The following is a 71,290-nucleotide window of genomic DNA, read 5'->3' on the forward strand; positions in this document are numbered from 1 at the left end:
ACTTCAGGAGACACATATCAAAGGCCTCCTCTTCTTCCCTACAGTGGAAGATGGAGACTGAAAAGGCTTATGAGCCATGTCCTGGGCTCCCACAAAAGGAGACCAAGACTCTCTCATGTGGTGGAAAGGGAAGGAATAGCCAACAATCTCCCTCTCTTGAAGTCTTCTTTTTCTGTGTATGGGGGTAGGGGTGTCAGTGGTGGGCCAGTCCTGAGGTGGTACCTCCTGGTCAGCTCTGTAAGTGACTGTCTCAACTCCTTTCGGCCACATGAAGTTAAAATGTGAGGTTCCTCACAACTATTATCCTTAGTACTGAGCCTTAGCCTCAATTCCCAGACACAGGCCAAATAATGCTTGACATCCTGTCACATGATGTTTGCAAGCAATATACCTAAAACTTGAGGGCACAAAATAGTTCAAAGTAACTCACTGGACAGAAAAAGATATACCAGCAGACATTAACCAAAAGAAAGCTGGAGCATTAATATTACTGGACAAAACAGGCTTTAATGCAAAAAGCATTACTACAATAAATAAGATCACAATGTTATGAAAAAAAATGAGGTTCAATGTTCCTAACAACATGGCCTCAAAATATATAATGCAAAAAATGACAGAATTACAAAGAAAAAAAAGGAAAAGTCACAATAGGAGATTTCTACATACTTCTCTCTGTAATTGATAAAGAAAAATTAGTAAGGATATAGAAAATTTCAAAAGCATATTCAACTAGTCTTGTTGAAACAATTAGAGATTTTGTTCTTTTCAAGTATACATGGAATATTTACAAAAATAGGTTGCAAAGCAAATCACAACAAATTCCAAATAACATATTTTACTCAGGCTACTATTTTTTTTTTTTTTTTGAGACGGAGTCTCGCTCTGTCACCCGGGCTGTAGTGCAGTGGCCGGATCTCAGCTCACTGCAAGCTCCACCTCCCGGGTTCACGCCATTCTCCTGCCTCAGCCTCCCGAGTAGCTGGGACTACAGGCGCTGCCACCTCACCCGGCTAGCTTTTTTTGTATTTTTTAGTAGAGACGGGGTTTCACCGTGTTAGCCAGGATGGTCTCGATCTCCTGACCTTGTGATCCGCCCGTCTCAGCCTCCCAAAGTGCTGGGATTACAGGCTTGAGCCACCGTGCCCGGCTTCAGGCTACTCTTTAAAACTACAATGCAGTAATCAGAAATAAATAATAATACAATATACAAAATGTTTTTTAAAAGAAGAACCATTTACTGAAGAAAATACAAAACACTTTTTGCTAACAATTTGTGATACATTCATAACAAAAATCTGCAGCTGACTGCACAATATTTAGTATTAATGTGCAAATATACAGTTGGTAGTCTTGTGGGGGGAAAATAAACCACGAGTATACACAATTATAGGAATAAATTCATATTAAGCATGTAATTTTATGAAATGAAATATGTACTACTGAGAAACACAAAGGACTGAACTACTGAAAATGCAACAGCATGACAGAATCTCAAAAGCAGTATGCTGACTAAAGGAACCTACATACAGAAGAGTGTATATGTATGATTCCATTTCTATGAAAAGGCAAAAGTAATCTACCATGGCAGAACACAGATGCATGGATTCATCAGGACTCAAAGACTGAAAAAGAACATAAGGGAACTTTCTTCAGTAATGAAATGCTTTATTTATTTATTTATTTATTTATTTATTTATTTATTTATTTATTTTGAGATGGAGTTTTTGCTCTCTTGCCCAGGCTGGAGTACAGTGGCACGATCTTGGCTCACTGCAACCTCCACCTCCCAGGTTCAAGCGATTCTCCTGCCTCAGCCTCCTGAGTAGCTGGGACTACAGGCGCCTGCCACCATAACCAGCTAATTTTTGTATTTTTAGTACAGATGAGGTTTCACCATGTTGGCCAGGCTGGTCTCGAACTCCTGACCTCAGGTGATCCACCCGCCTTGGCCTCCCAAAGTGCTAGGATTACAGGCGTGAGCCACCGTGCCCAGCTGAAATGTTTTATATCTTGATGGCAGGTATGGAGTACATAAGTCTTTGCATTTGTCAAAGCTAGACAAGCCATAAACTTGAAATCTGCATTACACTGCATATAAATAATACTTTAATTAAAAAATGTTTAATGTTTATGCAACACTTACCATGAAACATGTTAAAAGACAGGCTGGGAGAAGATATTTGCCATCTGCACATCTAACAAGGTATTGTGGAGATTATATACATAAACATCAAATGTATGCTAACAACAGTATAAAAGATGGTAGGGATAACCTGTTGTAAGGTTATCGCACCATATGTGAAGTGGCATAATTTATGTAGACTGTTAAAAAATTAAAGATGTATATTGTAAAACTGAGGACAACCATTATATGTAACTAGTAAAAGAACGGTGAAAATAGAAATTACTAAAAAATAGAGTATTAATATAAAAATAGAATTAAAAAAAAAACCTCAACCCCAAAGCAGGCAGAGAGAGAAACAGAGAGAGAGAGAGAGAGAGAGAGAGAGATGTATCACTGAACAGCTGGAACACATAGAAAATAACTAGTAAGATGGTAGATTTAAATGCAATCATATTAGTAATTACATTAAATGTTTGGTGATATGATTAACATCCAGAATAGATTTTTAATGAAACAACTATAAGCCAATAAGAAAAAGATCTCACAACAGAAACATTGGCAAATGATATGAAGAGGAAATTTACAGAGGAAGAAACCAAATGTCTGGTAAACATGAAAAGATGCCCAACTTCATTAATTCAAATACAAATTAAAATAATGAGCTACCATTTCACACTCATCATGTCGGCAAACGTTCTGAGTCCATTATCAGTAAGTATGAGCCAGGATGGGGAAACAGAAAATTACACGATGGTGGATGTGTAAGTGGGCACCATCCCTTCAGGGAGCAGTTCGGGAAGCCAGGGAAAGATGAAGGTGCTCTTGCCATCCAGAGTCCCATGTCTAGGCGTCTCTCGAGATGCACTTTAGCAGTGCACAATAAGACATGCATGCAGATGTCGCTGGCAGCAGGTTTGTTCTCATTCCTCTAGGGCGAATGGAACGTAAACTGTAGTTTATATATTCAATGAACTACTATATTGTGGGTTAAATGAATGAACCAGATATTCTTGTTTAAACATGTCTTTATCTCAAAAACAAAATGACCCATGGAAAAAAGCAAGTTGCAACAGGATAGGGACTGGATAATATCATTCACATAAAATGTAAAAACACCAAAACCCGTAGTGTGCATTGTTTACGAATGCACACATGTTAGGAAATGCATAAAGACCTGAGTGAGAACTCTAGCCTCCGGGAAGGGAGGGGACAGGATGCATAGCTCTGGCCTTACCTCTATCCGTAACTTTCCTTTTTTTTTTTTTTTTTTTTTGAGATAGAGTCTTGATCTGTCCCCTAGGCTGGAGTGCAGTGGCCCGATCTCGGCTCACTGCAACCTCTGCCTCCCGGGTTCAAGCGATTTTCCTGCCGCAGCCAGCCCGAGTAGCTGAGACTACAGGGCCGTGCCACCACGTCCAGCTAATTTTTGTATTTTTAGTAGAGACGGGTTTTCATCACGTTGGCCAGGTTGGTCTCAATCTCTTGACCTCGTGATCTGCCCACCTCGGCCTCCCAAAGTGCTGGGATTACAGCCATGAGCCACCGCGCCCGGCTATAACTTTCCATTATCTGAGCTGCCAGCATACTGAGTCCTGTTGCCTTCCAAGACCAGTTCCACTCCTGGGGTTCCATTAGGTAAACACATGTCCTCTGCTCCCCCCGCCTTCCCCCTCACTTAAGTTAGTTCATCGCTAATAACCAGGACGCCTGCCTATAGTTTCTTCTTTTTTTTTTCCTTTTCAATTTATCCCCAGTTCTCGCCACCTCGTAGGTATTCAATTAATACACGGTTAAGTGGACCTGTCCAGGAAGGGGAGCCTTCAACTCTAAGCTCCTGCATTTCTTTTGGGACTTCTCATGGTTACAAAGAGCATTCATTCACACTGTGACTGAGGGTAAACAAGTCACCTCCCACTCGGCCTCAGTTTCCTCCTAAATGACCCGTCTGGCCACTTCCATCCCCAGCAGGGTCTGATTCTAGGAATTCTGTCCTTTCATGTCGAAAACAACACTCGGGCATTTCACAAAAGCACCCAACCCCCTGGCTCCCCTTGGAAGCACAGCCCGCGTCCCTGGAACCCGGGCTGCACTGAGCTGGTCACATGAACTCCGGGCTTTCTCTGGTGTGACGGGTTTCTTAGATCCCTTTGTGAGCGCAGGTTTTGAAAGGGAACGACCCCGGGTTCTGGGTGTGAGAGGCGCAGGGGATCGGCGGGAGGAAGGCTGTCGGAGCCAATCAAGCCGCCTCCAGACCCCAGCACGTCGCCTGGGCTGCGCGCTCCGACTTCGCCTCCGCCCGCGCGCCTCCTGGCCTCGCCCGAGGGTGTCCGGGCAGGAGAGGACCCCAGGTGAGAGGCCGGAGGGTCCTGGAGGGTGGGAGGCCCCGGCGGTTCGGCCCGGGCTCCACGACGGGCTGGCCCGGGCTCAGGGCGTGTCCGTCGCCGCCGGGCGGCTCGCTCGACACTGTTCGCTCCTACCAGCTGTAGATGGAGCTGTCTGGGTTCCGGCAGCCTCCGACGAGCCTCGGAGTGTTTCTCTTTAAACGGCCTGAGAGGGACATGCCTCCCAGGATGCAGTTTGTAGCAACATGGCAGCTGCTGTGCAGCTCCCCTGCTGAAGAGGCGCCGGGACGGCAGCGCAGCTCGCAGCCGGGGCCGGGGCCGGAGCCGGGGTCCCAGCCGCGGCCGCAGAGGGGCGGCGCGCGGGCCGGGGGCCGCCGTTGAGGGCCGGGGCCCAGCTCGCCGCCGGGACGCAGCCGGCCGGGCCGCCCGCACAGCCGCGCGCCCCGCTCCGACGCCGCCGCCCGGGCTCCGCGGCCCCGCGCCCGCTCGCCCCGCGCGCCCCGAGCAGGCCGGGGCCCGACGGCCGCGCGCGAGTCCCGGCGGGGAAGACAGGGTTGGGCCGGCGCCGCCTGCGGAGAGCGCCGGGCGGCCGGGCCTGCGTGGGGCCGCGCGCAACAGCGGCAGCGGCGGCGGCGGCGGCGGCAGTAGCGGCGGCGACTCCGGGGGCCCGGGTCGGACAGCGCAGGGCCATGGCCGAGGCGGCCCCGGCTCCGGTGAGGACGGCCCGCGCGCGCACGGACGCGCGGCCTCGGGGCCCCGGGGACGGCCTGCGTGTCCCCGGCTCGGCGGCCCGGCCTGGGATCTTGGTAAGGGGCAGAAACGCTGCGACGTTGGCGCGGGGGGTGGGGGCGCCCTGGAGGGGCCCGCGCGTCTTGACCCGGGCGGTGGGGGAGGGCTACGGGCCCCACCGCCGTCCGTGCGAGGCTGCGCTGACGCCCGGCCCGGCACACACGCGGCCCCGAGGTGGGGCGCCCGGAGGCGCGCTCGCTCCCTGCGGGGCCCGCGCTGCGTCCGTCGGGGTAGCGGCCGGCACGTTTTCCGCAGAGCTCGGCCCCGCGGAGCCTTCGCCGGCCCGGGCGCGGCGCTGACGCGGCTCTCCCATTTCGCAGAACGGAGACACTGAGGCACAGACACCTGGCGGCCACCCGCCCTTCCGGCCCCAAGGTCACGTAGCAAGGCATCCGTGGCACGGTGCGGCGGCCCCAGAAAGGCCTGCCCAGCGGGCTGCGGGCCTGGACGGGGAGGGGGTGGCTCTGGCGGCGGCCGCCCCTGGGTGAGGGGCCTGGGCCGCCCTGGCAGCAGACGCGGCCCGTCGGAGGCGGTGGGGGAGGCCGGGCAGCGCCCAGCTGGGCATCTCCGCGGTGGGAGCAGGTTACCCTCTGAGCTCAAGCCTCGGCCTCCGGCCTCTGCGTCTGGAAGGTCGCGGGCTAAACTTTGGGTGTCCTGACAGATGGTGTCTGGGGAGTGAGCTTCTCGGGGGTTGGGGGCTGATGTTCCTCTTCAGGGAGCCACTATTAAAAAATCATCCCTCAGATCCTCCCGCAGACCTGCTCTTTGAGACCTCCTGGCCATGTTAGTGAGAGGATTACTGCATGGGAGTCAGTGCCTTTGAGCCTCAGTTTCCTATTGTGTACACAGGAAGGAGGCAGGATATATAGCTTTCTAAAAAGCCTCCCAATTCTTTAATTAAAAAAAAAAAACTCTTGGGAAAGTAAAATAAAACGAAGATTTTTACATGCCTTATTCCGGACTCAGTCCTTCCGGGGCCTTGAATGGTATATAATGCTGGGTGAACCATACTGGGTCATTCAAAAAAATGCCACGACTTTCTTAATAAGTCAGATACTGTGGTTATGGATGCTTCTGCTAATGTGGCATGAATCCTGGAGACTCCGTCCACTCCTGATCCGTGGGGGAAGGAGGGACGGTTAAATCCTACGAATATGGTTCAAAAGAATTCTCCCTCCAACCCCCTACCAGCAATTTGAGAATTTGAGCTTATTCGTTTTAGATATATTTACAGCTCCCTCCCTCTCTTTGGGCATTTCTTTCTGCTTAGGGTGAGATAAGCCACAGGTTTACTGGGATGGATGAAATTATAGCAAAGGGCTTTTATTTGGGAGGCGAGGGAGGGAACACACTCCCGTGGCCCCTCTACAGTCCTCCAAATCCGGAAATGGAGAGAGACAGTCTAATAATAGCAAAGAAATAGTATTTTCCTTTGAGCTCTGATTTGTCTAGCTGGTAAAGATGCCTTGGTCTGCTGGCTCTGTCTACTATACTGGCGGCTTTTTTTTTTTTTTTTTTTTTTCATTGTTTCAGTTAAACCTCTGCATTACTCAGAGACTCACTTGCTCCCCTGGGATTTTTTTTTCCCCCTTCTTTCTAGTGCTAGGCAGATACCCTAATCTCCCTCTGAGGCAAGGGCTGTAATGTGCCTATTGTGTTGTGTTAGGCAGTCACTTTCCCTGAGAGCCAGGCACCTAGCCTTGAGGGCCCCCCAGCGCTTCCTTCACCTCAGTGAAGAGTTGAGAGATGGCTTAGCTGTTGATGAGCCTGCAGGTTTAGGGGTCTGTGAGTTCCTTGAAGATGTTTGCAAAATTCTATGTATGTGCCCTTGTGTCTTTTTTGAGGACAAGAACCCAAAACTTTCATTAGGTTTTCAAAGCGGTCCCTGACCCCAACTTAAATGATAATATCTCTAAAGGCAAGGCCTTCCTCCCCACCTCTCCCAACCCTGTCAAACCTGCCACAAGTCTTTGTGTATTAATAATATCTGGCCTCGGGATTTTAGAGGTAAAAAGGATTCAGAGCACACACCTGCCTGGTCAGCTGCCTCAGTTGACAGTTAAGGCCTGGAGGTAGTCTGCAGGCTGTGGAACCAGAACACTGGGTGACTTGGGGCAGGTTGCTTAGCCTCTCCTGTCCCCAGTGTCCTCCTGTACTAAGTATAGGTAGTAACTCTAGTAGTACCTGTTTCATAGATTTTGTGAGGATTAAATGAGGTAATCCTTTAAAATGCTTAACACAGCTCACGGCACATAATAAATACTGGATAATTGTTAGCCATTCTCAGCTGATTAGTGCTCATGTCTGGTTCAAGGTAGAGGCCATTAGACGATACTACCTCAAAAACCTTTTGTGACTAGGATCTTGAATATTCAATCCGTGGCTTAAAAGTATGATGCTGTCACAGTTAAGTCACCTATAAGTGAACCAATAAAAGAAAAAAAAGCTGTAGAAGATATGGAATAGCTTTAGATAAGTCTCTGATAGGTGACTAAAGGAACGCCATTATTTATCCTAATAATTTTTTTGTAACTCAACAATTTACTCTTCAGGCCCATACTATACACATACTATATGTCAGACTGAACACTGGGGATATGCTAATTTTCAACTGAAGAAAATTGAAATTTTAATTAAAGACCACTTGGATATAGAGCATAGTGACTGAGCAGATTCACTGAAGGAAGATGATGAGGGAGTGGACAGACATTGTAACAGGAGAAATTGTGTTCGGTTCCGAAAGATATTGGTGATCTAGGTAGGTAAATACATAACTAGTTACTCACAGAAGATCGTGGCTTCGCCTCCCAGTGACTCAAGAATTCTCTCAATGTGAGTATGGCAGGGTGGGGTTCAAGGAAAGCGTGGGTCATTGAGATCCCAGAAGGACTCCAAGTCTTTGTGGTGGTCTAGTCCCCCCAAATCTGGATACCAGTCACCAGTCCGGCTGACTTCTGCTCTGCTGCCCGTCCTTCCAGGCCTCACTGCTTCCTCATTCCCCACCTCGGAAACCCGAAGGTGGAACCCAGACCACCTGAGCACACCTACTGCAGTGGATCACTGCCCACTCCTAGGAGTGGTTGAATTGCCTGCCTTCACCTGCCTTGATGTCTCGCTCTGCTTATAGCAGAACCAGGCCAAAATATCCAGAAGTCCATTCAGCCTCTACAGCAGGGGCCGGGCACATAGAAGATGTTTCCAAGTCAAACATATACCATACTGACTCATTGAGATGAGTCTGCAGTGCAACTGTTATCAAAGAGTAGGAATCTGGGAAACTTCAGATAATGTCATGTCCTCACTTTTGGACTGAACGAAGGAAGGAACCCAGGGCACCACAAAGGCCTAATGCTGGTAGAAGTGGTGGTGGCTGGATGCCAAGTCCACCTTCCAGTTAAGAACATTAACAGTTCCGGCCCCTGCTGGTGAACCCCCACCCCTGCTGGGAGATGTAGGATAGTAAGTGCTTGGCTTTTACAAAATTCTGCTCTTTTGTTTCTCAAAGTTTTATGTTCACTGCTCTAACAACTCGGGGGGGTGGTGTGTGTGCCAGATATTATTATCCTCGTTTTTTTTTTTTTTTTTTTTGAGACGGAGTCTCGCTCTGTCTCCCAGGCTGGAGTGCAGTGGCCGGATCTCAGCTCACTGCAAGCTCCGCCTCCCGGGTTCCCGCCATTCTCCTGCCTCAGCCTCCCGAGTAGCTGGGACTACAGGCGCCCGCCACCTCGCCCGGCTAGTTGTTTTGTATTTTTTAGTAGAGACGGGGTTTCACCGTGTTCGCCAGGATGGTCTCGATCTCCCGACCTCGTGATCCGCCCGTCTCGGCCTCCCAAAGTGCTGGGATTACAGGCTTGAGCCACCGCGCCCGGCCTTATTATCCTCGTTTTACGGATGAGGACACAGGGCACTAAGAACAGAGAGGTCAAATGACTGATCCAGAGTGACACAGGTGGCAATAGGTGTAGACAGGGCCAAAAGCCACATGTTCTAACAGGAGCCCAGCACCCTTCCCCTCTCCCACACTGCTGTTCGTAAGGTACCTGTGCAGTGTATGTTGTAAAAAGGAGATGGCTCTGTAAGAAAGAAAAGATGGCATAATCATCTTTCATTTGCTGTTCATAATAGTGTTATAATTGATGTCTAAATTGGTGCTGTGGTCTCTAGAAGAGATTCACATTTGAGGGGCACATGTTATTGCTACCAAATGGAAGCACTTTTTATGTGTATACTTGTCTTTGGGATTTATTTTGCTAGCTGGAGACTGTGACCTTCAATCCTCTTTTCCTTTCTTCCATGAACACAGGTTCAACAGCTGGACATGGAGAATCAACGCTCATCACCTCTGTCGTTCCCCAGTGTTCCGCAAGAAGAAACCTTACGTCAGGCCCCTGCTGGACTCCCTCGAGAAACTCTGTTCCAATCCCGCATTCTTCCTCCCAAAGAAATTCCTTCTTTGTCTCCCACCATTCCCCGACAAGCCTCCCTGCCCCAAACTTCCAGTGCTCCCAAGCAAGAGACTTCTGGCTGGATGCCACATGTGCTCCAGAAGGGACCCTCACTCCTGTGTTCTGCCGCTTCTGAGCAAGAGACTCCTCTCCAGGGCCCCCTGGCTTCCCAGGAAGGGACCCAGTATCCACCCCCAGCTGCTGCTGAACAAGAAATCTCCCTTCTCTCCCACTCCCCCCACCACCAAGAAGCCCCCGTTCACTCCCCTGAAACTCCTGAGAAAGACCCCCTGACCCTTTCCCCAACAGTTCCCGAGACTGACGTGGACCCCCTGCTCCAGAGCCCGGTTTCCCAAAAGGACACCCCCTTCCAGATCTCTTCTGCAGTCCAGAAGGAACAGCCGCTCCCCACAGCGGAGATCACCCGCTTGGCTGTGTGGGCTGCCGTCCAAGCAGTGGAGAGGAAGCTGGAGGCCCAGGCCATGAGGCTACTGACCCTGGAAGGCAGGACGGGGACAAATGAAAAGAAGATAGCCGACTGCGAAAAGACAGCCGTGGAGTTTGCGAACCATCTGGAGAGCAAGTGGGTCGTGCTGGGGACCCTGCTGCAGGAGTATGGGCTGCTGCAGAGGCGGCTGGAGAACATGGAGAACCTGCTGAAAAACAGAAATTTCTGGATCCTGCGGCTGCCCCCCGGCAGCAATGGAGAAGTTCCCAAGGTAAGCACATCCCAACTGGGGCTTCCCAAGGAAGCTGATCCAAGGAATCTGAATTGGAGTGTGGTTTAGGAATATAGTATAATATGAAAGAAAGGGGTGGTTGAGAAAGGAAAAAATATAGTGATCCCAGTTGCTAGGATGTGCCAAAATCAAATTATTTCTTGTGTTGATGAGAGTATAGGCTAGTACAGAAATGCCCCTGGGATCAGGGGCTGTCAGTTTAGAAGGGTGTTCAGCAGAGCTGTCCATGGTGTGAGAGGCTATGAAGGCAAAGCGAAGGCCGATGAGAGCCGTGGAGAGGCTTTACCATCAGTCACTGAGGGTGCGTTTGCTTTACAATTGCAGCAGAGGACGGAGCTTGGGTTAAACATCACAAGGATCTGTCCTGCTCCACATGTTTATCAGTTCACTTACAAGCCATATTGGTGCCAGGAAAACTGATTTCAAGAGGTTTCCTTTCAAAAGCTGGAGAAGTTAGGTTTCCATATTATTTTCCAGAAGGTTCTGAAAGAGCTTGAGTGTAGACTGGCTTGCTTTCTCTTCTTCAGTGCTGCTGCCCCCTTTCACAGCCATATGTAGGGAGAAAACAGATTTTGTTCTCTAGCCGGGCATGTCTCAAATTTTACTGGGCACATGGATCTCCCCAGGATCTTATTGAATGCAGAAGCTATTTAGTAGGTCTAAGGTGGGGTCTGAGAGTTCGAATTTCTAGCAAGTTTCCTGGTAGCACCATTGCTGCTGGTCCACAGACCATGCTTTAGAGCTGCAAGAATTATATCCTGAAGGGCAGGAAAAGGATCCAACAAGACAGGCCCCTCACTCTCTGGGGCCAGGACAGTGGCCAGACTTCTAGAAAAGTTGTAGATGAAGGCCCAGAGCCAGGAGTTTGGGCCTTGGGATTGGCCAGCTGTGGGCCTGTCACTGCATTCCAGCGGGTCTGAGCCGAGTTTGCTGTGTGGTTTCAGGTCCCTGTCACATTTGATGATGTCGCTGTCCACTTCTCGGAGCAGGAGTGGGGAAACCTGTCCGAGTGGCAGAAGGAGCTCTACAAGAACGTGATGAGGGGCAACTACGAGTCCCTGGTTTCCATGGGTAAGGAGAAGTCTTCACTCGCTGAGGGCTGCCTGTACACCAGCTCAAGGTGCATTCATAACCTTAGGGAGTTCTGAACCTCAGCAGAGCCAATAGTCACAAGCAAGGAGAACAGAGTTTTACAGATCACAACAGAGTTTTACGGATCACGAGGTCAGGAGAGTGAGACCATCCTGGCTAACACGGTGAAACCCCGTCTCTACTAAAAAATACAAAAAACTAGCCGGGCGCGGTGGCGGGCGCCTGTAGTCCCAACTACTAGGGAGGCTGAGGCAGGAGAATGGCGTGAACCTGGGAGGCGGAGCTTGCAGTGAGCCGAGATCAAGCCACTGCACTCCAGCCTGGGCGACAGAGTGACTCCGTTTCAAAAAAAAAAAAAAAAAAAGGAAAAATATACTTTACTTTTATATATGCGTATCTGTTTCTCCGATATAGAGAACTTTTTGGATATATACAAAAATGTTATCTTAAACATTTAAATGTGTTGTCACATAGAAACTTTAATTCCAACTAGAACTGACAATTTTATACATACCTTTCCACAGGATACATTCCCTTCCTTTTAAAATTCTTTTAATTGTGTTTTTTAATTGTGAAAATTCAGCAATTTAAATGATTTATATAATTAAGAGCAACCACCACCCATTCACCAGTACCACTCCCCGGAGGTAACCACCATGAACACCTTGACCTGTGATCTCTCTCATCTTTTTTTGCATGTGCAGATATAAGCATGATACATGCACTGATGCACATGCGGTTTGGGATTTGCACAGAGGGGCCCATTTGCTTATATTACCTAATGTAGGGGCATAGAGAGTGTTCCATGTCGGCATACATAGGCCTCCTTGGAAAGACAATGCAGTGTTCCATGTGAACCATTAGGGCTTTTGACCTTTCTGCTGTTGCTGATCAGTAGGTTGATTCTGTTTTTCTCACTGTTACAAAGTGTTATGATAAACATCTCTGTGTATTTGTGCACTTCTGTGTGTTTCAGTAAGACGGATACTGAGAAGTGGGATTGCCAGGTAAACAGGATGCACATTTACAGTTTTATGGCTACTGCCTGGTACCCTCCAGAAGGCTGAGCCAGTTGATATTTCTGCAAGGGTATGTGAAAGTACCACTTCATACCCTGGCCTGAGCTGATGTTCTTCTATTTTAAATGTTAGTCTTTTTTATAGGTAAAAAATGCTACCTCATTTATTTTATTTTTTATTTATTTATTATTTTTTGAGACAGAGTCTTGCTCTGTCGCCCAGGCTGGAGTGCAGTGGCGCGATCTCAGCTCACTGCAAGCTCTGCCTCCTAGGTTCACGCCATTCTCCTGCCTCAGCCTCCCGAGTAGCTGGGACTACAGGTGCCTACCACCGCGCCCGGCTAATTTTTTTTTTTTTTGTATTTTTAGTAGACATGAGATTTCACCATGTTAGTCAGGATGGTCTTGATCTCCTGACCTCATGATCCGCCTGCCTCGGCCTCCCAAAGTGCTGGGATTACAGGCGTGAGCCACGTGCCTGGCCTACTTCATTTATTTGAATATGTATTCTTTGATGATTAGTGAACTTGTGCATCTTTTTATATATTTATTGGCCATTCATATTTCTTCTACGATTTACCTATTTATAACTTTGCAATTTTACTAGTTATAGAAGTTCTTTATGTATAACTATGGATATTAACCCTTTGCCATATGACAAACGTATATATATATGTATAACATTTCCTCTAAGTTTCTTCATCTTTTAACTTTATTTCCAAAGAACTGCAAACTCATTTTATGTAAGAAAATCTTTTGATATTTTATTTTATGGCTTTTAGATTTTTATCAGGATTAGTTTTTTTCTTTTTTTCTTTTTTTGAGACGGAGTTTCACTCTTGTTGCCCAGGCTGGAGTGCAGTGGTGAGATCTCGGCTCACTGCAACCTCTTCCTCTCAGGTTCAAGTGATTCTCCTGCCTCAGCCTCCCGAGTAGCTGGGATTACAGGCGTCCGCTACCACGCCTGGCTAATTTTTTGTAATTTTAGTAGAGACGGGGTTTCACCAGGTTGGCCAGGCTGGTCCCAAACTCCTGACCTCAGGTGATCCACCTGCCTCAGCTTCCCAATGTGCTGGGATTACAGGTGTGAGCCACTGCACCTGGCCAGGATTAGTTTTTTACCTTACAAAATTTCAAATATCTTCTGCCTTTGTAATGAAAACCTGGGCAGGTTTTGACCACCTCTGAGCAACATGATCTACACGTAACACACACACACACACACACACACACACACAGACACACACACACACACCTCTCTTCGGAAAAGGTGGGGAGGCTTGGTGGTTTTCCATTATGGTCTTCAGTCGAGGAGCTGCTCCTGAAATCACGTGCCCACAGAAGATACAACAACATCCAGTGCAACCTCATCCCAGAGCATATTTTTTCCCTTTCTTCTGTCCAGACTATGCAATTTCCAAACCAGACCTCATGTCACAGATGGAACGCGGGGAGCGGCCCACCATGCAGGAGCAGGAAGACTCTGAGGAGGGTGAGACGCCGACAGATCCCAGTGCTGGTGAGTGGCTAAGGGTGATCCACAGCTCTGCATTCTAGATCTTTCACCAGTCAGGAAGCCCCAGCATGAGTCGGCACAATCCAAGGTAGGCCCTGCCGGGATATGTTAGGAGGAAGGAGGCCCACAGGTGCCAGGACCTCCTTTGGAGCGCCATGATCACCAGTAGCCTAACTTGTTGATTAATGGGAATGCCGTGAATTTTTTGACATGACCAAGTGTCATCTCACTCTCTGTAGGAAATAAAGCGAGAAACTCAAAGAAAGGCAGTCACTTGTCAAGCAGTCATTAGTGCTTAAAATTCCTGGAACTTCCGAGAAAAGGACCACATCCGTGAGTCCTGCAGGTAGTTAGTGGAGGGATAAGGGGCAGGCATGGACTTTACCGGGAACATCCTACATGCACAGCTTCAGTAGGACAGCATGTAGGTGGAGTCAGCAGATATGGGCCCAGTGAGACTGACCAGAGGCTGTGTGGCTCATGTGCACTCTCTGGTGTGAGACTGTCTGTATCTGAGTACAGTTTTTCTGCTTACTGGTGATGGGATTTCAGTTACTAGATCTTTTTAGAGTCTCATCTATAAAATAGAACTGGCACTAATATCTAACCGTGGGGCCTGGCACAGTGATTGGCACATAGCAGTGGCTCAGTAGACCAGCCGCTGTTGGTGTGCCTGGGGTCACCCCATTCACGGCAGCCGGCTCAGTGGCTCACACACTCATGCTGCAGGAGCTCTTGTGGTGCGTGGTTGCTCTTTGAAGCCCCTGTTTGGGAACTGCCCTTGGACTTGCATCACTTACCTCGACGGTCGTCAGCGGAAGCTGATCCTGGTCCTGTGTGGGCAGGTGTGGCGTGTGAACATAGCTGAGTGTTACTGGCAGTCATGTCTGCTGAAAGAGGATTATCCACCTGGAGAACTCTGTTTGGGGCCAACAGCCAGGTCTTGTTAGGAACTAATGTCATTGATTTGGGAACCTATCAGCTGGCTCTAAGCAGATGTTCTAGGAACATGGAGTAATGTCAGCCCCATGTGCTGAGTGGAAAGGTGACTTCTGGGAGAGACAGAACCCTGTAAAAATACAAGTGCTGGCATGTCCCAGAGAAATCCAGCGGCGTCACTTTCTATGAATTTGCCTAAAATTTAACTCGAGGGGAGGGGCTAACCCTGAGTTCATTCTGGCAGACAGAAAAGAGGAATTTAAAAGTCGATGAGGATGAGGTGTTGGTGACAGCGTGGCACATGGCAGGGTGAACTTTTGGTTGAGGAAAATCAGTCAGTACCGTAAAGGTTTGAGTGGCCACATCCAAAAACAAAGGTCAAGTAGGAATAGAGAGATTCTAGGTAGAAGAAATGAGAAAGAAGGGTTGGGAGGCAGAGAATGAGAAGTCAGGAGAGATGATTTGTGGTAAAAATCCTAAAATACAGTCTGCTGTCCCAGCAGGGACTTGCGGTTCAGGTGCAGCTCTCATAGAATTTTCTTGGAAGAGCTGGATGCAAGAGCATGGATCCCCTTTCTCTGTCTGCTTTTCACAGCCTCATCACAGATGGGCCTCTCACAGAATGGGGCCAGAATTGAAAAGCAAAATAATTCAAATCCATTCGGCCCTGGGCTGGGTTTGTTCTGGCACATGCACTTCCACAGGAGCTTCTGCTGGAATAGGCAGCCTCACAGAGGCCTCCTTGTGTGGCTGAAGTGTGTCATTTGTTCCAGTCACCATCTCCAGCCCCTGGGAGTCTGCAGTGGGAGGACAGGGGAGGACATAGGCAGTGCTGCTCCACAGCGTGAGCTGCACACTCGCACCTCTGTGCTAAACCAAAGGCCCCGGCCTTGCCGTTGCAGGCTGGTTCTGCAAAACTGCAGGTGTCAGAGCCCCTACACTCCAGTGGTAACATGTCCATCCAAGCACCTTCTCCCTTTGCAGAATGGCAGCAAATCCAGCCATGGGCCAGACCAAAAGTATGAGACCAAGGGGGAAAAGTCCAGAAAATTGAGACTTCTCATAATTCCAAATATACCAAACATGACAATTTTATGAATTGGCTAAGTAAATTCAGCAAATAAACTACCATTTAATGGTTGGGTTCCCAAGGGCAAAGAGATCCAAAGATGATTCAGATGTCAACCCTCCAGATATTCAGAACAGGGGCTCCCATTCATTCACAGCCCTGGAAGGGTGGCCTTGGAGGCTGGAGAAGCCAGGCACCATCTTCACCTAGCAAATTAGCAAAGAGTAAGGCGAACCAGAAAGCATGGCTGAAATCTGTGTGCTCAGACATTGCCACTCGGAGGGTTCATCATTTCAGTCTCTCGAGAAAGCAATTTGATGCTTTCTAGTCTTAAAAATATATACATATCTTTTTACTATATATGTGTGTGTGTGTGTGTATATATATATATTGTTTTGTTTTTGAGATGGAGCTTCACTTTGTTGCCCAGGCTGGAGTGCAGTGGCGTGCTCTCTGCTCACTGCAACCTCCACCTCCTGGTTCAAGCAATTCTCTTGTCTCAGCCTCCTGAGTAGCTGGGATTACAGGTGTGCACCACCACGCCCAACTAATTTTTGTACTTTTTTTTAGTAGAGACGAGGTTTCACCATGTTGGTCAGGCTGGTCTTGAACTCCTAACCTCAAGTGATCCACCTGCCTCAGCCTCCCAAAGTGCTGGGATTACAGGCACGAACCACTGCACCTGGCTTATTATTAAGTATATTTTAAATATTTTAAATGTTCTTACATTTGACCTAATAATTTACTTCCTGAGAGTCTAGCATGAAAAAGAATCCAAAATATAGATTAAGATGTACAAATACAAATCACAGTATAATAGACTATTACACACTAAAATCACATTTATGAAGAGTTTTGAAACCATAAGTTTCATTCGTATGTTTATTTAGTTCATCAGATCTCTTTGGTAGCAGGTACTGTGTCAAGAACTACATTAACCCTGAGGCCCTTGCCCTCAGACTTAACTCCTGTGGAGAGACTGACATTAACAACCAAAACACCCCCGATAGATGAAAGCACGGGCACCAGCTGTGACGGATGCAGAACATCCAGGACTGCAAGGCCCACGACAGGAAAGGTGCCCTTGAGTTTGGGAAGTCAGAAAGGCCTCTTTGAGGACATGGGATTTCTAGTGGAAACCTGAAGGCCAAGTAGGGTTCTGGTTGCTCCGTGGAGGACTAACTGAAGGGAGGATGGTCTGGAAGCTAGGAGACCACTTGGAGGTTCTTTCTGTCTTCCAGGTAGGAAACCTTGGCATCACCCTGAGAGAGAAGTGGCTGTTGTCAAGATATACTTTGGCAGTGGACTAGGAAGGACTTAGGGATTGGTGGGTGTTGAATAGGAGGGATGGGGAGGTGCTAAGGATGGCTCCTAGGCCTCTGGCTTAAGTAAGAATAGAGGGAGGGTAATGTAAGGTTCAGATTTGGAGAAACACTGAGAATTCCGTTTTGAACACATTAGGTTTGAGATCCCTGTGAGACATCAAAGAGCAGGTGTTGAGAAGGCAGCTGAATAAAGGAGTCTGGAGTTCAGAGCAGAGGTCTGAGCTGGAGACATCTGGCCTTGGCACATTTGGACATTTGGTGTCGGCAGCATAGATACATTGGGTTGCTCAGTCTGTAGAGGGGGGAGAGAGGAGAACACAAGCCATGCCCTGCAGAACCCTGGGTTTTGGGGCAGATTCGGGAATTTGGAATATGTTGTTCACGATGGGGCCCAAGTGTTAGTATTTTTTAGCTTCCAAGGTGATTTTCATGTGCAGCCAGGGTTGAAAACCACTGTTGTAGGATTTGGAAAAAGAAGGAGGAGCCAGAGGAATCAAAGGAAACAGAAAGAGTGGCCAGAAAGGTAGCAGGAAAATTAGTGCCCTGTTGGGTATTTCTAGAGAAGAATGTTTCCAGAAGGAGAGAGTATGCCCAACAGTGTTGTATTCTGCTGTGTGGTTTAGGAATAGGAAGACAAAAAAGTGTCCATTGGATTGCAAGCTAAAAATCATCAGTGACCTTAGGAAGACTAACGTTGGTAGCTTAGTGGAGGTGGCAGCCTGATAGTCAGTGGGTGAGGAGCGGGTGGGAGGCAGGGAAGTAGACATGGCACGTGCTGACAGTCATTTCAACAAGTGTAGCTGTGGGGGAGTGGAAATATGGGACAGTTGTGGGGATTCTTGTTTGCCTAAGATGGGGATTGCTAAAGCCTGTTTGAAATGTTGATGGGAATGATCCAGTTGATAGGAGGATTAAGGATGTAGAAGTGTGAAAAGTAAATATAGTGAGGTCAGTGATGTAAGCAAAAGTAGGTTTAAAAAAACTGGATGGAAACATACCAAAGCCGTATTTCTCTATGTTTTGTAAAATGTTCTGATGTAAGCATATATTACTTCTTATTCAGTAAAAATATATTTTTTAAAACAGTATACAATGAAAGATTGAGTTCAACAGGGCAGATTGAACATGTATTTATTCCTACCTCCCAAATCTCCCAAATCCTTCTTTTTTTTTTTTTTTTTTTTGAGACGGAGTTTTGCTCTTGTTGCCCAGGCCGGAGTGCAATGGCACGATCTGCAACCTCCACCTCCAGGGTTCAAGTGATTCTCCCACCTCAGCCTCCCCAGTAGCTGGGATTTAAGGCATGCACCACCACGCCTGGCTAATTTTGTATTTTAGTAGAGATGGGGTTTATCCATGTTGGTCACGCTGGTCTTGAACTCCCGACCTCAGGTAATCTGCCCGCCTCGGCCTCCCAAAGTGCCGGGATTAGAGGCCACTGTGCCCGGCCTCCCAAATCCTTCTAAAATAAGAGTGAAGGAACTTTTAAAAAGAAAAGAGATACAGCAAGGAAGTTTTTCAGCCCTGAAGCAAGTGGATAGATGTGGTAAGCTGAATCTGAAATTGGTACTGGGGAAAACTGAGAAGAAACTCAATTTGCACCCCCACACCTGCTCGGGGCTCAAGAGTTAATAGTACCAGAGACTCTAGAGATTCCTGGAAATAGGAATGAAGTGAGGCTAAACACAGACAGCTGGCTGAACATCTTTTAAATTGACCACTTAACACTCCCCTCAGCTCCCATTGCCTCCCTCAGTCCCTACTACAGGCATCTGCGTTTCTCTAGCCGTGTTATGTGACAGGCTTATTCTCTGGAGAGGGTGCAGAGGAGGCTTTCTGGACATGGGCACCAGGCACAGTTGAGGGTGGGGCACTACATCGGAAATGGGAAGAAGGAGACTTGACGTGCAGATATTGAGATCTGCAGACTTTCTTCCCTAACTCGACTTCCAGAATGTTGCCAACACCCAGAATTAAACCCATCGGGCAGGATATTGGAAGAGCCTTATATGGAGACTTTTGGGACCAGGCCAAGAGGTTTCTGAGTAAAATGACTTGGCCAAAGCTCCCTATGGGCCAAGCAGAGACCCACACATAGTTAGCAAGCCCCACCCAAATGCATTCAGCTCTTTGTTCTCTTGAGTGTCCTCTTGTAAGTCTCTGTGGACAACCAAGAACCAGAAGACATTTGGGAAAAGTCTGTGGTGTACAGAGATGAATAAGTAAAGACATCAGAAAAAATATATTTAGAGGAACAGAGACCATGCAGAGAGGAAAAAAATGTATATATGAATACTTACATATAAAATCCTTAGATAAAATAAGTGAATGCATTCATGACACAAAAGTGTAATGCTTGTTTTTTTAAAAAAGAAGAGAAAGGAACTCTTGGAAATTAAAAATGTAATAGTACAAGTTAGAGACTCAGGAGCAGTGTTGGAGGATAAGCACACATCCCAGAAAATAAAGCTAAAAGATAAGAAAATAGGGAAATAATAAAAATAAAGGATGGAAGGAAATAGGGAAAGAATAAGAAAACTGAAGGATGGAAATCCAACATCCAGATAATAGGAATATCCAGAAAAAAAGAGTAGCAAAAACAGGTGGGAATTATCAACAAAATGATTCAAGAAAAATTCCCACCAATTAAAGCCATAATTTTGTAGATTGAAAGAGCCAGCTGCCCAGAGCACTGGAAGAAAATAGACCTACACTTTCAGCATGGACTTTCAGAGCAACTGAGAACAAAGGAAATCCTATGAGCTTCCAGAGAAGAGAAACAGAGTCATGCGAAGAAACAGGAATTAGAATGGCCTCAGACATTTGTAACCACATTGGGATCTAGAAGACAGTAGAGCAATGCCTTTCAAATTCCAAAGGAAAATATTTTCCAACTTATAATTCAATATCTAGCCAAACTCTTTCGATTAAATATGAGTGAAACTGAGACATTTTGAGATGTTCAAGTCTCCACAAATCCTTTATCAAACTGGGGGAGGTGCTTTGCCAAAATAAGGAAGTAAACCAAGAAGGAGGCATTACAAACGCCAACTTGAGAGAGAGGTGGAGGCACTCCAGGGGCATGGCCCAAGGGCATTCCGAGAGGCCAGCTGTGCACCTAGAGGCAGCCGGTTGTGTGGGGCACCTCCACAGGTCCCAGAAATTTGTCTTCAAGTAGATGAAATGGATAAACACCCAATATATTTGAATGTTTGGAGAGGAGAGTTACACAGCAAGGTAAGGTTGGGGGAGTTTGGGGCTGAGTTCATGATAATTAGTCGTAAGCTGGGCAAAAGAAAAAAGTGTCAGATCTAGGGAAGGCAAGAAGGTTTACAGGCATTGGAAGCACTCACTATACTACAGAGTTTTGTTATAAATAACATTGATATAATCTAGTGAGGTAAACATCCAGTATTGATCCAACTAAAATTACAACAAAACTGTATTGGCAGGATCAGTTCAGAGGAGACCTTCATCCCTTGGAAGTCAATGGATGATGCTTAAAATTGAAAACTCAAGGAGTAGCAATATAAGTGTGTTACTTAGAGTTATGGAGGTAAATGACCAAAGAATCAGCTGGAATCATTGAAGTGATTGCCTCGGGGAGCAGGAAATGGGGGTAGGTGAGTGGAAAAGAACTTTTTAAAAAATAAGTTCTGGGCTGGGTGTGGTGTCTCACACCTCTAATCCCAACAGTTTGGGAGGCCGAGGCAGGTGGATCACTTGAGGTCAGGAGTTCGAGACTAGCCTAGCCAACATGGTAAAAACCCATCTCTACTAAAAGGGCAAAAAAGAAAAAAATAGCTGGGCGTGGTGGCCCGTGCCTGTAATCCCAGCTACTCAGGAGGCTAAGGCAGGAGAATCACTTGAACCCAAGAGGTGGAAGTTGCAGCCCCATCTCAAAAAAAAAATTTTTTTCGAAGAACTGTTCAACTATGTTCAACTAGCCTGTGTGCATGTATAACTTTAAAAAAAATTTTTTAATTAAAAAAAACCTAACAAAGTATAGCCATGAGAAGATTGGAAAGTCAGTGTCAACCAATATTTATTTGCTTTGAGCTGGTAGAGAGAGTTAATGTGGCAATACTGGTTTTTAATTTCACAAAGAAAAAGTACAGAGAGAAAGTCCCCGATAATATTCTCTCAAGAGTCAGCAGTTTATTCATTCCAATTTTATGTGCATGTGATTACATATACATAGCCTTAATTATGTAGGTAATACATATACACATTATCATTGTAAAAAAGTCAGACAATATAGAAGTATTGGCAAGTTTCTTTTTTCAATAGTATATCATTGACATTTTTACATGTCACAATATATAAATTTGTCATATTCTTTTTCATAGCCGACGGTAGTATTCTGTGTATTGATTTCATAATTTGTTTAAATACTGTCCCATTAATGTGCATTTAGGTTGTTCACAAGTTTCAGTGCTTCAGTAAAGATTATTATAAATAGATCTTCATGCACTTGTCAGGAACTTATTTAGAAATGGATTTTCTGGGTCAAAGGATATACCCACTTAAAAATTTAATAGATCCTGGCAAATCCCTTCAAATCACTTGTGCCAATTTACATGCCTTCATCCATCTAAGCATGAGAATGTTTGTTTCTATACACTCTTACCAGTAACAGGTATTATTTATCTTTTTCTCATTTGCCAAAGTAGTAAGTAGAAAAAAACACAATATGTGGATGAAAATACTTTCTATAAGGGTGATGTTGAGCATATTTTCATACCTTTATTGATTACTATTATCTCTTACTACTCTGTGAATAATCTTTTTTGTTACTCTTTTGGATTATTCATCTTTTTATTGATTTGTTAAAAAGCTTTTAAAATATTAAGGATATTAGCCCTTGCCTAACAGTATGTATATGAATACTTTCCCCAGTTTGTGGTTTACTTTTTTTTTTTTTTTTTTTTTTTGAGACAGAGGCTCACTTTATTGCCCAGGCTGGAATGCAGTGGCACTATCTCAGCTCACTGCAACCTCCACCTTCCGGGTTCAGGCTATTCTCCTACCCCAGCCTCCCGAGTATCTGGGGTTACAGGCGCCCACAACCATGCACAGCTAATTTTTTTGTATTTTTAGTAGAGACGGAGTTTCACCATTTTGGCCAGGCTGGTTTCAAACTCCTGACCTCCAGTGATCTGCCTACCTTGGCCTCCCAAAGTGCTAGGATTACAGGCGTGAGCCACCACGCCTGGCCTGTGGTTTACTTTTATATTTTGTGTGTGTATGTGTGTGTGTGTGTAATAGCAGTTTTTAACTTTTATGTATTCAAATTTATCAGTCTTTTTTTTTTTGAAACAGAGTCTCACTCTGGAGTGCAGTGGCGCAATCTCGGCTCACTGCAACCTCCGCCTCCCGGGTTCAAGTGATTCTCCTGCCTCAGCCTCCCGAGTAGCTGGGATCACCGGCCCCTGCCACCACGCCCAGCTCATTTTTGTATTTTTTAGTAGAGACGAGGTTTCGCCATGTTGGCCAGGCTGGTCTCGAACTCCTGACGTCAGGTGATCCACCCGCCTCAGCCTCCCAATCTGGGTTTCATATCAAATGTAGAAATATTTACTCAAGCTATTTTATTTAGTAAACACTGTGATCACAGATCTTAGGTCTGTGAGCATCTCAAAAAAAGCTATAAAAATTTTTGAAACACAAAATAAATTTTTTTTTTTGCCCTAGAAAACAAAAAGAAAATTGCTAAGTCTAAGTAATTAAATGCTTATTTTAACTAAATGTCTAAAAATATGGCATTATATCAGTTTCAATAACTAATAAATTCAGTCTTTGCAAATGTTTAATACATTTGAAAACAATTTATGGGATTTTCCCCACCTCACAGGAGTTCTTATGAACATGAATTATTAAAAACCAATCACAGATTAAATAAGTTTCTTATAGCCAAATGATGGCAACAGCAAGCTACAAGAATCCTTTCAAAACAATTTATAGCAAAATTATAGTTGATAGGAGTTGGGCATGTTTAATATGCTTGGCACGAATTACCAAACGTCCTCCAAAAGGACTATCTGAAGTCCCATAGGGTTACAGATAGCCTGTTCCTCAGCTTAAAGTTGTAAAACTTAGGTGTGAATTTCTTATTTATACATAAATATTGTTGTTCATCAGGAGTTCGGTGTGAAATACGTGAAGTAGCTTTTTTCCCTTTCTAGTCAGGAAGCCAGTTGTCTCCATTCCTTTTAAACTTTTCCCCACTGGATTGAAATGTTACCTTTTTCATAAACTATATTCCCACAATGTGTGTGTCTTCGATTAATTTTTTAAATGGGAGAACAAATTCCTGCTTATAAATAAATGCAGCTTGGTTGTCAGTACTCTTTGAAAAGTTGTTTGGGGTGGGGAGACATTGTTGGTGGGAAACACTGGCGTTCCCTGCTATCTAGCAAGTGGAGGGGAGGGTCAAAGTGTGTACATACTGCCTGTTTTGAGGGAGAAAGAGTACGTGCCACAAAGAGGAGCAGGCGAATGCCTGGAGCTCAGGGAGGAGCACAGCTGTGTCCAGCTGAGAGCACTGAAGAGGCTTGATGGAATGGTGGACACTCAAGTTGGGTCTTGAAGTAGGGCCAGGTGTTGAAGGCACTAGTCTTCAAGCTGGGGTACCCATGCTTTTGAGGGGATAAGGGTACTCCCCAGGAGAGACATAATACAGATGTCTTTGAGGGCACAGTTTCCAGTCGTTAGTCCATCTCTTCTTGTCCAGCTGATCAGCCAAAAGCACACAATGCATGTGGTCCCTGAAATGTGGCTTCTCATCTACTCTCCCATTATTTAAAAAAAAAAAACAGGCTGCCAGGCATGGTGGCTCATGCCTGTAATCCTAGCACTGTGGGAGGCCGAGGTGGGAGGATCACTTGAGTCCAGGTGTTTGAGACCAACCTGGGCAACATAGGGAGACCTCATCTCTACAGAAACTTTAAAAATTAGCTGGGTATGGTAGCACATGCCTGTAGTCCCAGCTACTCTAGAGGCTGAGGTGGCAGGTGGTTTAAGCCAGGAGGTTGAGGCTGCAGTGAGCTATGATCTCACCACTGCACTCCAGCCTAGGCAACAGAGCAAGGCCTCATGTCTTAAAAAACAAAACAAAACAGGCACTTCCTGCCCATCTCCATCTTACTATAAAGCATTTCTCAGAGGCATAAAGCCCCCAGGTCACCAAACAGAGAGAATATTCAGAATTTTGGGATACATGTCCTGCAGCGCGTCACTCTGGGGCCTGGATGGCAAGTTCTCTTGCAGCTTAGGTTGTTTGCAATATTTTACCTTTAACAAAATTGAAAGAGAAACTAATCATGTTGTGAACTGATAGGTCATTAGAAACAGTTGTTTTGTTTTGTTTTGTTTTGTTTTTTGAAATGGAGTCTCGCTCTGTTGCCCAGGCTGGAGTGCAGTGGCGCCGTGTTGGCTTACTGCAAGCTCCGCTTCCTGGGTTCATGCCATTCTCCTGCCTCAGCCTCCCGAGTAGCTGGGACTACAGGTGCCCGCCACCACGCCCGGCCAGTTTTTTTGTATTTTTAGTAGAGATGGAGTTTCACAGTGTTCACCAGGATGGTCTCGATCTCCTGACCTCGTGATCCGCCCGCCTCGGCCTCCCAAAGTGCTGGGATTACAGGCGTGAGCCACCGCGCCTGGCCCTAGAAACAGTTTTTGATGATAATGTTGACCGTGTGATCTTTGTGGCATATAATTCAGAAGTTCAGAATTGAGTGACAGTTCCATAACAAAGCTGCTTCCAGCCCATCTACATATTTATGTAAATGAGGTTTCCCAATGTAAATGAGGTTTCATTTATAAAAATGAAACAGACAAATTGATTCTGAACTGTATATTCTACAATAAGAATATTGATTTCCAGATAAGTAAACTAATTGGGAAAAAATTCTATTCATCTTTATAAGATACATTTCCCAAAGTTTCTTTATTTTCTATCTTGGATAATTATTTATCATTCTGTAGTGATAATCACTAAGGATAACTTAAGCCAGGAAAAAAATGAACACTTAGAGACCTGTGGTTATTAGAAATGAAAGCAAAATTAAACCTTCAATTTACATACACATTTTTGTGGCAGAGTGGTAGATGAAGTGATCAGTAAAAGGCTTCTAAGCATACAAATATGTTCTATTAGGATAAAATTCTGTGGGCAAAGTGGGAATAGAAATAGAAGTTCAAGGTGAAAAGGAATGATATAAAAATTCCAGCTATCAAAGAAGAATTTGTTCATGTGTTTTTAAGTGAATAATGGTGGGTTTAAAATTGCTGGGGTTCTTAGATTCCATTGGCGACATTAAAGGGTGATGGAAGAGTTTATTTCAAAGTATCAATATTTACAATACTCCAGAAATTACATCTTTTGCAGTTACTGATGCATTTTATATATTTATTCGAAAAGATGCAAAGGAGTACATAGTTTTAAAAATTATTTTAAGGTGTAAGCAAGCAAAATATTTTAAGTAGTTTGTGAAGTCAGGGAAGAAGTTTTCCTGATGCTAGAGTCATGGTCATGGTCATGGTCATGTTTGTGGAGGGATCGTAACGATTTAGCACAGAGACAAGGATTGAAGACAGAGGAGAAAAGGCACACAACTAATGGAGCAAAACTCCAGGGAGAAAGAAATGGGCAGGGCTAAGGAAACAAGCAGAGGATTTCAGTGATAGGAGGAGGGAAGAGAGACATTACTTTCCCTGAGATTGGAGAGAAAAGGGAGGTAAAGATGGTGACTCTGAGCCAGTGCAGGAAGTAGGGGATGGAGGTATAGATGAGTTTTTCTTTTCCTTTTCATAGAGAATAGGACACAGACATCTTTGGAGAGAGTGGGAGAGTCCCACAGTTCTGAGGGAATCGGGGTAAATGAGAACATTAGAGCTGCTTTATATTCCATCCACTTCCAAACCAGTTGAGTTGGTGAATCAGAGAGGCATTAAAGGAGTGCCACTCATCCGAAGGAATCCAGCTTATGTCATCTAGCACCCATTTTCAGCCTGATGAGTTTGTCTGATTTCTTAGTAAGGGAATGAATGGATTTGGCAGAGGAGCAGGAGGAGCCTCAGGAGGGCAGGACTGAGGCTGCTTGGTTCATTTATCTCCTGGTTTCTTTTCTCTTTTTCTCACAGCACTTGTCACCTTCTAACATCCAATGTAATTTATTTATTGTGTCTACCACCTTATGTAAGGTCCATGTTTTTTTCACTGATATATCAAAAGCCGTTAGACCACATGACATGTAGTTGGTGCTCAGTAGATATCTGCTAGTAAACATTCAATGAATGAATGAATATGTTTGTACATGACATATTCTATTGTTACTGCAGTAAACTTAACCATAGCAAAAGTCTGGGGAAAAAAGCCAATGTTCTTCTATTAGGGAAAGAATGAATAAGCTACGGTACTATCCTGACCATGGAATATATACAGCATTTTTAACAATGTATTAGCACTGTAGAAATTGGCTTATGGCCAGGTGTGGTGGCTCCTGCCTGTAATTCCAGCACTTTGGGAGGCTGAGGTGGGCAGATCACTTGAGGCCACGAGTTCGAGACCACCTTGGCTAACATAGTAAAACCCCATCACTACTAAAAATACAAAAAATTAGCTGGGTGTGGTAGTGCATGCCTGCAATCCCAGCTACCTGGGAGGCTGAGGCACAAGAATCACTTGAACCTGGGAGGTAGAGGTTACAGTGAGCTGAGATCATGCCACTGCACTTTAGCCTGGGCAACAGAGGGAGACTCTGTCTCAAAAAAAAAAAAAAAAAGTGAGGAGACTTATGCCTGTAATCCCAGCACTTTGGGAGGCTGAGGCAGGCCGATCATGAGGTCAGGAGTTCTAGACCAGCCTGACCAACATGGTGAAACCCCGTCTCTACTAAAAATGCAAAAAATTAGCCGGGTGTGGTGGCAGGTGCCTGTGATCCCAGCTACTCGGGAGGCTGAGGCAGGAGAATCGCTTGAAGCAGGGAGGCGCAGCTTGCAGCGAGTCGAGACTGCGCCATTGTACTCCAGCCTGGGCGACAGAGTGAGACTCCAAATAAAAAAAAAAAAAAGAAAGAAATTGAAGGGATTTCTACAAGATATTTGAGTAGAGGAACACAGAGGAGGCCAATAGTGACAGAAAAATAAATAAATAAATAAACGTGTATGTGGCTTATTCATAAGCACAGAGAAAAGTCCTGGTAAATTATAGGAGTTACCTGGGAAGTCATAACGGTGAAATGGGAAGAGAGGGAAGGGGAAGGCAAATTAGACAGAAAAAAATACTGCACTAAAACCCAAAAATGTGTTATAATCCCATTTATGTAAAATGACACCTATGTATGTAATGGTACATTTGAAATTAGTCTACAGACCTATAGGCAAGCTTAAAAACATAAATTTCAGGGTAGTGTTTAATAGGATGCTATTTAACTAAAAACAAACTCAAATGCCCCTGGTGTACATGCATACGTGCTTGGGAATGTGAGTCTGTTTTTTGGACACCTCAGGGTATGGGGCCGAGGGGTGGGAGTAGTCAGGAGATGGCCTTTTCTTCATCAACCTGATTGTGAGTGAGCAGATGAGAGAGAAACTGTGTTAACTGTACCAGTTGGCTGGTCTGACTGAGAAAAGGAATGGGCATCTCTTTAAAATAAACCCTGGCTGGGCACAGTGGCTTATTTATGCCTGTCATCCCAGCATTTTGGGAGGATCACTTAAGCCCAGGAGTTCAAGGCTGCAGTGAGCTATGATCGTGCCACTGCACTCGAGCCTGGGTGATAGAGTGAGACCTTTGTCTATTGAAAAAATAAGACTAATAATAAACCCTGACAATGCTGAATTTTTTTTTAATTATGGTGCTCATGGCAAACAAACTTTGCATCTATTTTAACTTGACTACAGTTTGTATTGGTATTCAAAGCTACAAGGTGTCCAGAAAATTCTGTGTCTACTCATTTCCAACTCAATATTACATTTCTTCAGGGTCTCTAAGATAAGACTTATTGAGATGTAAATTGTAGGGCTGCAGAAACCTGGGCAGTTGGCATGAACATTCTGGGTTCTTTTCTTCTCACCCCTGCCCACCCTCTCTCAGCACATGACGGGATCGTGATTAAGATCGAGGTACAGACCAACGACGAGGGCTCAGAAAGTTTGGAGACACCTGAGCCCCTGATGGGACAGGTGGAAGAGCACGGCTTTCAGGACTCAGAGCTGGGTGACCCCTGTGGGGAACAGCCAGACCTGGACATGCAGGAGCCAGAGAACACGCTGGAGGAGTCCACGGAAGGCTCCAGCGAGTTCAGCGAACTGAAGCAGATGCTGGTGCAGCAGAGGAACTGCACGGGTGAGTGCTGGGTGGGGAGGGCCAGAGAAGTGTTGCCATGAGGCCTTCCAGAGGGCCGCTGCCCCCTGGGACAGCTGTGGTTCCTTCAGAGAGGTAGCTGGACACTGATGGGGCAACAGGTGGGAAAGAATTACCAAGCACGGCCTCGGGTCTAGGCTTCGTGACGCAGGACTTGTAAGAACCCATCTCCAACCCAGGAAAGAAGTGGTTACCTCTAAAGACTGGTTCAGGCAAGAATGAAAGGGATCTCAGAGCTCACCTATCCCACCCCTCATTTTACAGGCAGAGGTTAAATAGATTGGACAAGGCCACACAGAGAGTGGCAAAGCCAGAACTCTCCCAACGTGTCCTTGATCATCTCATATCACCCTAGAAGCCTCAACTACCTTGAAGATTTCAGCCCTGGAGAGCATGGTTTTCAAATAATGATAGCACTGCCGTTCTGTGTTCGAACCTAGTCTTCATTTTTGTTTAATTATAAAACTTTATCACCGTGCTGCTCACTCTTGCTCCTTCTGAGTTCAAGAACAGTAAGGCACTGGGGCTCATGGTGGCCTGATCCCAGGACATCTTTTGTGATGGATTTTCTGATGCTGAGCCATCCTGGCAGGCCCAGGAAAAGCCCTACTTGATCATCATCATGTATTTTTTGAATTCACTATTGGACTTAGGTAATAAATATTTTACTCAAGTTAGACAACTGTATTCATAAATGAAATGAACGTTTTCTTGAATTATTCTCATCTAATTTTGGAAACAGTATCATACTGGATGTATCAGATGAACTGGGCAGCTTTTGCTCTTGTTCTGTATTCTGAAAAAAAATAGGAATTGAGTGTGTTCCTTGAAAAACTGGTAGAACCCACTTGGACTTTTGTTTTTGTCTGGATGTTTTGTTTATGTGTAAGTCATTCACCATTACATGTTTGTATAACACTTTTATATTTAGAAATATATCCACATCCATTTCTGGTTTTAAAAGTATTATATTGATGTAAACTGCTTAAAAATTATCTGTAGATAATTCCTCCATAATTTGCATTTTATTAATGACCATTCCTCTTGGTCAAAAGATATGGATCTAGGCCCAGAGCAGTGACTCACACCTGTAATCCCAGCACTTTGGGAAGCAAAGGCAGGAGGATTGCTTGAGCCCAGGAGTTCATGGCCAGCTCAGGCAACACAGGGAGACCCCATCTCTACAAAAAATTTAAAATTTAGCCGGGAATGGTGGTGCATGCCTGCAGTCCCAGCTCCTTGGGAGGCTGAGGTGGGAGGATTGGTTGAAGCTGAGAGGCTGAGGCTGCAGTGAGCCATGATTGTATTGCTGCACTCCAGCCCGGGTGACAGAGCAAGACACTGTCTCAAAAATATGTACATATATGGATCTACCACCTGATTTTTAAGTAACTCCATGGTATTTCAGAAGTGTTTTTGACATACCATGTTGTCTTTCATAAAAGGACAGTGAAAAGACATAAGGTAGATTCTGAGTATATGCTAAATTGGGACCATCATTGTATAAATTCAGTTGCCTTTTGAGCAGTCCCCATTAATTGTAGTAGAACTTTAGAAAACTACTAAACAGTAGTTTGTGGAATTGTGAGTCTTGAGTTTTAGGGCCAAATGTTTGGTGTTTATCATTCCGTTAAGAAAAAAGCACCTTTGGCCAGGCGCGGTGGCTCCTGCCTATAATCCCAGCACTTTGGGAGGCTGTGGCGGGTGGATCATTTGAGGTCAGGAATTCAAGACTGGCCTGTCCAATATAGTGAAACCCCATCTCTACTAAAAATATAAAAATTAGCTGGGCATGGTAGCGGGCGCCTGTAATCCCAGCTACTTGGGAGGCTGAGGCACGAGAATGACTTGAACCCAGGAGGCAGAGGTTGCAGTGAGCCAAGATCATGCCACTGCACTCCAGCCTGAGCGACAGAGCCAGACTCAAAAATAAATTAAAAAAAAAAAAAAAGATAAAAAGAAATAAGCACCTTTGGTCCTCAAGGAGAGTTTAGCCCTTCTCAGGATCTATTTTCCCCTTTGCCTTTCAGAGATACTCAGTATTTTCGGGATAAACACCAGGGCAACTAGTTACCACACTCTGCAGCTGCCTGCTCTTGATCTTTTAGGCATCGTGCTCCAAGGATGTTCTGGGGCACTTCTTGCTGAGAATCCTAACACTACTGAGGCAGCCTTGACTCAGCACATCTGTGTCCTAATTTTACCACTGTAGTTCACTGGCTGTAGAGGAGGACAAGGAAGTGCTAAGGAAGACAGGGAGTCACTAGCAACTTTACAAGACGTTGGCTGGGTCACGAACATTGCTAGCTTCAGTCCCTGTTACTTGAGGAGGTAGACCAGATGGGTCCCAACCTGCAAGCTCCGGAAAGGCCTAGGACTTCATTTTCTATTTGGAAACATCACTTGGTATCTCTGAGCTTGGATGACCCATCTGTAAAATGGGGAGAATTCTTGCTTGACTTGCCCTATAATAAGATATTGTGCTCATGAAAAGAAGACAGGTATGAGTGCTCTGAAAAGGTCTTGTTGGTTTGTTTTTAATTATTCTGCACACACAGACTTTTTGTCTTTGTCACAGATGGGTTCAGAGAAGTAAGTGACTTTCTCATGTCACACAAAGCTGGTGACTAAAAATAGAACTCACCAGTTAGTGCCAAATAAGTACAAGCCACTTGAGAAAACTCAAACAGGAGTCGGGAGCCACTTCTTTTCTCTGAAACTTACATTATCATAAAGGACCAGGCTAGAGCGTCGAGGGGGCATCCCTGGGTGGGGCGTACACTGCCTGCAGCTGATCCAGATTCAAGGGTGGTGGAGTCTGACTGTGCCGGTGCATCTTCCACCCATGAGAGGCTGCAGAAGGCTGGGTTCCTGATTCCTAGGGTGGGCACCAGTGAGTACTGTGGGCTCCAAGGAGGGGTGGAGTGCTGTAGGTTTTGATCATCAAGGCAGACGTGGAGAGGAGAGGGAAATTTCTGGAGGAAGGTGAGGAAAGGCACCAAGAGGAGAAATCTCCCAGTGGATTAGGAAAGAAGTGGGCTGGTCTGAGCAGAGTTCAGGCAAAGATGTCCTCAGAGGGGCAAAGACTGAGAACCTTAGAGGAGTGGAGACCCTTTGGTACAGCTGGTAGAAACCCAACCTTTAAGTAGCCTAATGGAAAAAGAGGTGTGCATCACTCATATAATTAGAGAATCGTGAGTATTCCAGCATCAGGCATGGCTGGATCCAGGTGTTCCCACATCGGCTCTGTGTACTGGTTTCCTTCTTTCCTGATGGGTCCGGCTCTACCAGCAGTTTCGCATCATAACCAACAGGAAGCGATTTCCCGTGCGGTCCTCCGTATAAAATCCAAGGAGAACTCTTTTTAGCCCCTTTTAAGTCTGGACTCATTCCTGAACCAAACAGCAAGGCCAGCCTGGGTTACGCATCCACCTCGTTGTGGGAGGGGAGCGGACCAGGGGCCGCAGAGAGAGGAGAATTTTCCCAAAAGAAGGAATTTGGGCCAATAATGCAATGTTTTGGTGAGGGTAAAGCAATGCTGTACCTCCATCCAGGTAGGCTAGGGGCGCCAGGCAACAGCTAACGACTTTCTCTCTCTGTCCCTGGAGCAGAAGGGATCGTGATCAAGACAGAGGAACAAGATGAGGAGGAAGAGGAGGAGGAGGAGGATGAGCTGCCGCAGCACTTGCAATCCCTTGGGCAGCTGTCCGGGAGATACGAGGCCAGTATGTACCAGACCCCGCTGCCCGGGGAGATGTCCCCCGAGGGCGAGGAGAGCCCCCCGCCTCTGCAGCTAGGAAACCCTGCAGTGAAAAGGCTGGCACCCTCCATGCACGGTGAGCGGCACCTGAGCGAGAACCGCGGGGCCTCGAGCCAGCAGCAGCGGAACCGGCGCGGCGAGCGGCCCTTCACCTGCATGGAGTGCGGCAAGAGCTTCCGCCTGAAAATCAACCTCATCATCCACCAGCGCAACCACATCAAGGAGGGGCCCTACGAGTGCGCCGAGTGCGAGATCAGCTTCCGGCACAAGCAACAGCTCACGCTGCACCAGCGCATCCACCGCGTGCGCGGAGGCTGCGTCTCACCCGAACGCGGGCCCACGTTCAACCCCAAGCACGCGCTCAAGCCACGCCCCAAGTCACCCAGCTCGGGCAGCGGCGGCAGTGGCCCCAAGCCCTACAAGTGCCCCGAGTGCGACAGCAGCTTCAGCCACAAGTCCAGCCTGACCAAACACCAGATCACGCACACGGGCGAGCGGCCCTACACGTGCCCCGAGTGCAAGAAGAGCTTCCGCCTGCACATCAGCCTGGTGATCCACCAGCGCGTGCATGCGGGCAAGCATGAGGTCTCCTTCATCTGCAGCCTGTGCGGCAAGAGCTTCAGCCGCCCTTCGCACCTGCTGCGCCACCAGCGGACTCACACGGGCGAGCGGCCCTTCAAGTGCCCCGAGTGCGAGAAGAGCTTCAGTGAGAAGTCCAAGCTCACCAACCACTGCCGTGTGCACTCGCGTGAGCGGCCACATGCCTGCCCCGAATGCGGCAAGAGCTTCATCCGCAAGCACCACCTCCTGGAGCACCGGCGCATCCACACAGGCGAGCGGCCCTACCACTGCGCCGAGTGCGGCAAGCGCTTCACGCAGAAGCACCATCTGCTGGAGCACCAGCGTGCGCACACGGGCGAGCGGCCCTACCCCTGCACGCACTGCGCCAAGTGCTTCCGCTACAAGCAGTCGCTCAAGTACCACCTGCGGACCCACACGGGCGAGTGAGCGCGCGCCCCGCCACCGCTGCCCGGCCAGGTGCGCGGGCCGAGCCCCCCTCGGACACCGCCAGGCCCGAGCCCAGCGGGCGGGGGCGGGGCGCCCCCCAGCCCCTTTGCCGTGAGCTCCCCTCTCCTTTCGTCCCTCCTCCCAAGGACATGGGGGCAGTGAGACCAGGTCCCTTGCTGCCGCGTTTCCCCCGGGCCCCAGGGGGGAGGGCGCGGACCTGGGGAACCCTTTCGGGCTGTTAATTTCCTTGACAATAAAATGGATGAAACCAATCAGCACGGGGGGCGTGATTTGGCCGCCGGCCACTCAGAGGGGCGGTGTAGGGCCCATCTAGTTGGGGATAGAACTTTATAATTACCTTTTGGATACTGTGGTTCTATTTGATAATAATAGAGTAATTTTTAAAAGACGAGCGTTTCCTGTTTGCCGTTTTTGTTTGGTTTGAAGGGGAGGGTTTGAGAAGGCCCGAGGGACATATGGTAGTGTCAGTTGACAGGTTCTGTTGGGACCCTTTTTTGTGTGCCTTCTCCATTTGGGTGGTAAAGGAGACGCTGATCCCGCTGGTTCTGAAATGGAGAAGGAGAGGCAGGACTGACGTCTAAGGGACCGCGGGAATCCCTAGACCTTCGCTTCTGCCCTGGAGTCCGCGAGGATGCTGGGAGCTCAGGACGTAATAGGTCCCAGTTGACTAGCATGATCAACGAGAGTGACGGTCAGGTTTGGAATGAGCTGGAGTCCTGTAGCAAAAGCTGGGCGCTTCCCTCAGTGCCCAGGCGTTCCTGCCTAGCTTGAAATGCAGCTGGCTGAGGAGTAGGGTGGCGGGAGGGAAGCCTAGGGAAGAGGTGCAGAGGCCCCTGGTGCCAATCTTTGCGGAAGCCACAAAAGGCACCAGTCAGAACATTTTTTATTTGAATGTTGCACCAAAGCTACTCTGGACTTGCTGAATGCACTAACGAATCCTGGTTTCTCTAGGTATTCATTCATTTCCCATCTGCCTACAGCTCTCTCTTATAGAAAGAGAAACTGCAGGCATACTACATTGCCCACAGAGCGATTTACTCTGCTGATGGGTTTGGCAGTGGCCCAGAGAGAATTCAGGCCATTCGAAGGGACAATTCACGGAGGCTAGCAGAGTGCGCAGCTCAGTCTCGCACACTGAGGAAGCTGGGCTGAAAGCGGAGAGACTGGCCTGAGAGGAGAGCACTGCTGAAGCCAGGCCTGTCAAGTTGTGACAAGATACTTGAAGGGGGTTTGCAAAAGGGGATTTGGAGGAGGAAGGTGATACACTCTTGACTTTCAGGGGACCATAGAGATCATCAACTCCCTCTTCTTTGTATAAAGAATTCGTAAGCTAAGCACAGAAAGGGGAAGTGATAGCACAAGATCTCACATGTGAAGCTTCTCCATTTAGACTGAATTTCTAAGTCGATGGTAGGACATAGGGATGGTGGCCAGAGGAGGGAGCAGAGGTCTGGGCTGGTGTGAAGGTCTGAGGGGCAGTCTCCACCAAGACCTCAAGCATCAGCTGCGGGGCTGGTGCAGATACATGGGCAGGTAGTTCCGGTAGTGTGCAGCCAGCTTCACCAGTTGCCAGGCAGAGGGCGCCTGCAGGAGGACAGCTTCCCCCAGCAGGTGGAATGTGAGCTGGGCCTACGGGATGGGGAGGATTTCCATAGATGAGAAAAATGAGGAAAGCTTTCTTGGTGGGGGTGGTCATAAAAGGAAAAGTGTGGAGAGTAGGCTGCATGTAAGATCAGGAGCAGTGATGAATTAAACCTGAGCTGGAGGAAAGGGCCTTTCTAGGAAAAACAGGGCCAAATGTTGGTTTGGAGTAGACCAGGGGTGCAGAGAGGATCTAAAACTGCAAGGCTGCAGACTTTGAATTGGATCTTGTAGGAAAAACCATTGAAGATTGCTGAGTAGGAGAGAGAGATGATGCAAATAGCTATCCAAGGACTGAATCTGGTAGAAGGCAAAGAAACCTAACAGTCAGGTGTGGGAGAACCAGCTCTCTTCCACGGACAGGTTGCAGATAGCAGAACCCGTGGGTGGAGGTTGAAGGGATGGCAGGGGAAATGGTTCTTTTGAACATGAGGATATTTGAAGTCTCAAAGACTTGTTAGTGGAGGAATTTGGGGAGGTATTTGGTAGAGGGCTGTTGCTGCCCTAAATTTTTACTAGCTCGAATTGGAGGACTGAAGAGGGCTTGAAACGTCCAGCTTGATTGGAGACTGAGGTGGAGTGCGGTAGAATCCATGTGGGAGACTCAAAGAGGAACTTCATTTGTTACATGAAGTTAGCAGGACATTATGGGGTCAAATGGGAATGGTGCTTGAGAGGCTTTCTTTTCCTAGGAAATCTGGGTGGTTTTTGTTTTGTTTTGCTTGTTTTCTGAGACAGGGTCTTGCACTGTCACCTAGGCTGGCATGTGGTAGCACGATCATGGTCACTCTGACCTCAACCTCTTAGGCTCAAGCAGTCCTCCTGCCTCAGCCTCTCGAGTCGCTGGGGGACTACAGGTGTGCACCACCACATCCAGCTAATTTTTTTTTAACTTTTTTGGAGATGGGGGAGTCTTTCTGTGTTGCCCAGGCTGGTCTCAAACTCCTGGCCTCAAGCCATCTTCCCACCTTAGCCTCCCAAAGTGCTGGGATTACAGGTATGAGCCACTGATCCCATCTGAAATTTGTTTTTTAAAGAGATTAAACCAAATATAGTCAAAGATTGGTATTTCTTTTTATTTTAGCTGACTTAATTTATTGCATCAACTAGAACAGTCTGGTTCGTGCATCCTTACGTCTCTGTCTATTGGAATGCGATTTAAAGTATTTCAAGACACATCATAGTACGTCAAGACTGGTTCATCTTAACACATAGCTGGGCTGCCATGACTTCCCTGACTACTACCTCCCCTTCCTTGGCTCTGACTCCCTCCTCATGCCTCTTCTTCGTAAGTGCCTAGCACCCTGTGCCCCAAATCGTCTCTCCCCTTGTCCTGACTTCTTGCCACCATCTTGAATCTCACTTTCCATTTGCCCTAATCCCTGCTATTGGTTCCTAAAGTGTAGATAGCCTTTGGCGTCAAAAAGATGTGGCTTTAAACTTCAGTTGTATGGCCTTGAACAAGTTAATTAACAGAACATCAATTTCCTCATCTGTTAAATGGGGACAATAAAGGTCCCATTGTTCTGAGGCTTAAATCACAATAAATACATAGCAAACACACTGGCAGATACTAAGGTCTCAGTAAGAGTTTACTCATTTCAAAGAGAAGTTCAAGTTGGTGGTGGGCTAGTGTTATACCCTAAAAGAATGAATCTTTGAGAAAGAAATTTCAGTAGGCAAATGGAGATTATTTTGGTGTAAGAAAGTGCAAATTAAACCACAACTATATCATGGTCCTTATCTAGGAGTGGACAGGGTTTCGTTTCACCCCTTGGCCACACTCCAGAGTTTGCAGGAGATAGTACCCCACCTCGCTGGGTTTTCCGGTCCTCTTTCACAGTGCTTTTCTCGGGTGCCCTTAATTTAACTAGAAAGTCAGACTTTTGAACTCCTAAGTTGCCCGTTGCCGTTGGCCCCATAAAGCTGTGTAGCAGAAGGAATAACTACCATTTCTTGAGAGCTTCTTACTTTGGAAGACTTTACATACATCCCTTCATAACTCTGACGCACGTTTCATTACACCCATTTTATAGGTGAAGAGCTCCAGGCTCAGGGAGGTTAAGTAGGCCCAAAGTCACACAACAACCAAATAGTAGAGGCAGAATTTGAACTCAGTACTTTGACTCCAAAGCCCATGTGCTTGGCCAAAAAGTTTTTTTCCTGGGGTCAGTATGGTTGTTGAAAAAAGAAAAGCCAGCACCTCTTTTAAATTATTCCATTTTGCCTCCAGATTTTTTGACTGAAGATAAAATTGGGGGAAACAATATATTAAACAGAACATGCCCTGTGCATTTGCCAAAATGATGAACACAGTAAGAGGATAAAAAAAAAATGTTCAAGGCAGGAAAAAACGCTTAGCGCCGAGCCCTAGCATTTTACAGCTGAGAAATGAAGAGGAGAGGAGTTGGGTCCTCTGAGGTCACAGGTGGGACAGGAGGGCTGGTACTGAGGGGATGCTCACTGTCTTCCAGCCCCCCAGTATTTATTAAGCACCACTTGTGTGCAAAGAATTGTGCTGGGCTCTGTGGAGAAACACAAGAGGATTAGGAATCCATGGCTGCCTTGACAGCACTTAGCATCTGGTGGAGACTGGCAGCCTGATTAAGCCTCTGGGGATCTGGAAAGCTGGGACCATCAGAGGCCTTTAGGCGGCTGTCTCCGACAAGGACCACATCCCCAGCCTTTCTTCATTCCTCTTCAGTGGATGTAGCCTGAACCAGCCAGGTGTCTGTGGGAGACCTTTCCTCAAGCACTGTGGTGGCAGCTCCTCAGATTAAGGGATCAGGGACAGAGGCCCTCCAGGCCCTACTGTTGCCAGGGCAACGTTGAGTCAGGCCAGGGCCTCTCCTCCAGCACTCTGGAAAGCATTACTGCTGTTGAAGGCTTGTTGCTTCCCAGTCATAGTGGCAACTTCTAGATTACAATTTGTAAAAAAATCAACTTTACATCTACCATTTCTAGTTGGTTTCCTTGAAATTAGGAATTTTCATTAAAATATAGACTTTAGCCCTTTTACTTCTGTTTTCTACAAAGGACAGCTCCCGGTTAAATGATTTTTCTAAAAAAAAAAAAAAAAAAGAAAAGGAAAAAAAAAAGGAAGGTGAAAGGAAGGAAAAAAGGGAAAAAGACCAGGATAGAAAGAAAGGAAAGAAAACATTAAACATAGTACTATTGATCGCAATCTTACATGAAAAGTTCTGTTCAGAAGTCAGAACTAGCCAAAAGTTTATTAAGGATAATAACTAAAATCACTACAATTCATTGAGTTTTACCATGTTGCAGTCACTGTGCCAAATCGTAAATGCTTTCCTTTCATTTTATCTTGGAACAACCTGTGAAATTGGTATTTGTGTCCCCTTGAACAGATGAAGTTCAGAGAGGTTCAGCAATCAGCAGCCAAGGTCACACGGCCAGAATTTAACCTAAGTGTGTGGGAAGCCCAGTTGTGTGCTATTAACCACTGTTACATACTGCCTCCCAATTTCAACATGGATCCTTAATAAAGAGGGCACGACATGACTATTTCTTTTTGATTTGCAGCTCTCACTATCTATGGGCACAGCATGTGAGTCTGGACCTGTTCCCTGGCTGCCTGGCCAGCACAGTTCCCTGGCTGCCTGGCCAGCTGAGCCCGGGCGACATTGGGATAGGCACTGAGGTTCACCTGACCAGGGTAGAATAGGTGTTCCTGGGCACGTTGGTGGTTAGAACACCAATCCAGCCCCCATTTTAGACTGAGCCCTCTATACCTTAGGGACTTTGGGAAGAGCACTGATATGGCAAGAGGCCATCCTTCTCTGTTTATTTCTGATGTTGGGACCTAAGAAACCATTTGTTTATCAGTCAAAGGAGTAGTTGCATGAAGGAGATTATTATAAGGAAAACTACCTGCTTTCTAATAACATAAAATACATCCTTGACTCTAATCCTGCCGGCTCAATGCTACCTCTGAGTTCTCACCATTCCCTCCCCGCCACTACCACATGAATGAAACTCACTCACTGCTTCTCTTTGTAAAATAATATCCAGGTTCTCAAAATAACTCAAGTATTATAAGACAGGAGCATCACTGCTGTGTATTAATTTAGGTAATGGAAAGTTGCATTTTAATGACAAAATGTACCACTGAAAATTTCTATCCCTGCTAGTAATTTTATTTCAAGAATGATTATCAGGACAACAAACTGTTTCTTCTTAAAATTGGTATAGTCTAATAAGTATAAAATATTTTTAAAAATTAAATGCAATCAGCTCTTCATTTACAGGACATACAAATAATAAAATTATGTCCTCAAAGGATTGAAATAGCTTGAATTTAAGCTAAACTCAATTAAGAAAAGTAAACAAGTATGGAAGGTAAAACTTGCCATTTTTCCACAGAAGGTACAAACCAGCCAAGAACTACATGGTTCCATGATCGAATTTGCTGCAGGTGTATTATGCAAATTCTAAAATTTAAGATAAAAAATACTTATTTGTTTTTGAGACAGAGTCTTGCTCTGTCTCAGGCTGGAGTACGGTGGCGACATTATGGCTCACTACACCTGGGTCCTCCCACATTCAGGTGATCCTCCCGTCTCAGCCTCCCGAGTAGCTGGGACCACAGGCATAAGCCACCAAGCCTAACTAATTTTCTTATATTTAGTAGAGACGGGGTCTCACTACGTTGCTCAGGCTGGTCTCAAACTCCTGGACTCAAGCAATCCTCCTCCATAGGCCTCCCAAAGTGCTGGGATTACAGGTGTGAACCACCGCATCTGGCCTATACAAAAAATTTCTGCTGAGTGTAGTGGTTCACGCCTGTAATCCCAGCACTTTGGGAGGCCTGAGGAGGATCACTTGAGCCTGGGAGTTTGAGACCACCCTGAGGAACGTAGTGAGAACCCATCTCTTAAAAAAAATTCTGTATGTATTTTTCTATTTGGATGATAGTCATCACTATAAATCACATTAATTTTATCCAAAAGTAAAGACACTAAGTTGGTTCCCATAGTGACCCCCTGAACAATTTAATAATAATGACTGTCCAGCTAAAATTTGTATTATTTATTTCCCACTTTAACCCAGTGGTTCCTTACCTTATCTTGAATTAATCAATGCCTTAACAAGCCCATTTATCCAGTGATGCATTCTGAAATAAGTTTGGGGGGAAAAAAAACCAAAAAACCTCAAATGTTTCAGAGTGATGCTAAAAAAAGCAAGTCAATATTCAGACCAGTTTAAGCCAATCTCTGGTGTATTTAATTCATACAGTAGACAAATTGAGAGAAATAGACACATTTTCCTTGCCCAAATTGTTGCCAGCTCTTCAGAGTCTTGAAATAAACGTTAATTGCCTACAAACATGCTTGGGTGTTTATTTTACCAAAAAGATTAACTCTCATTAGTATGTAATAATCACGTAACAGAATTCCAGAATTTTATTTAACATTCTTTGCCCCCAAATGAAAATAGCATTTTTTTCTGGTTGTAGAAGGAATTTCTATGTTCTAAACAATAAAAACTGAAAATTGAACAAGTCCCTTATTTCTCCAAGACGAGGTGTCAAGTCTCTTCCATAACTATGGAAGAAATCAGTTTTATTTACCACCCAGTATGAGGACTTTTAACCATCTCCACCTGTGAAATTACTTGGATGCATTCATCCCTTCTCTGTAGAACTAAATCTGTAATATATTTTAGAATCTCTTTCAGATTCAGGACATGAAATCTTTATCAAATTTATAATGATAAAATTTTTGCACTTCATCTGTCAGTGTTTTCAAGCTTTTGTTTGAAGCCTCTGGTATCCCTTGTTTAAATAAAACAATTTTCAGAAGCTAAATATGTAAAGTGACTCGTGCCTTAAGAGGCTGGAGAGGGAGCCAAGCCTACCTGCTCTGGCGCTCCCGCCTTCCCAAACTCCCCCTGTACTGAGGGGTCTCCAAGGAGGAAGCTCACTTCAAAAACCTCTGCCCTGGGCAAGTCACCAGGGCTCCTTTTCTCTTGCTTCAACTTTTCCTAGCCTCAATCCAAACTCTGTATGTTTAATTTATCCAGTGACACACTCCATGCTTACTTAATTCTTTGACAGAACACAGTTTCTTAGGTTTATTTCTTTCCTTGTGGGATATGCATGCTTTCCTATTTTCTATATGTTACTTGGCAGATGTTCTTATCAGAAAATAGTAAGTCTCTATAACCTTGCCAGTGAAATCCAGAGAGCTAACATCTACCGAGAATCCCTGGAAGGCCGGGGAAGATAGCAGGGCAGATGTCTTAAGCTCTGTGAGAAAGCTACAAGGACGTCCACCCTCACCCCCCCGCCCCAACCCCATGTTATTTTTACAGCAAACACTTCCACGGTGAAGGCAACGAAAGATTCAGGTGCAAGGTGCAGCCTCGCAAGACCCCTGGCCACACACACATCACTGCGGGAGGTTGGAGAGTCCCCTCTACCGGGCTTTCCAGGGCTTGGCGCGTGCTCGGAGCGTGCACTCAGCGGCCATTGTGTGTTTGATTTTTCCCAAGGGCAGGGCCGGCTTTTGTTCATTTCGCGCTTGCTCTAGAGTCTGGCGCAAAGTCCTCAGAGGTCCTCAGTGAACGCGAAATGAACGGATGAACAAGCCACAGGTGACAATGTGCGGGAAGAAACACGGGTACAATCGCAAATCTCTGCCCAGCTGGGATGGAGATGATTCTCTTCATTAAAACTGATCCAACACTTTTAAACGCTATCACTTAAAAATGGATTTTATCATTCCTTCTGACATTTCAGCCCCAATATTAGGTAGAGTACCCGCATCACTGCCAAATCCTTACCACCGTTGCAGGTGGCTGGTGTGCGGCAGAAATCCTGCTCCACGGTCCTGCCCTTTGCAGCAAGGTCACCCAGCTGCCTGATAAGGAGTCCAGGGACGGGCAGCGAGCGGGACTGCGGGGACAGCGCCGGGCACGCCGCGTGGCACCCGAGGCCCGCCCGCCCTTCCTGGCTGGGTATGAACGCCAGCCGCGCCCGCGGGCGGCAACCCCGGGCTTCCTCTCGTTCAGGTCGCCTGGCGCGGCCGTGCCTTCCTGCTTCCCTACGGCAGCGGCACACCGGGGCCTTGGGAACCCGAGAAGGGGCCCTCCCCCAAGCCAGGCCTGTCCAGGTCCCCGCGAGTCCCCGCGGCTCGCCCAGAGCTCAGCGAGTCCCGTCCTCGGTCTCCCCGCCGGCCTCGCGGCTCCATTGCTGCCGCCCAAGAGGCCCTACTCGAGCCCCTAAAATCCTGCGCCCCCCATTTGGCGCCTGTGGGATGGGGCACAACCGTGTCAGTCTCACCGGTGCTGTGAGTGCAGCTGCGAGCCAATGGAGCAAGGACTTAAACGATTATATTTTTACTTTAAAGATGTATTTATGCGTCTCTATCCATATTTTAAGTATACACATTTTCTCGATTAAATTAATTTTGATGACTTGACTTTTAGACGTTCCTCTTCCTGGGCGTTTTCCCCCCCCCGTCTGATGACAACGGGAGCGCGCTGCTGGGTGCCCGGCAGGGCGCGCCGGCGGCCCACGGGCTGCCTCCCGGGCCCGCGCCACGTCGGGCCGCGAGGAGGCCGCGCGCTGCCCCCTGCCGGCCAGAGCCGGGGAGGCCCCGGAGGCCGCGGCGCCCTCACCTGGCCGCTGGCGACCGCTCTAGGAATGCGCGCGGCCTTCTCGGTGGTGGCGCGGGGGCTGCCTCGCGGCAGGGACCCGCTCATCCAGACGCCCGAGCCCCAGCCCCGCCTGCCAGCCGGCGGGCACTTCCGCCGTCGCAGTGCGGGAGCAACCCCGAGCCAGCCCTGGTTAGCGGCAGCCGCTCTCAGGTTGCTTTTCTTGCGCTCTCTGGCCTGCCGGCCCAAGGCCCCGGCAGATCCCCGTGCAAACACAGTTGGTGCAAACACAGTTGGTGCAAACAAAGGTGCGGCCGCAGGAATCTGAGAGCACAGGAAATATGAGACCTACCCCAACCCGAAGGCTCAACCCACGGCACAAAAGAGCACAGAAGACCCAGAGGACCGTGGGGTCCCAGAAGAAGAGGGGACTCCGTTAATTGACCCCGAGCTTTAGGGTTGCTCAAGCTCCTTCCCAGGCAGCATGCATTCTACCCATTTTTCTCGTGCAGATGAGGAAGCCAAGGCTGAGGCCCAGCCCCTGGCCGCTCGCTGTGTTTGTCCCATGGGAGGTGGACCTGGAGGCACTCTCATGATAAGGCTGCACTTTTTTTTCCTTGATATATTTTCAAATGTCTGCCTAGTTATTTCCGAAGACTAAATTCTTTAGCTCAGGCTGCGGTGGCCCCCTAATAAAGAAAACAAATGCCCTACGAAGACTAACCTCCTAGAGTGGAACTGCCTGGTCCAGCGTTTGAGGCACAGGACCAGACGATCCTCCCGCAGGTCGGCCGTCTCCCCTGGTTCTGTGTGGGGAGCAGGCAGGGAAGCACCGCCCCGTGGGTCGGCGGGAAGGCTGGCAAGCACCCGGTGCATTTGAGGAACGTGTGCCTCCGTGTGCCTCCGTGTGAGTGCTGTGCAGGCGGCGGGGCCTCTGCCCTATTGTGGGGCCTCACTCTTAACGGATTTGAATGCTGTGGGAGCACTAGGCAGCCAGGAGATCTTTGGAAAAGGTAAATTTGATCGTAGTCCTCTCTTGCTTGGGCGGTTCCCCATTGCTCTTAGGGTAAAGTCCAAAATCTCTTCAGGGCCCACTAGGCCCTGCCTGCCTCCTCGGCCCTGTCCTGGGTTGCTGTAACAAAGTGCCGCAAACTGGTTGGCTTTAAACAACAGAAATGGATTCTCGCAGTTCTGGAGGCCAGAGGTCCAAGATCAAGGTGTGGTCCAGCTTGGTTCTTACTGGAGTCTCTGAGGGACACCGTCCCATGCCTCTCTCCTGGTTTTGGCATTGGATGCAGCACGCCAGCATGCACCTGGCCTGCTCCCCATGTCTCCTCTCTTCTGAGGATAACAGCCATATTGGACCGAGGGCCCACCCTGCTCCAGGATGACCTTGTCTTAATTAACTACTACATCGGCAATGATCCTATTTCCAAAGAAGGTCACCTTCTGAGGCTCTTGGAAGGACATGAACTTTGGGAAGACCCTACTAAGTCCACACAGGCTGTCCCCCAGACTCCAGCACCCTAACCTTCTCTCTGCTCTTGGCACCCCACTGCCTCAGGCTTCACCCATGCTGTCCAGCTTCCTGGGCTGCTCATCTCCCAACTAACGTTCCTCCTGCACGGTGTTGTGGAAATGTCACTCCCTCAGAGAAGGCCTCTGGAACACCCCAGCTTAGGGTAACTGTGGTGCCCACTGTCCACCTTCCCCCTTCTAGGTTCACAGAACTTAAGACAGTTATCATTGAAGTGATACTGAGGGACAGTGGATGTTCATGTGTGCCTCCTCCACCTAAACCTGCTCCTCAGGGGCAGAAACCAGGTCGTCTGGATGAACAATAACTTTAATTCCATGGCCGAGGAGGCTTACAGACTGACCTGGGAAGCTGGTCTCCACAGGACAGGCCCATGATGAGGAAGACCTGTGCCAAGCCCAGCAGAGTCTCTCAGGCAGGGCTCAGAGATGTGGCCCCTGCACATGGGAGGGAGATCCAAATCCAGGCTCCACTCTCCCTGGGATGGCACAGTAAACAAATGCCACCTCCTGACCTGGCTCATAGGGCCCTCCATGGCCTGACCCCACCTCACCTCCCTCACCTCCAACTCAAATCAGTGTCCTGCTCTGCCCCCTCTGCTGCCCCACACTGGCTTCGTTCTTGCTTCATGCTGCCAAGCCACTTCCAAGTGGGTCACTCTACCCAAGGCCTGGGATTCTCTGCATCCAGAATTTTAGTTATTTTTATCTACTTATTTTTTGAGGTAGGTTCTCATTCTGTCACCTAGACTGGAGTGCAGTGGCATGATCGTAGCTCACTGCAGCCTCGACTCTCCAGGCTCAACTGATCCTCTGGCTTCAGCTTCCCAAGTAGCTGAGACTATAGGTGCATGCCACCACGCCTGGCTAATTTTTTTTTTAATCTTTTGTACAAATGAGGTTTTGTTATGTTGCCCAGGCTGGTCTTGAATGCCTGTGCTCAAGCAATCTGCCCACCTCAGCCTCCCACAATGCTGGGATTGCAGGTGTGAGCCCCCACATGCATCCAGATTTTACTCACTGGCTTCTTATCATTCAGATTTCAACTCCAATCATCGTTTCCTGACCATCCCTGTTGTCTTCCATCAGAATACCATGCTTTATTTTCCTGTAGTGTTTTCAATATCTGTGATTATTTCATTCATGCATTCGTTTGCTTGTCTGTCACACTACACTCTGGGAATACAGCTCCATGGGGCCAGGGCTGTTTTTCTTTGCCTCATTCACTGCTGAGTCCTCAGTGCCTAGACTAGACCCTGGAACGTGGCGTATTTGTTAAATGACTGAATGAGTCACTTAGTCCCCCTGAATCTGTTTCTTCACCTATAAAATAGGGGCAATCTTAACTATTTCCTAGGATATAACAATTGTACCTGCCTCAGAGAGCTATGAGGATTCTGTAGGATAGTGTATATGAGCCTCCAACAGAGACACTCAGCACACGTGAGCCATTATTTCTATCTCAGATTCACCCATCCTCACATGGAGAGGGCAGGACTGGGAATGAGGTGGTAACTCTTTCAGATCCCAGTAATCAGCTCTCTGTTCTTGCAGTTATCCAAGCTTTACTAGAAAAGATGGAAGAAATGCAGTATTGTGGAAAGAGCCCTGGACTTGGACAGAGAGGTCTTGAACTTGAGTTCCTTGGAAATTGTCTGAGGCTGTGCCCTCATGTGCAAAATGGAATTAATTATTCCTATAAAAGCCTAAATGAGGCCAGGCATGGTGGCTCACACCTGTAATCCTGGCACTTTGGGAGACTGAGACTGAGGCAGGAGGACTGCTTGAGCCCAGGAGTTCAAGACCAGCCTGGTCAACAGAGCGAGACGTTGTCTCTAACAACAACAACAGCAACAACAACAAATCCAGATGATGTGGTGGTGCAGGCCTGTAGTCCTAGCTACTTGAGAGGCTGAGATGGGAGGATCGCTTGAGCCTAGGAGTTTGAGGTTACAGTGAGCTATGATTGTGCCACTGCACTCCTGAGCAACAGGGCAAGACCTTGGTTCTAAAAAAAAAATAAAAAGCACTTGAATGAGTACTTTATGTGTAAATTATAATGCTCTTATTTCCCAAATTAGCATTCCTTGGAGTCGTTTTTTGTCTTAAGCAATTATGTACTAATTATGTCAAAAGGAAGTGATATTGCTTGTAATTACTAGAAGAGATATGCTTAAATGTGTAATATTTATGGGTTTTTTCTGATTTTCAAAGTGACACATTTTATTGCAGAAAATGTGAAGAATATAGAGGAATATAAAGAAAAACATTCTAAAATCACCCATAACCCCTGTATTCATGCTTTAGTCCTCACATGTGCGTCCTGAAGCAAACAGTGCACGTGAAGGGCATCCTCACCGAACTGAGATGCCCTCAGGTGGGTGATCCGGGAAGCTGACAGGTAAGTGGCTCCCTAGAAGGCCACGGAGAGGACCTGCGCCTGTTCCACACACTGATGCTTGTTTGACTGAGTCCTGGGAGTGGCTGGATTTGGGGGGGGAGCACAAAAAGGGGCTATGGCCCTAAACAGGGCATTTAACTATAGATTAAGAGCTTCCAATTTGAATTGAGGTGCTTCTGGGGGCCCTTAAACTTACAAAATAATTTCTTAGTGGTTTAGGAAAATAGAACAATTACTGAAAATACCAAAAAGTATAAAGAAGGAATAGTCACTAACAATCTCACCACGGAGCTAGGAGATATTAGGATTTCAAAATATTTCTTTTTAGCTTTTTGTTTCGTTGATTCTATTTATTTTTACCTTTGAGATAATACCCCCTCTCATTTTACATCGCGATTCGCAACTGTGGCTGCACACTGGAATCCCCTGACAGTACAAACTATCAGTGTCTGGGTATCACCCTAAATATTCTGATTCAACTGATCTGCATTAGTACTTTTAAAACCTCCCTAGGTGATTCTAAGGTACAGTCAGAATTGAGAACCACTGACTTCAGATGTAATTCACATTTTCTTATGAATTATATCAAACATTTTAAATAGCTAGTTTTCTATCATGTGCCTATGCCATAGCTTCTTAACCACCTCTCTAATATTAGGCATTTGTTTCTATTTGTTTTTTTGTTTTGTTTTTTTTTTTTTGTTTTTTGAGACAGGGTCTTCCTCCGTGGCCCAGGCTAGAGTGCAGTGGCGCAATCTTGGCTCACTGCAACGTCCGCCTCCCGGGTTCAAGCTATTCTCCCACCTCAGCCTCCTGGGATTACAGGCACGCACCACCACAGGCCAGCTAATGTTTGTATTTGTAGTAAAGACAGGGGTTTCACCATATTGGTCAGGCTGGTCTCGAACTCCTGACCTCAGGTGATCTACCTGCCTCGGCCTCCCAAAGTTCTGGGATTACATGCATAAGCCACCGCTCCCTGCCATCTATTAGCTTAAATATTTTATTTTATTTTATTTTATTTTTTATTTATTTATTTTTTTTTGAGACGGAGTCTCGCTCTGCCACCCAGGCTGGAGTGCAGTGGCCGGATCTCAGCTCACTGCAAGCTCTGCCTCCCGGGTTCACGCCATTCTCCTGCCTCAGCCTCCCGAGTAGTTGGGACTACAGGCACCCGCCACCGCGCCCGGCTAGTTTTTTGTATTTTTTAGTAGAGACGGGGTTTCACCGTGTTAGCCAGGATGGTCTCGATCTCCTGACCTCGTGATCCGCCTGTCTCGGCCTCCCAAAGTGCTGGGATTACAGGCTTGAGCCACCGCGCCCGGCACTTAAATATTTTAAATAACACTTAAGAGCACTCAAATATCTTTGAGCCAACATTTTTTCACATTTCAGGCTTTTTCTGGGCTGGGTTCATAGAAATAAAATTACTACTAGGTCAAAGGGAACTGTTTGAACTTATCTCTTATTTTATACTGCCTTTCCTCTCGAGAAAGATTATACCAAGGCCAGGCATGGTGGCTCAGGCCTGTAATCCCAGGACTTTGGGAGGCCAAGACAGGTGGATTGCTTAAGGTTAGGAGTTGGAGACCAGCCTGGCCAACATGGTGAAACCGTTTCTCTACTAAATTACAAAAATTCGACGGGCATGGTGGCAGGCATCTGTAATCCCTGCTACTTTGGGAGGCTGAGGCCGAGTATCTCAGCTTACTGCAACCCAGGTGGTGGAGGTTGCAGTGAGCCAAGATCGTGACACTGTGCTCCAGCCTGGGCGATAGAGCAAAAAAATGAAAATAAAAATAAAAAATTGTACCAATTTACAGGCCTAAAATAGTATGGTCTTACCATGCCCTTCCCAGGATGAGGATTACTACTTTAATATTTGTCCATTTCAATACAGGAAAAATGTTCAATGGTGTTGTTTTCATTTGCATGTCTTTGGTTTTACTAAGATTTATTTTGACTTACTGAGATAATACTTACTATTTTCTATCAACTACTATTATACTATTTCCTTTTGAGAATTGTCTTTTCATGGCCTTTGCTATTACATGTAGGCTCTTTACTTATTAAGGATATTAATTTGTAACATTTTGACTGTCATACATGATAGAAATATTTTCCCAACTTGCTATTAACCTTTTGATTTTGTTTACATACCTGAACCTTTAATGCGTATGTAGCCGAATCTATTGGTATTTTCTGTTGGGATTTGTTCCATTGTGTATTAGTCCTTCAGAAATCAGTTCGATGCAATTTATACTGTCTTATGCTTTTATTTGATATTTTATATGTAATAATTTAATCCACTTGGACTTTATTTTGGTATATAATATGAAGTTTAGTTGCCACTTTATTTTTCGCAAATGGCCAACTAAGTCTCCCAGTAGAATGTATGTAAATGACTCTTCCTTTCCCCTATGAATCTGTGATGTGTAAAACACGGTGGTTGCGTGTATGGACTCTGTTGCCAGACTCCTTGAGTCTGCATTTCCACTTACCAACCATTTGACATTGGACAGCTTATTCAACGTTTCTGTGCCTCAGCTTTCTCATCTGTAAAACTGGGACACCAGTCATAGCGCCTGCCTTACGGAGTCGCTGTGAACACGACTGCTCTGTAAACGTGAGTGACGCTCTTTCATTCAGCTCATGCATGGACTGTGGTGTGCTCCCAGGTCTGCGTTCCAGGTGTTCTGTCCCTGCGCCGAGTCCATTCTTGCGTCCCGGCAGATGCTGATGTTTAGTGGGGCAGGCTGTCTCCCGCTGCTGTCGCTTTTTGGTTTTCTTGGCCTCCGTCGCCTATTTTGCTTTAGGAAATAAATGGTTTACCTTTTCTTCACTGCTCCAGGCCCTCCATTTTCATCGCAGATAAGCAGTTAGTTGAAAAAGACAATCCTTGCATCAGATAAAGGCCTAAGAGGGTCTTCGTGGTTTGCGGGGAGGAGAATGGGTGTGGGGGAGGGCCATGAGTGACGTCAGAGGATCCTGGGAAGAGGACAGAGGTGGGGAATAAAGATGAGGAAAGCGAAAAGGGAAAGAGCCCAAAAGGGACGCTTAAAGATAAGGTTCGAGGTGAGGACGGCTGAAGGAGTAAACGCGGTGAGCCGGGGCTGTCATCCCCGGTTTCTTCCCAAACTGGGCGTTGGAGTGTGACGGTGAGAGCGCAAAGGCCGGAACTGGGCGCCGGTGGAAAGCACCGCCCAAGGCGGGGACCCTGCAGCGCTGTAAGCGACTTGCGTGCGGCTTACTGCGAAGGTGTGAGTGACGCTGCTGTCTTGCTGGAGGGGGTATAGCTCAGCGGTAGAGCATTTGACTGCAGATCAAGAGGTCCCCGGTTCAAATCCGGGTGCCCCCTGCGTGCAGTGGCTTTTAGAGGTTTCCAGGCTCTAGGAAGACCTACACACACATCACCCTGATTTCCTCCAAAGACCCTGCCGGTTCAAATCCGGGTACCCCCTGCGCAGTGACTTTTAGAGGTTTCCAGGCTCTAGGAAGACCTACACACACATCACCCTGATTTCCTCCAAAGACCCTGCCGGTTCAAATCCGGGTACCCCCTGCGCAATGACTTTTAGAGTTTTCCAGGCTCTAGGAAAACCTGCATACACAGCGCTCTGATTTCCAAAGACCTGGCAGCCCCACTGGAACTGAAATATAGGACCTTCTTTACGCTTAGTCCCAGAGAGGGGCTGGTTTGCCATCACACGTTTCTTCTGACCCAAGTAGGGGTTAGCCAGGGGCTCCTGGAGAGAGAGGATCTCCAGCGGCTGCTCCCAGAAAGGTGTAGAAAAGCCGCGCGGGTTTCCGGGCTTCGGAAGTGCCTCGCATCTCACACACCTGCGCCCCTGGAGCCACAGTCAGGTTCCCAGCCACATATATTGTTCAAGTAAGGATGATTTGGAGAGGACATTGGGATGCTAAATTATACTTTTTGGAATTATTTTTTGAGTAAAAAAATTGTTTCAGTATTTAGTTTTAGTATTTTGGTAGACCAAATATTGAATAGCGATTCTATTCAATAGCTATTTTCAAAAACACTTGCAGAAAGTGCATACTACCATAACGACATATTTTATTATACTAAATCAGCTCTGTGACAAAAAAAATTTTAGTTTATTTGCATATATATCACCAAAAAAAAAAAAAAAAACCTCACACTTTATCTGAATTGGTAGACTATCCCAGCCTGTTTGGATAGACTTGTGAGTTGTGTGTACACCACATCTGGTTCCAACGACATCCTGCTGAATCTTCTTAGGATTTACTAAAGACTTCCTTGCCAAGAACATTGTTTTTATCCCGGTGCTGTACTCCCCAAATCGCACCCTTGTATTGTTGCTGCACAAAGAGTTTTGCCTTCAATATTGCACTTTTAAACCGAGTATACCAGCATTCACAATAACGGCAACTGTTTCACCTTTTATAAAATGAACTTCCAAAAGCTTTGGTTCCATTAATTAGATGCCAGGACTACAGACCTGAAAGGGGATTGTCCTCAATAACAGACTTACGTTCACCTTTTTAATGATGGCTTTGTAGTTTCTCAACTTCATTAATCACCGGCTTACCAACTCATTATTCCCCAGGATAATGTTTTCCTCAGAAAGGTTTATCTCCATTGGCTGGTGGGGAGGGTGCACTGGAAGGAGGAGAAAATCAGAGGAGGGGAGTCCATGCTCCTCCTGAGGTGTGAGATTGAGATTCTGGAGCAGAAATCAAAACCTTGGAGTCACAGTCCTTCCTTCCTTCCTCCTTCCTTCCTTCCTTCCTTCCTTCCTCCCTCCCTCCCTCCCTCCCTTCCTTCCTTCCTTCCTTCCTTCCTTCCTTCCTTCCTTCCTTCCTTCCTTCCCTCCCTCCCTCCCTCCTTCCCTCCCTCCTTCCTCTCTCTCTCTTTCCCTCCCTCCCTCCCTCCCTCCCTCCCTTCCTTCCTCTCTCTCTCTCTTTCTTTCCCTCCCTCCCTCCCTCCCTCCCTCCCTCCCTTCCTTCCTTCCTTCTCTTTCCTTTCTTTCTTTCTTTTCTTTCTTTCTTTCTTTTCTTTCTTTCTTCTTTCTTTTTTTTTTTTTTTTTGAGACAAGGTCTTGCTCTGTTGCCCAGGCAGGAGTACAACAGCACAATCACGGCATCACTGCAGCCTCGACCACCTGGGCTCAAGCAGTCCTCTCACCTCAGTACTCCCACCAGAGTACCTGAAACTACAGGTGATTTCTTTTTCTTTTTCTTTTTCAATTTCAAGGATTTTTATTTTATTTTATTTTAGGGTTGGGGGTACATGTGAAGGGTTGTTACACGCATAAACACATTTTACGGGGGTTTGTTGTACATATTATCACATCACCCAGGTATTAAGCTCAGTATTCAATAGTGATCTTTTTTGCTCCTCCCCCTCCTCCCACCCTCTCCCCTCAGGTAGACCCCAGTGTCTGTTGTTTCCTTCTTTGTCTTCATAAGTTCTTATCATTTAGCTCCTACTTATAAGTAAGAACATGCAGATTTGGTTTTCCATTCCTGCATTACCTTGCTAAGGATGATGGCCTCCAGCTCCATCCAGGTTCCTGCAAAAGACATGATCTCATTCTTTTTCATGACTGCATAATATTCCATGGTACATATGTACCACGTTTTCTTTGTCCACTGTGTCATTGATGGGCATTTAGGTTGTTTCCATGTCTTTGCTATTGTGAGCAGTGCTGCAATAAACATTTGTGTGCATGTGTCTTTATGGTAGAATGCTTTACATTGCTCTGGCTATATTGCCAGTAATGGGATCAAATGGTAGTTCTACTTTTAGTTCTTTGAGGAATCACCATACTGCTTTCCACAATGGTTGAACTAATTTACACTCCCACCAACAGTGTATAAGGGTTCCTTTTCTCCACAGCCTTGCCAGCATGTGTTATTTTTTGGCTTTTTAGTAATAGCTATTCTGGCTGGTGTGAGATGGTATCTCATTGTGGTTTTGATTGCTTCCTCTAATGATCAGTGATATTGAGCTTTTTTGCACATGCTTGTTGGCTGCATGTATGTCTTCTTTTGAGACATGTCAGTTCATGTCCTTTGCCCAGTTTTTTTTTTTTTTTTTTTTTTTTTGAGACAGAGTCTTGCTCTGTCACCCAGCCTGGAGTGCAGTGGCGCGATCTCAGCTCACTGCAAGCTCCACCTCCCGGGTTCACGCCATTCTGCTGCCTCAGCCTCCCCAGCAACTAGGACTACAGGTGCATGCCGCCATGCCCAGCTAATTTTTTCTGTATTTTTAGTAGAGACGGGGTTTCACCATGTTAGCCAGAATGGTCTCGATCTCCAGACCTCATGATCCGCCTGCCTTGGCCTCCCAATGTTCTGGGATTACAGGTGTGAGCCACCGCCCCTGGCCATCCTTTGCCCACTTTTTAATGGGGTTGTTTTTCTCTTGTAAATTTAAGTTTCTTATAGGCCTTTGTCAGATGCGTAGTTTGCAAATATTTTCTCCTGTTCTGTAGGTTGTCTGTTTACTCTGTTGATGGTTTGCTGTGCAGAAGCTCTTAAGTTTAATTAGATCCCATTTGCCAATTATTGCTTTTGTTGTGATGGCTTTTGGTGTCTTTCTCATGAAATCTTTGCCTATTCCTATGTCCAAGATGGTATTTCCTAGGTTGTCTTTCAGGGTTTTTATAATTTTCAGTTTTACATTTAAGTCTTTTTTTTTTTTTTTTTTTTTTTTACATTTAAGTCTTTAATCCATTTCGAGTTGATTTTTGTGTATGGTGTAAGGAAGGGATCCAGCTCCAATCTTCTGCATATGGCTAGCCAATTATCCCAGCACCATTTATTTAATAGAGAGTCTTTTCCCCCTTGCTTGTTTCTGTCAGCTTTGTCAAAGATCACATTGTCATAGATGTGCAGCCTTATTTCTGGGCTCTCTATTCTGTTCCGTTGGTCTATGTGCCTGTTTTAGTAGCAGTACCATGCTCATTTTGTCACTGTAGCCTTATAGTATAGTTTGAAGTTGGGTAATGTGATTCCTCTAGCTTTGTTCTTTTTACTTAGGGTCACCTTGGTAATTCAGTCTCTTTTTTGGTCCCATATAAATTTTAAAGTATTTTTTCTAGTTTTCTGAAGAATGTCATTGGTAGTTTAATAGGAATAGCATTGAATCTATAAATTGCTTTGGGCAGTATAGCCATATTAATGATATTGATTCTTCCTATCCATAAGCATGAGATGTTTTAACATTTGTTTCTGTATTCTCTGATCTCTTTGAGCAGTGTTTTGTAATTCTCATTGTAGAGATGTTTCACCTTCCTGGTTAGTTGTAAGAGATGGAAAAATTCCTGGACACGTATACTCTCCTAAGACTGAGCCAGGAAGAAATTAATTCCCTAAACAGAACAATAAGGAGCTCCAAAATTGAATCAGTAATAATAGCCTACCAACCAAAAAAAGCCCAGGACCTGATGGATTTGCAGCTGAATTCTGCCAGATGTACAAAGAAGAGCTGGTATCATTCCTACAGAAACTATTCCAAAAAATTGAGGCAGAGGGGCTTCTCCCCAGCTCATTCTATGAGGCAAGCATCATCTTGATACCAAAACCCGGCAGAGACACAACAAAAAAAGAAAACTTCAGGCCAGTATTATTGATGAACATCAATGCAAAAATCCTCAACAAAATACTTGCAAACAGAATCCAGCAGCACATCGAAAAGTTAATCCACTGTGATTAAGTAGGCTTCATCCCTGGGATACAAGGATGGTTCAACATACAAAAATCAATGAATGTGATTCATCACATAAACAGAACTAAAGACAAAAAACACATGATTATCTCAATAGATGCAGGAATGGCTTTTGATAAAATTCAGCATCCCTTCATGTTAAAACTCTCAATAAACTAGGTACTGAAGGAATATACCTCAAAATAATAAGAGCCATTTATGACAAACCCACAGCCAATATCATACTGAATGGGTAAAAGCTGGAAACATTCCCCTTGAAAACCAGCAGAACACAAGGATGCCCTCTCTCACCACTTGTATTCAACATAGTATGGGAAGTCCTAGCCAGAGCAATCGGGCAAGAGAAAGAAATAAAGGGCATCCAAATAGGAAGAGAGGAAGTCAAACTATCTCTGTTTGCAGACAACATGATTCTATATCTAGCCCATATTCGTGGCCCAAAAGCTTTGTCAGCTGATAAACAACTTCAGCAAACTTGCGGGCTACAAAATCAATATACAAAAATTGCTAGCATTCCTATATACCAACAATAACCAAACTGAGAACCAAATCAGAAAAGCAATCCCATTCACAATTGCCACCAAACAAAACAAAAAAATACCCAGGTGATTTGTATGTTTTGTAGAGACAGGGTCTTGCTTTGTTGCCTGGGCTGGTCTCAAACTCCTGGGTTCAAGCAATCCTCCTGCCACCACCTCCCAAAGTGCTGGGATTACAGTCCGGAGCCACTGCACCCAGCTCGGAGTCATAGTCCTGACCATTGTCAACAGCCGAATCAGACACAGGCAGGCCTCTGAGTCTCTCTCCAGGTGGGTGGCATGGAGGAGGCAGCTAGATCCGTGCTTTCCAGCAGTCCCTGAACTCTCTTAAGAATTTTTCTATTCAAATTTTAATCACAATCTTCACATTTTTAATATAGGCATGCTAGGGCTTGTTTGGGTGGACACTTAATAACCAAAAGCTGTTTCTAGGCACTCTGTGCTTGGGTGTGCCTGTACACGTGTGTTTGTGATTCACTTGGCACCATGTGGTGCTTTAATACCTGTGATGGCAAAAGAACAGAAGCTGAACTAAGTCCACAAGAGAGGGAAGTGAGAGTTGTGCTAACAGGCGGTTTCCTAGACGTGCTGGGGTCCAGTCGGTCTTCACAGGCTTGTGAGGGACAGCCCCACAAACACATTACACAGAGCCTATTAGTTCTAGCAAGTCAGTTTCTTCTGAATAGCTAACAATTTGAGTGTTATTTGATTTATGATTTCATTTGTAATAATTTCTTAAAAAAAAAAAATTTTTTTTTTTTTTTTGAGAGACAGAGTCTTGCTCTGTTGCCCTAGTTGAAGTGCAGTGATGTGATCTCGGCTCACTGCAACCTCCTCCTCCTGGGTTCAAGTGATTCTCCTGCCTCAGCCTCCCGAGTGCCTGGGACTACAGGCACACATGACCATGCCCAGCTAAGTTTTGTAATTTTAGTAGAGATGGCGTTTCACCATGTTGGCCAGGCTGGTCTCAAACTCCTGACCTCAGGTGATCCACCTGCCTCGGCCTCCCAAAGTGCTGGGATTACAGGCCTGAGCCACCACCTGTGGCCTGATTTCTAAAATTATTTTGTCTTTATAGTCATATAAATCTGTAAGTACAGGGCAGTTATATCTAGTTTTCTGTACACATGTGTATAAAGATCTAAGAACTAAACTAAATAAACTAAGAAATAAACTAAAATAAAGTTAACTCTGGGGCTCTAAGAGAAATGTTTCTCTTTTAAAGGTGTACAAGAAACCAGTAAAGAGGTTACATGCTGGCCAGGTGACAAGGATGGAATGGAGTCTTAATTTTTCTCTGTATGCCATCTTGTACATTTCAAATTCTGAGCCATGTGAAAGCGTTACTCATACAAAAACTAACTAATTTGCACATTTAGAAAACCTCTAAATGTTCTGACTTTCCCAAAAGCAAATGCAATAAAAACAAAGATAAATAGCTGGGGCTTAATTAAACTAAAGAGCTTTTGCACAGCAAAACAGCAGAGTAAACAGACAACCCACAGAGTGGGAGAAAATCTTTGTAATCTATACGAACATTACTAATGTCCAAAATCTATGAGGAACTCAAACAAATTAGCAAGAAAAAAAATAAACAATCCCGTCAAAAATTGGGCTAAGGTCATGAATAGACAAGTCTCAAAAGAAAATATACAAATGGGCACCAAACATATGAAAAAATGCTCAACATCATTAATGATCAGGGAAATGCAAATCAAAACCACAGTGCGATACCACCTTACTCCTGCAAGAATGGCCATAATCAAAAAAATCAAAAATAATAGATGTCGGTGTTGATGCGGTGAAAAGGAAACACTTCTACACTGCTGGAGGGAATGTAAACTAGTACAACCACTACGGAAAACAGTGTGGAGATTCCTTAAATAACTAAAAATAGAACTATAATTTGACCCAGTAATCCCACTACTGGGTATGTGCTCAGAGGAAAAGAAGTCATTATATGAAAAAGATACTTGCACATGCATGTTTATAGCAGCACAACTGGCAATTCCAAACATGTGGAACCAACCTAAATGCCCATGAATCAATGAGTGGATAAATAGACTGTGGTATACATATACAATGGAATACTACTCAGCCATAAAAAGGAATGAATTAATGGCATTCACAGCAACCTGCATGAGACTGGACACTATTATTCTAAGTGAAGTAACTCAGGAATGGAAAACCAAACATCGTATGTTCTCATTCATAAGTGGGAGCTAAGCTATGAGGATGCAAAGGCACAAGAATGACACAATGGACTTTGGGGACTCAGGGGGAAAGGGTGGGAAGGGGCTGAGGGATAAAAGGCCACTAATTGGGTGCAGTGTTTACTGCTCGGGTGATGGGTGCACCAAAATCTCACAAATCACCACCAAAGAACCTACTTATGTAACCAAACACCACCTGTTCCCCAATAACCTATGGAAATAAAAAAATTCTAAAAAAAATGGTTACCAGATTTGGAGGCAGGGAAAGATTTTTCTTTTATTACTCTAGACAATTTGTAGCTTACATTTGTATTTACAGAATCATTCTGTTTCTCTGAGACTCTTCAGATCTATTTTTGAGGGGGGGAAAAAAAAGCTAGGGTCTGCTTTTGAACTGCATTATACATCTTGATGAGACATCTAGGTGCCACTGTCTTTTTCCAATAAAATCAGTGACAGCAAAGTAACAGCCAAAGGCATGTTGACTTCCTTAAAGTGGCTCAACTTACTTTTGTGTACAGTAAGATTCAGGGGGCACAACAGACAACCTAATGCTGTCTGTCTGTAGGGATTTAAGAAAAAAAAAAAGGAAACCTGATGCTCATGTTAAAAGTAAAGCAATCAAATGGTAGAAACATTATCAAATTATGTGGTGAATCTGCAAGTAATTTCTGATGTATTCATATCTAATACTATTAAGGTTTGATCCCAGATTGAAAATATAGCTGTAAAATAAGCAAGCTCTTCTGAATATAGAAACCATTTTACCTAGGATAATATAGATATCATTTGTCTGCTTCCCTTATATTCATTTTTAGAGTACACAGTAGCTTCCACAGAAGGTTGTGGATCTCCCTTCAGAGGCTCTTAAGGGTAGAAAATGAACTAGATGATTTCTTGAGGCTTCCCCCACCCCTCTGATTTTGCAAATAACCAGCTGTACTCCAAGGCTAACATGTCTCATTGCCAGGGGCTGGGGGAGGTGGGAATGGAGTGATGTCTGCTGATGGGTTTGGGGTATCTTTCTGGGGTGATGAAAATGTCCTGAAATTTGATAGTGGTGATAGTTACACAATCTGCGAATATACTAAAAACCACGGAATTATATACTTTTTAAAGGTGGAGTATATGATGCATAAATTATAGCTCATTTTTAAAAAGGTTATTATGTCTCCATTTAGCTGATATGAAAATCTAAACTTTTATTAAAAATATTCTGTTACATAAGAGGTCTGGAAGTAGTTTATCATAATTGTTAAATAATCTGACAAATGTCACTGTTTCTATGGTGTGTAGCCTCCTCAGCAATTCCTTTCTGAACGTATTTTGACCGGAAATAATTCTAATTTGTTAACTTGGTTTTCTTCAATGAAATTGAGAACATTTATTGGCAATTTGTAAGAATGACAAGAATTTTAGCAAATTGTGAATGTATACAGCTTGCAATAAAATTAATTACCACTGGCAAAAATAAATCAATAAATGTTCTGACTTCCAGAAGCCACTGTTGGGCCCTCTCAGGGCACTTGGATTAAATGGCCTTCTCTGGGCAACCCCATTATATAAAACAGGGAGGGCTGGCAGGGAGGAGGCAGGGGATGAGGTTGTAACAGAGCAGGGAGTGGGGTCAGCTGGGAGGCAGCAGAGCCCTGCAGACCCCACCCAAAGTAATGAGCAGCCTAGTGGAGGCTGGATCATGTAGTGGCTGTTTATTTATTTATTTATGTATTTATTATTTTTTTATCGTTTTTAAGGTCTTGCACTGTCACCCAGGCTGGAATGCATCATGGCTCACCACAGCCTTGACTTTCTGGGCTCAAGCAGTCCTCCTGCCTCAGCCTCCTGAGTAGCTGGGACTACAGGTGTGCACCACCACGCCCAGCTATCATATATATATTTATTTATTATTATTATTATTTTTATTTTATTTTTGTAGAGATGGGTTTTCACCATGCTGCCCAGGCTGGTTTCGAATTCCTGCGCTCAAGCAGTCCACCCACCTCAGCCTCCCAAAGTGCTGGGATTACAGGCATGATTCACCACACCCTGCCTTTAGCTCTTGATTCTGTCACTTAACACTGATTTAGGGCAAGTTGCTTCAATTCCATATGTCATTGTCATCAATGATGATGGTGGTAGTGGTGATAGTACTACCACAAATAATTTTTAAAATTATATATATGAAACTCTTACAATTTATTTAGAACAATATAATTGCACAAAAACATTAGGTATTATAGCAAATGGGTGTGGCTACACAGGTGAAATGTGCTAAGAAGGAATGTCCCTCAGGCAAGGGGGTATAGCTTAGGGGTAGATCGTTTGGCTGCAGTTCGAATGGTCCCTGGTTCAAATCTGGGTGCCCTCTATTCCCAAGTTTCCTTCCCTTTCCCTATCGGGTTTTATGGTAATGTTCCCCCTCCCATTAATGAAAACTTACCACTATGACACCATTAAAGGTATCTGGAGACTATAAAATTAAATTAGGTAGAAGAAAACCAAGATGCATATGCTGTGCTATCATTTGTGTTTATAGAAAAGGTAGGAGAAAATATGCACTAATAACTCCTCACACGTACAAATTATGGAAGAATATGTAAGAAACATGAAACATAGGCTTCCCCCCCAGTGAGTGGAGTCTTGGTAGATAAACAAGAGGGAGAATTTCACTGCCTACTTTTTCGTTCCTTTAGAATATTGTATTGTGTGAATTCTGTGAATTCAGTGTTTATTTTTAAAATACACATTTTTTATTTGTTTTTATTTTATTCATTTTTTTTTTTTTTTATAAAGAGATGAGGCCTCCACTCTGTTGCCCAGGCTGGAGTGCAATAATGCTGCTGGTGGCAGGACGCAGACAGGTTTCTAGACAGGAAAGGGCGGGTCCCAGATGAAACCCCACCTTCAAGCCAAGGATGGACTGAAGCCTGGGGACCAGGCTGCTAGTTCCCAGTGAAGTCTGCTACCAGGAGTGAAAAAACTTCCTTGATGCCTTTTAGCCAATCAAGTGGTGCTTCTTCCAGGCCCACCATGGACCAATTAGCATGCATTTCCTCCATTCTGAGCCCATAAAAACCCTGGACTCAGCCAGACTTACACACTCTGGGATTACCTGCCTGTGAATAGGAGCTACCCACTTTCGGTCTCCTCTCTGCTGAGAACTGTTCAGTCATGCAATAAAGCTCTTCTCTGCCTTGCTCACCCTCCAGTTGTCTGAGTAGCCTCATTCTTCCTGGACACAGGACAAGAATTTGGGACCCACCACACGGTGGGAGCAAAAGGAGCTGTAACACTTTGCTGGCCGGCTCACCAGGCTGTGGGCAGTGATAGGCTTCCGGACTGTGGGAGTTAAGAGTGACAACCTTTCTGAGGCCCAGACCTTGGGATTCCCCAAGCCAGAGCCGTAACACTATAGCCCTCCCGCCCTCTGTCAGCAGTGGCAGGAGGCAGGGCCAGACCAGCCCAGGAGCTCCAGGCCAGAGCTAGGCGGTGGGACCAAAAGAGCTGTGACACAAACCAGCTGAAATACTCCCCCAAGACACTGCCAACCCCACTTGCCACACTGTGAGTGATGAGAAGGAGTGAAGAGCTGTGGGCCTCCCCAAGCCAGGACTGTGACATGCTGTAACACCTTTTGGGGCTCTGTGGTTCCTGGCATCTCCAAGCTTTTGGGCACCAATGCATTCCCCTCCTCCAGTTGCTGGTACCTGTGGTGGAAGGTCCAGCTGCAGCTTCACACAGAGCTGGCACCTGTGCCCATGCCTGGAACTGCCCACCCCACCATAGCAGCTAATGTGCCTGGCTATGTGCAGTGGCCAGACCTCCCCACCCGCACACTCACACACCCCTCACTGCTCCGCACTTGGCTTGCTCCTGGCAGGCGGGGGATCTGGGCTGGTAGCCTGAGCTGAGCACAGCCTGCCAGCCCAAGTAGGTGGAATGAGCTCAGCAGCCAGGAGCAAAACTCAATCAGAGGTGCCACTGGCCACAGAAATTTCCCACTGGCGAAGTGATACCAAAGTCAACACTGAAGGATTCCGTGACAGTGTGATGAGGGCTCACTACAAAGGATCCAGTGACAGTGAGGTCAGGGTTCACTGCGAAGGATCCAGTGACAGTGCGATCGGGGCTCACTGCGAAGGATCCTGTGACCGTGAGGTCAGGGCTCACTGCGAAGGATCCTGTGACAGCACGATCGGGGCTCACTGCGAAGGATCCTGTGACAGCACGATCGGGGCTCACTGCGAAGGATCCTGTGACAGCGCGATCAGAGCTCACTACAAAGGATCCTCTGACAGCAAGATAGGGGCTCACTGTGAAGGATCCTGTGACAGCGCGATCGGAGCTCACTACGAAGGATCCTGTGACAGCAAGATAGGGGCTCACTATGAAGGATCCTGTGACAGCGCGATGGGGGCTCACTACGAAGGATCCTGTGACAGCGCGATCGGAGCTCACTACGAAGGATCCTGTGACAGCACGATCGGGGCTCACTAGGAAGGATCCTGTGACAGCGCGATCGGGGCTCACTACAAAGGATCCTGTGACAGCAAGATCGGGGCTCACTGCGAAGGATCCTGTGACAGTGCGATCGGGGCTCATTGCCACCTCGAAGTCCTGGGCTCAAGGGACCCTCTGCCTCAGCTTGTCCAGTATCTGGGACTACAGCTATTGCCACCACGCCCAGCTAATTTTTTTTTTTTTTTTTTTTTTTTTTGTAGAGACTGGGGTCTTGTTTTCTTGCCTGGGCTGGTCTGAAACTCCCGGCTTCAAGTCATCCTCCCACCTCAGCCTCCCAAAGTTCTGAGATTACAGGCATGAGCCACTGTGCCCAGCCTAAAATATACATTTTAAAATTTAAAGCAAATGTAATTAAATTAGGTCTCATCCACTAGGACTGGATTTAGATGGAAGACTCTACTGTTTTTGCATATATTTGAAATTTTCCATAATGAGGGTCTGATTTTGAGGTTCTGATTTAGTTTTCTGTCTCACATTAATGGAGTTCATGTTGGTGTGTCTGGAGAAAACTTTCTTTCCTTACTTTTCTTAGCACCATGGAGACAGGCTGACATTTTCAATAGGAACTTTGCTGAAAAAAAAGGAGAAACAAAAAAAGAAGGCACACTGAGAACCAGTCACCATGGTTTCTGGTTCAATAGCGTCACTGGCAACACAGGGCTAGGTGACAAATGTCCTTAGAAACCTTAGCTGCTCTGCAGGTAGGTTCCTGCCTCAGGGATGGGCTGCATGGTTCATCTTGCCCAGAGATTTTTAAAACAGAAAAGTGCCTACCTCCAGTTTCTCCAATGACCCTCCCACTTTTGTTTTGGGATGGTGATACTCCTGGAACCTGAAGATAAAGTCACTTGAATATAACATCAGCCCATGAATGTGAAGCTAAAATCGGCATGCACTGGGTGGGACTGGAGTCAGCAGAAGTGACACAGAGAGAAGTGTTCATGTGAAGGAACAACCAAAGTGACTTCTTCAAACTGAAGAAGAAATTCTTCTTCAAACAAGAATTTCCCCCATAACATCCTTTATGACTTAAGTTCAATGAAAGTTTGCGTTTGGTGGTAAGGGATTTTCTCCATGGCCTAAATTAAGACCATTGGACAGCACCAGGCAGTGGGTGCAGTAACCATCTGATGACTGTGCTGGTGTATCCCATGTCCAGGGACATGGGGCAGCGTGCCTCGTCTGTGTTAGAGAGGGGAACCGATGGGATCTGGTGCTCCTCTTCTCCTGGTTCGCATCCCCACCCAGCGCCCAGTTTTACTAAGTATTCTGCCCTAGCCTGGTTCAAAGAGCTCATCCAACTGACTATTAAGTAGAAGTGGGATATATTTGATATATATTTGCCTAACAACATGGAAAGGGCTTTCCTCTTTCTCTCCCTGCACGGTGCATCCTACTGCTTTGAACTTCTAAGTATGCCTAGTCATCTTTAAAAATGTAAAACAGTTTTCAGAAAAATGAGGAGGATTGCTTTCCTTGCATGCACTTATGATCTTGACTACCTGAATTTTTATATATTCATATGTTCCAAAGTCAGCAGTTCTCCTGTTGGTTCATTATTGAATGTGATGTAAATGAAGTCTTTTGCAATTAAAATGAGATTTGCCCACATCCAAGAAAAAATACATAAAATAAAGTAAATGAAATGAAATGGCAGTCTAATTAACTGCTTCATAACCTCACAGCCTAAAGTCATGGGTGGTGAGCTGTTATTTCCCAAATATCTAAAAAGGCAAACCAGACAATAAGGAACTGGCAGATGTTTTATCTCACAATGCCATGTAGGCAAAGACCTTTTGTGACCTTGTTTTCGAAAGAATTCTTGTAATATGATCATGAACTGTGGTTCTGAAGTTAGACTGTCTAGGTTACTGAATGTCTCTAAGTTTTGGTTTCTTCGTTTGTAAATTGGGGATAACAACAGTACCTACCCCATTGTGAAGACAAAAGGAGGCAATTAATGGAAAGCATGTAGCGGCCGGTCATATGAAAGCCCCTGTAAGACCTGTTCTGGGAAGGATGGAGAGTCATGGGGAGGTGGAGGGTAGACAGAGAACATTTGAAAAGCTGGGTCTTCATAATGGGAGATAAGAAGCGAGGTTTCAGGCCGGGCGCGGTGGCTTATGCCTGTAATCCCAGCACTTTGGGAGGCCGAGGTGGGTGGATCACCTGAGGTCAGGAGTTCAAGACCAGCCTGGCCAATGTGGTGAAACCCCATCTCAACTAAAAATACAAAAATTAGCTGGGTGTGGTGGCAGGTGCCTGTTAGCCCAGCTACTTGGGAGGCTGATGCAGGACAATCGTTTGAACCCAGGCGGCGGAGGTTGCAGTGAGCTGAGACCACATGCCATCGTACTCCAGCCTGGGTGACAAGAGCAAAACTTCATCTAAAAAAACAAAAAAAGCAAGGTTTCTGCCCCTTGTGGCTGCTGTTGCCGCCTGCTCTCTTATCTGGACAGGTAGGCCTTGTACCTTTCACACCACAGGGAAGGAATGTCGCCGTATAATGCAAATTGTCGGTGCTCATCTTTTAATTTCAGCCGTCTGGGTGCTGGGAGACTCCGGCAATAAAGATTGGTATGGAGGTAGCACTGTCCCCGCATGGGAGAGCCATATGGGCAGGGCTGGCAGGAGGAGGCACAGTGGGGACCAGCAAGGACCCTGAGGCAGCAGGAAACCAGAATGTCCCACAGTCACACGTGGTCAAGATGATGTGAAGAAGTAAACCCTTATCCCCACCTCCGGGCTGTGGCACTCCCTAAAGCCACTGCTGAATTTAGGGGCAACACGGGGGAAATATTGGGGGGATTTATAGTTGAGTCATTAAATTTCTGTCACCCAGCAGGACAGGACACAAAATATAAATCAAGTTGTTCTGTAACAAGGCATAGATCGTCTACTCCTCAATTTGTGGACTGAGATTTGGACACACACATAGCGGATCACAGAGCCAAGACACTAGCAGTGATGATGGGTGTCTAGGTCCAGGGGACTGAATGGCAGGACTCAGTGACCTGCCGAGGACGAGCAAGGAGTCACTGAGGGTCTCAGTTCCGTGGATGTGAGATTTTGGCCTCTAGAGAGGGGACAATACTTTGGAAGAAGAATCAGTCATAATAATTTTCTATGACCTGAGAAAATCCCCTCAAGAGCCTTCAATTCCATTTGCTGTGATTGCAGCCTCACTAAGCAACCTTCTGATGGCTCTTAGTTTCCCAGGTGACCTGAAGAACATTCTGGCTTATTATGTATCAGTCTTTGAGGGTCTAATTAAGGCCACCTTGAGAGCCTGGTCAAATTAGCTTGCATCTACAAGTTCAGGGGTCTGGTGCTGCAAATCTGAGGCCCAAGCTCCATACCTTCAACCACGTTGAGGTTCTGCCAGTCCAGGATTTCTGGACGCCTTTCTGAAGCCAATTATTAGCACTCCAGTAAGGAGCAGATTGACTGCTGTAACCCAGCAAGTACCTCAGTGGGGAAGGAGAGGGAGAGAGCCTATCGGAAGCACTGGAGATGGAGTTACTGTTGAGAATCACCGTTGTGAGCCACTCTGCTGCGCTCCGGGACTCTGATATTTTCACTTTTAGGAGTCAATCCTGGGGACGTCCCTCTCTGAAGCCATTTCACAAGTTTTGATGATAATATTTATTATTGTTTGCTTCCAGGTATTTCCACTTTTCATGGTTATTTTTTCTTTGACCCATGAGTAATTTAGAAGTCTTTCAATTTTTTTTAAAGCATACAGGATTATTTTGAAGTTATTTGTTACAAATTTCTGCCTTTACTACATTTTGTCGGAGAATGAGGTTTGTATTATGCTAATTCTTTATAAGGTGCTAAAATTAGACTTGTAATATGGTCAATTTCTATAAATGTTCTATTTGTGCTTGAAAAAAATGTGCATTCATTATTTTTGTTTTTTTGAGATGCAGTTTTGCTTTTTTTGTCCAGGCTGGAGTGCAATGGTGCAATCTCAGCTCACTGCAACCTCTGCCTCCCAGGTTCAAGTGATTCTCATGCCTCAGCCTTCCGAGTAGCTGAGATTACAGGTGCCCGCCACCACACCCATCTAATTTTGTATTTTTAATAGAGGAAGGGTTTCGCCATAGTGGCCAGGCTGGTCTCGAACTCCTGACCTCAAGTGATCTGCCCGTCTTGGCCTCCCAAAGTGCTGGGATTACAGGCGTGAGCCACCACTCCCAGCCTCATTATTATTGAGTGCAATGTTTTACATATATAATGTATATAATATATGTATCTATTAAATTAAGGTTATAATTTACATTATTCAAATCTTTAAAATCCTCATTTTTGTCTCCTTATCAATTTACTGAGAAAGCTATGTTAAAATCTCTCTGTATGAGTTATTTATTTATTTTTAGACAAGGTCTTGCTCTGTCACCCAGGCTGTAGTATAGTGGCACAATCATGGCTCGCTGCAGCCTCAGCCTCCTGGACTCAAGTGATTCCTACGTCTCAACCTCCCAAGTAGCTAGGACTACAGGGGCACACCACCATGCCGAGCTAATTTTTAAATTTTTTGGTAGAGCTGGAGTCTTGTTATGTTGTCCAGGCTGGTCTGGAACTCCTGGGCTCAAAGGATCCTCCCAGCTGGCCTCCCAAAGTGCTGCGATTACAGGCGTGAGCCACTGCACCTGGTCAATTTACTGTTCAAGCAAGTATTTCGCTTCACCTTGTTTTCGCTTCACCAAATACCTGCATGATTAATTTAAAAATAAATTAATAATTATTGTATTATTAGTCTTCTGCTCAATTAATGTTTTTAGATTAGCCAGATTCTTAAATTTCTTTTCTAACTCTCCTATTTCCTGTCATTCATTACTTCTGTATACAGTTGTCTTCTGCCTGAAAAAATACCCTTTAAAACTTACTTTAGATCAGGCACAGTGGCTCACGCATATAATCCTAGCACATTGGTATACTGAGGCAGGAGGATCACTTGAGCCCAGAGTTTGAGACCAGTTTGGGCAACATGGTGAAACTGTCTCTACAAAAAATACCAAAAAAAAAAAAAAAAAAATTAGCTGGGTTTGATGACACACCCTTGTAGTCCCAGCTACTCAAGAGGCTGAGGTGGGAGGCTCACTTAAGGACCTCCCCACTGGGAGGTCAAGGCTGCAGTGAGCCACAATCATGCCACTGCACTCTAGCCTGAGCAACAGAATGAGATCCTGTCTCAAAATACAATAAAATTTACTTTAGTGAGAGTTTGCTGATGGCAAATTCTCTCAGTTTTTATCAATGAAAGGTTCTTATCTTTTCATTATTATTGAACAGGGGTTTAGCTGGTATGGTAGTCAGGGTTCTTCAGAGAAACAGGACCAATAGGATGTGGGTGGATGGATAGATGGATGGATGGATGGATGGATGGATGGATGGATAGATAGATAGATAGATAGATAGATAGATAGATAGATATTGATAGATTGATACCGATAGATAGATCTGGATAGGTAGACAGAAAAAGAGAGCTCTATCATCTATTATCTGTCTGTCTAGCATCTATCTCTCTAGATGGAGATTAATTTTAAAGAGTTGATTCATGACATGACGGAGGCTAACAAGTCCCACGACTTTCGGTAAGGGAATCAGGGAATAAGAATCTGCGTAGAGGAGGGGCAGGGAGTGCTAACAGCAGGACAACAGCAACCGCAGAGCGAAGAGGGTCAGGCCGATGAAGGAAGGGAGGAGAAGGAGCTACCCGGACAGGTTCTTCTCGCAGTCCTACTCGATCCCAGAGGAGGCAGGGCGAAGCCTTGAGCTCCCTGGCCAGCGTCCTGGGCCTGAGGCAAGGTAAGAGCTATGGTTAGGGGAGCTCTCCAGGCCTTGCTCTCACAGCCCTCGCCCCAGGGACAGCAAAGCAGAAGCTGGAGGGAGGTGGACCCGGAGAGAGACTACATAAAGGGAGTGGCACCTGGGCAGGAGGATGATGCTGGTGCCACGGAGGAGTGAATCCGTGAGTGAGTCCTGGCGGCGGGGGCGAGAAACCATGTTGCCAGCACCAGTTCCCTGAAGGTGAGAGCCCAGGAACAGCCAGAGATTAGAAAAGGCAGGGGACTGCAGCCTTGAAAGGCGCTAATGAGATGACCTTGCCAGTGTAGAGGATATATCTTGGTGGAAGAGCATCTGACTACACGTCAAGAGGTCCCTGCTTCAAATCCAGGTGTCACTTATGGTTTATGTTTTTATCCAGCAAGAGTTTTCTTCCTCTCCCACCCCCCAAAAGCCAGCCTCTAGGACTGTAATGTCTTATTTATCTGTGACAAAGAAACAGGATGCAGCAGACAAGCTTTGCTAGCCTCACGATGACTTTTCTAGCAAGTTCTCTCTGTTTCTGCAGAAACCCTGTGTTACGTTTGAGTAGGTTTGAATCCTGATTCTACCTCCTGCCATCTATGTCATTGTTAGCAAGTCACTGAGTCTCAGAATCCTCACAACCAGGACAACTGGGGTCCTCGCGAGGAGACCACGTGTGGACAAACGTGTATGTTATGCCCAGGAGCTCAACTTCCGCCGGTTTGCGCTGCGACATCGCCGAGGACTCCACCCTCCTTATAATCCGGACTTGCTCCATCCGCTCCCTCTGGCCTCTCACTTGATGCTCTGGTTGCTGCCTGGGCCACACTCCCCTGCCGTGGCTACTTCCATTTCTGCTTGTGGACAGAGAGCAGTGCATCCAGGAAACGTCCCAGTGTGGAAATGCGGCTCTTACCGCCCCTGATACAAACTAAACACATTATTTCCAGAAAACCTCCCTTCCGCCGGACACAATGACCTAAGGGGAACAAATACCCAACCCAGACTCCCGGCCCCTGCGGTGACTGGCCAGAGACTCCCGCATCCTTTCCCATACTCTGTGCAGCCCACCCTCACCACGCCTCCTCCAGCATCCTCCAGAGGGAGGGGAAGAGAGAGGATGGGGGCCTGGAACTTTTTATGCCACATGTACACGAGTGGAGGCAAATTGGTGCATCACGGAGAGATGGTCCCACTCTACTAGCAAAAGCCTTCCTCCAGATATCAGTGCAAACTGCTTAGGGCAATCACTGGTACAAAATCATCTCTGGTGCAAAGTCATATTTCTTTTCCTCCCATTCCCCTTATTTTCTGATCCCAATTTCATCTGCAGCTGGGATCTGTTTAAACTTATAACTTCCAGGCATACCTAACTTTTTGTCTTTGGTGGGGAGAAGACTGACTACATAAAATAATAATCATGAGGCCCGGCGCGGTGGCTCACACCTGTAATCCCAGCACTTTGGGAGGCCGAGGCGGACGGATCACGAGGTCAGGAGATCCAGACCATCCTGGCTAACACCGTGAAACCCTGTCTCTACTAAAAATACAAAAAATTAGCCGGGCATGGTGGCGGGTGCCTGTAGTCCCAGCTACTTGGGAGGCTGAGGCAGGAGAATGGCTTGAATCTGGGAGGCAGATCCATCTCAAAAAAATAAAGAAAGAAAGAAATAAGATAAAAAAGAATAATAATCATGAAATAATTTATTTCTAAAAATAAATTTTAAAAATAAAAATAAAAACTATTAATAGTGAGAACATTGCAAGCCCTCAAGGCTTCCAAGCTGGGGTCCTCTGTGTATTTCACCTCCCTGCTTCCATCTCACCTCACCTTTCAGTCCAAAGAGTTATCAAATCCATCCACTCTGTTGCCCAGACTGGAATGCACAGGCCTGATTATAGCTCATTGCAGCCTCAAACTCTTGGGTTCAAGCAATACTTCCAACTCTGCCTCCTGAGTAGCTGGGACTACAGGTGTGTACCACAACGCCAGGCTAATTTTTAAATTTTCTGTGGAGATGGGGTCTCACTACAATGCTCCAGGCTGGTCTTGAACTCCGAGGCTCAAGTGATCCTTCCACTTTGACCTCCCAAAGTGCTGGGATTGCAGGCATGAGCCACTGCACCCAGCCCAAATCTTATAGATTTTTATTACAAATTTTCGTCCACTGTCTCCACCCCAACTGCCACGGCTTCATGTACTCTTGCCTGAATCATTGTGACTCTAAAGTCACATCCCTGTAACTGCTTCCACTGGACTCTCCTTTCCAATGTGATCACCACCATGAGATTCCTGAACAATCTGAGCAGATTATTTTCATCTCCTGAATAAAACCATTTGTGGATCCTCAGTGTTCACAGGACAAAATGTAAACTTCATCCCATGGAACTCATGGCCCATAGCAATTTAGACTTTGCTGCCTTCTCCAGCCATCGTGCCCTCAGTGCCTCCATGGCCCACACCACCCTTCTCACTGCTCCCCGACACACGTGATTCCTTGCCCAGCCTTTGTTTATACTGCATCCTCTACCCCAAATGCCCTTTCCTACTTGTCTTCTTCACCTGGTATTTTGATTAGTTAATGCTGCAAAACAAATCACAGCAAATCTTAGAGCTTCAAACAACACTGAACATGTCTTACTTCCATAGTTTCTATTGGCCAGAAATTCAAGATGGGCTCAGCTGAGCAGTTCTCATTTAGAGATCTCTCCTGCAGTTGTAGTCGTATGTCAGCTGGAGCTGTGGCATCTGAAGGCTTGACTGGGGCTGGAGGGCCTACTTTCAAGGTGGCTGTCTCCCATGGCTGGCAAGCTGATGTTGACTATGAGCTGAGGGCCTCAGTTCCTCTCCACATCAGCCTCCACAGGGTTGCTTGAGCATCCTCACAGCATGGAGGCTGGCTTCCCCCAGGAGTAATAAATCTAAAAGACCAAGGTGGAAGCTGCCATGCTTTTATTGTCTAGCTTCAAAAGTCGCACACTGTCACTTCCATGGTCTTTTGTTCCTCTCTTTATACCAAGTGCTTTCTGACCTTCAGTCAAATGCTTTACTTCTGGGCCATCCTTTTGACCTGCTGTGACTTCACAACTGCCACCTTTCATTTGTGAGGACATGCCCAGGACTTCAAGCTTGCTTTCAGGAGCTGGCAACACCAATTTTAAATAGTGGTCTTACTTACTGCCATGAACCATCCCTTTCTTGTCTTCACAGTGTTTCAGCCTATGCTTTCTCAGTTCCAAGGCAAAACATTCATGAATAGCCTTGTTGAAATTTAAGAATGGAAAGGCCAATCAACCCTCCTTGGTTAAACTCAACTGACTTTTTTTTTTTTTTTTTTTTGAGCATCTACTGAGTGCCAAGGCTTCAGACATATGCAGATGAGGAATATTTGAACACTTCTCCTGCCTAAGACATGCTCAGAGCATAATGACAACATAATATGTGCTACAGTTGCAAACAAAATCTTAAATTAAGGGGAAAATAAAACAGAAAAGAGAAAAAGCAACTCAACCCAGGGCCAGTGAAAGGGAGAAAAGTCTTCAAAAAACATACCCAGTTTGGTGGCTCGTGCCTGTAATCCCAGCACTTTGGGAAGCTGAGGTGGGCAGATCACTTGAGACCAGGAGTTCAAGACCAGCCTGGCCAATATGGTGAAATCCCAGCTCTACTAAACATACACAGATTAGCTGGGCATGGTGGTGTGTGCCTGTAATCCCAGCTACTCAGGAGGCTG

At 45.9% G+C, this 71,290-nt stretch overlaps 1 protein-coding gene, 1 long non-coding RNA gene and 1 other non-coding gene across 5 annotated transcripts; all 3 read left to right on the forward strand.

The window, feature by feature from the left end:
* The first annotated feature begins 4,341 nt into the window (after nucleotides 1–4,341).
* Nucleotides 4,342–33,946, forward strand: LOC105474861 (zinc finger protein 777). 3 transcript variants are annotated; one of them, XM_011729689.3, is made up of 6 exons: nucleotides 4,342–4,473; nucleotides 9,560–10,420; nucleotides 11,386–11,512; nucleotides 13,957–14,070; nucleotides 28,499–28,750; nucleotides 32,380–33,946. In XM_011729689.3, exons 2-6 carry the CDS (start codon nucleotides 9,575–9,577, stop codon nucleotides 33,534–33,536), a joined length of 2,496 nt encoding a protein of 831 aa, XP_011727991.1. In that variant the 5' UTR covers nucleotides 4,342–4,473; nucleotides 9,560–9,574; the 3' UTR covers nucleotides 33,537–33,946. The 3 variants fall into 3 exon arrangements, with proteins under 3 accessions (XP_011727991.1, XP_011727990.2, XP_011727992.1); XM_011729688.3 differs by lacking the exon at nucleotides 4,342–4,473 and adding an exon at nucleotides 5,122–5,273; XM_011729690.3 differs by lacking the exon at nucleotides 4,342–4,473 and adding an exon at nucleotides 5,483–5,631.
* An 8,919-nt stretch (nucleotides 33,947–42,865) lies between these two features.
* On the forward strand, nucleotides 42,866–49,597 carry LOC139362694 (uncharacterized). Its single transcript, XR_011621875.1, has 2 exons — nucleotides 42,866–43,828; nucleotides 46,659–49,597. It is a non-coding gene; the product is annotated as an uncharacterized lncRNA (long non-coding RNA).
* Nucleotides 49,598–50,038: 441 nt separating this feature from the next.
* On the forward strand, nucleotides 50,039–50,110 carry TRNAC-GCA (transfer RNA cysteine (anticodon GCA)). The gene has a single exon. It is a non-coding gene; the product is annotated as a tRNA-Cys (tRNA).
* Nucleotides 50,111–71,290: the final 21,180 nt, after the last annotated feature.

This window comes from Macaca nemestrina, chromosome 4 (genome assembly GCF_043159975.1).
Source record: "Macaca nemestrina isolate mMacNem1 chromosome 4, mMacNem.hap1, whole genome shotgun sequence".
Lineage (NCBI taxonomy): Eukaryota > Metazoa > Chordata > Mammalia > Primates > Cercopithecidae > Macaca > Macaca nemestrina.

What these genes read in the sequence shown, in the direction of transcription:
- LOC105474861 (XM_011729688.3), top strand. Translation starts at nt 5,157, where the DNA reads ATGGCCGAGGCGGCCCCGGCTCCGGTGAGGACGGCCCGCGCGCGCACG. An exon ending in GCAATGGAGAAGTTCCCAAG is followed by an intron (nt 10,421 to 11,385) that starts GTAAGCACATCC and finishes GTGTGGTTTCAG; the next exon opens with GTCCCTGTCACATTTGATGA. An exon ending in GCCGACAGATCCCAGTGCTG is followed by an intron (nt 14,071 to 28,498) that starts GTGAGTGGCTAA and finishes ACCCTCTCTCAG; the next exon opens with CACATGACGGGATCGTGATT.